The 72089-nt window shown below is 36.8% G+C and overlaps 1 protein-coding gene across 4 annotated transcripts; it reads right to left on the bottom strand.

Moving 5' to 3' along the window:
- Positions 1-33645: 33645 nt before the first annotated feature.
- Positions 33646-70455, bottom strand: LOC100260143 (ribonuclease H2 subunit A). 4 transcript variants are annotated; one of them, XM_010660566.3, is made up of 9 exons: positions 69939-70455; positions 64066-64165; positions 63916-63987; positions 43610-43733; positions 43443-43530; positions 40797-40934; positions 40633-40720; positions 40402-40522; positions 33646-33966 (listed from the first exon to the last, which is right to left on the bottom strand). In XM_010660566.3, the coding sequence occupies exons 2-9, from the start codon at positions 64148-64150 to the stop codon at positions 33789-33791; spliced, it is 894 nt and encodes a 297-aa protein (XP_010658868.1). In that variant the 5' UTR covers positions 64151-64165; positions 69939-70455; the 3' UTR covers positions 33646-33788. The 4 variants fall into 4 exon arrangements, with proteins under 4 accessions (XP_010658868.1, XP_010658869.1, XP_002269817.1 ...); XM_010660567.3 differs by having other exon boundaries at positions 64066-64159; positions 69958-70455; XM_002269781.4 differs by having other exon boundaries at positions 64066-64159; positions 69939-70451.
- Between the last annotated feature and the right edge of the window lie 1634 nt (positions 70456-72089).

The raw sequence follows: 72089 nt of genomic DNA, 5'->3' as shown, positions 1-72089 counted from the left end.
TTGACATCTTTCTGTAATGGAAATTACAAACATTATATATGAGGCTATTTACCCTTTGTTCTTGCTTAAAGACTAAGGAATCCTATGATAGGTGGATTACAAGGAGAGTTTGGGGATTTAGACATCAAATAGCTTAAGCAAAAAATCTAAAAATGTCAGTCACAAATATCAGGAAGCACTCAGGAGATTTTCGCAGGCGTGCAAGATGGCTGCGAAATTTCGCAGCATGAAGGACACCATTTCGCAGCCAAAGGCTGATTTCGCAGCCAAAGGCTAATTTCGCAGCCAAAGGCTAATTTCGCAGCCCGCGAAATTGGCCTTCAGCTTGGTGTGATCGACTTCCAATGGCTCTAACTCCTTCATTTCAACTCCGAATTGCGCACCGTTTGAAGCGTTGGATTGATGACTTCCCAAGCTTCGAAACGACATATAGTATGCATGATTTGAGTCCAGAAAGTGCTCCAAAAGTGGCTGACAGTTGATGTCCTCTTGAATGCTTCATGTTAGATTTCTCTCTTTGCTTCCCCTCCTTGCATTCATGATTTGCTTATGGCAAAGGAATTTAAAGCTTCAAAGCTTTGGCTCTTCATGTTACTAAGCTTTCCATTGCTTTGCCATGGATTCGATAGAACTCTCCTCAATCTTGGATTGCTTTGGTGATCAAATTACTAACAAAAACACAAAAACTTACACAATTTGATTAGAAATGATTGCAAAGGTTCTTAATATGTTAATTGAGTTAAAAGGTAATAACTACTACTCAAAAGTGTTTAAAAAAGTTAATTACAAGCTATCAAATAGCACTTTTTGAGTAGTAATCAACTTCTAATGTTCCACAGTGTTTCTTTGATGGCCTATTACTACTCGTGTAGCTTATCTTTTCTGAACCACTTTGGAGACTTTGGTTGAGGGGTTTATCCGGTTCCACATTATGACATTGGTTGTCCTTCAAGTTTAGATTAGGCTTCACTTAAGTGCACTTTAGGTTAGACTTAATTAGGCCCACCTAGTCTCACCCTTGGCCTGTATAGGTATACCCGACCCATTAGACACTACCTTAGGCCATTAGATGCCACCTTAGGCCCACTTACGCACACTTGGCCCACTAGACATTTTTAGCATGACTTGTATGGTTGCATGACTCAGTTATCTCATTTACTTATTTATTTATTTTTATTTTTATTATTATTACCAATCCTTTTATTTAATCATTTATTATATTATTTATTTATTTATTTTAATTTATTTTAATTGTTATCAATTACTTTTATTTATTTAGTTATCTTATCCTTTTTTATTGTTTTATTTATTTGTTCATTGTCTTGTTATTTATTTGTTTATCTATTATTATTATTTTATCATTCTCCGATTTATTTATTATTTTATTTATTTATTATTATTATTTTATTTTTTATTCATTTATTTATAATTTGAAGTTTTTATAGAAAAATCCACCAATGGAGAAGTTTTTGGAAAAGGTAGGACTCTTTAGGTGATATGCATGAATTCATTTTTTTTAAATTGAAAGAGTTTTTCTGGTGGATGAGACGTAAAATTTGGAGAGAGGAGTCCTTAGTGGGGACGACTCCAATTGCTATAAAAACACAGGCTGGTGGAAATTTGATGGGGGGATTTTCGGAGATTATTTTTCAGAAAGAGAAAAGAAAGAAGAGCGCAAAGAAAGAGAAGAGGAACTTTTCTAGACTTTGGGGGGAGAACTTTTCAGGATTTTTGGAAAAGGACGCAGCTCTTTGAAGTCAAGCATTATTTCTTAAGGGGAAACTCTTCCAGGTATGGTCACATAAAATTCATATCCTCTCATCCTCTTATGATTTTATACCTTTTCTTTTATGATTTTCTGTATTATTTTGTTGACTAACATAGGTATCTAAGGCTGTATGTTTGTCTTGCTAAATATATTCGCATCTGTGCATGCTTTGTCTTGGGGCCGCACCTATATCGATAAGTCATCTTCCTATCATATTGTGTTAGATTTTAGTTTTTGGGACCGCACCTATATCGATCGGTCATTATCCATGTTAGTTTGAGTTTAGTTTGAGGTTTTTTAAGACCAAACCTATATCGATCTATCATTCATCTTGTCAGTTCAGTTTTTGAGACCACACCAATATCGATCAGTCATTGTCTTGTCAGTTGAGTTGACTATTGTTCATCTTCGAGTCGCGCTTGCCCAGTTGAGTCTTGTTCGATCTTAAGTCACATCTTTCGAGTTCATTCTTTTTGAAAATTGATCATTCCTTATCTTGCTTATCTTTGAGTCGTTCATTGTATCATGGTCTAGTGTTGTTCATTGCGTATACACTCATCGCATCGTCCACATTTCTTTGTTTAGAGTCTCACCTCCCTAGTATGTGCCTTTGATCTTAAGTTTATCACGTTATGTGTTTAGACCAAAATTTGAGATCTTTTATGTTCTTCGGTGCAATTTACTTCATTTCATTCATCTCTCACGTATCTATGATCCATTCATTACACTTGTGATCTCTACTGAAGAGGGGCATATTTGTAGACCCTCATTTTGGTATGGTTTTTTTGGTTATTTTTGGAGCACTATTTTCATATCACCTCCCGGGAGAGCTGGCGGCATCTTCGAGGAGTGGGAGGTGTAGGGACCCCTCCCTTCGAGAACACGTGGCACGCATCTTACAGTGACACGTGGCACGCATCTTACAGTGACACGTGGCACGCATCTTACAGTGACACGTGGCACGCATCTTACAGTGACACGTGGCACGCATCTTACAGTGACACGTGGCACGCATCTTACAGTGACACATGACATGCATTGTCATCCGAGTCACCCTCATCCGGATCTTCCTATAAAGCACACATGACACGCTTTTCCGGACTACCTCAAGGAAGATCAAACAACGCTTATAAACATATCATCCAGACGGCTTACACAATACATCTGGATGATCAACATAGGCCATCCGGATACAATGGTTCGGATCATTGACTGAAGTAAGCAAGTCTCACACGTTACCACAACAGCCTGTCATGGCCCACATTCCGCCGCCTGCAGGGTGAGAGGATAAGATGAAGTGACAACAAGTCACTTCCTATGATCATTCCACATGGTCACTTCCCATGATCTCTGACAGCCGCATCACCTACCATGATCTCTGTAAGCCACCCGTAGGGTGGTGATAGCCCTGCCACCACCTAATGTCATCATAACAACACAAAATATCTCCCTGTCATTAAAGAGGGAATCAAAGCTTCTGATACTATATATATCAACCTTCACACAAAGAGGAAGGTAAGCTTGCAATACCTAGTAAAAGCCAACTGATTATCTCTCTCTAACCATGGCTGACAAAACCATCGGAGGGTGCGTCCAGACACCCTGTCCGGACGTCTTTTGCAGGTATAACGACTGAATCAAGAACCTATATTGGTTGAGGTCGCGCATCCATCCATTTGGCAACTACGTGGAGCACCAGGAGCGCGAGGTATCAACAGGAGGGGCCGACTTCTTCAAGTGCTAAGAGCTGCATGCATGGACACATGGCCAAGGACATCACCACCTTGCCATGGTGGTGGTTAGGGATGGAGACATCTTTAAGAAAGTTGATAGAGATAAGAGAAGAAAACTAGACTGAGACAGTGGGTCTTGGGGGGAAAAAACAGAGGAGGGAGGCTTTGGCGGAGTTGGGAGAAGCTACCGAATCAAGTGCTTGATGCCAAGCAATTCTTGCTCAAGGGAGTCGTTTAGGTACAATCACTGCATGCTCTGTTATCCCATTTTTGCATCATTTTTCTCTTTTCTTGCTGACATTTGGGTTCGCTTCTAATGATTGAGTGCAAACATTAGAAAACATGCATATATGAGATCATTTGCAAACACTTTCTGTTTGGGTTTTTTTTCTATAGAATCTGAAATCTCGCTTTGTTTTTTTTGCTCTGTAAGACACCTACGACCTTGTTTTCAATTTGTATTTAAAGTTCATTTTGGTCTCTCCCACCAGTTAGCAAGCTCACTGATGACCCATGAAAGAGAGCTTCATTTGGTGTTTTCTTTACTTAGTTCTATATTTTATCTCCATGTTTTCCTTCCCATTCTTTTGTCTTCCCCTGTTATTGGTAATTTTTCTAGCGTGCATGAGTATAAGCCTCAACGATTGATGATGTCGGAGTGACTTCTGGGTGGATTTGGGATTCTGATTTGTTATCTAAGACTACACCTTTTGAAACAAGGAAATTGTCGAATGCTCTCCCTCAGTTCAATGGTGAAATTTGTGATCTTGTATCAAATAAAATGGTGGAAATATAGTTGATGCTATAGATGGAGGATATGAAAGGGATGACCATCTCTCCTCCCTTGTCAACTGAAGCTGAGATGGATTCATTTCTTTGTGGGATTGAGCTCCACAAGGTGGTGAAAGAAAATAAGGCACTTGTTCGTGATGACTAGAAAGAGAACATTATGCCCATTATGGATTCAACTTCTTTAAAGCTCCATACAAACTCCTTTGGTGTTGAATGATACTTAGCTATAGAGATATGTTCTGCCCTTATCTATCTTCACTCCAACAAGCCGTCGATCATCCATGAAAATTGGAAACCCACCAAGGTGTCCTTTGGTGGAAATTATATTTGCAAACTAGCGACTTGGGGGTTGGTGCATGCTTCCAGTTTTTTATCGTAAGGGTGTTCCAGAGAAAGGTTTTCTTAGCATGTCTATCTGTGAGTTCATTCTAAGGCATAAGAAATTAGAAAGGGGATTTAAGAGAATGAAACTCAATTTTGGACAAGAAGAAAAACATGAAATGAGTTCACCACAATTTTTAGATGGATGTGGCTAATGTGTACAATTTCACTCATGCTGATCAGAATTGATATGAGTGAGTTTAGTGAGGATTCTAGTGGCTTCCATCACCCCATGAAATGAAAACCCCTTGGCTGATGGTAAACTGTATCAATGTTACACAACTTCAGGAAATGAACAACTCGACAAGCTCACCATAAACACCGATCACCACACCACCTCCAGCTTGTCACTCCATGACAAACTCACCACCATCTTCAACCTCTCTCCAACACCATGCCCATCCTATACCCATTTGGAGGCCATTTCAGCTAGACCCACAAGAATCTGAGGAAGTCCAGCTGTCTCATTATCAGACACAGAAATGGCTCTCCATCCCGGCAGCCCCCATGCATGGCTTGGTATAAAATTTGGAAATCTGGATTATCATTTACAAAAGTAGTCTGTAGGTTCCATTTGGATGTTTGTCAAGATGAAAACATGCTCAAGGTGGAGCATAGATGCATGGGGTTGGGCATTGATCCGGAAAGAGTTTCTAGGTCTGAGAAAAAAAATGCTCTTGCTTTGAGGGGAATTTTCTGGTGCGATGTGCTGAAGGCAATGCCACGAATTTGGAAGTTGTTGTCATCTACAACAATGAAAAGGCCTAGGATGACTAGTGGATCTTTTGGGTTGGGCCCTTCATTGGTGCAGCCATTACAACCATGCATGGCCACCTTTTGGTGAGCCTTTTACTCAATGCCCTCATTTATTTCCTAATTCCCCATTCATGCTTTCAAATATTAATTTTAAAAAACTTCAATTTTCAAATAGTTTCCAAAACTCCAATTTTTGAAATTTAATTTTTAAAACTCTCAATTTTCAAATAATTTTCAAAACTCTCAATTTTCAAATAATTTTCAAAACCTTAAATTTTAAATAATTTCCAATTTTTAAATTTAATTTTCAAGATTTTAATTTTCAAATAATTTCCAAAACTCCAATTTTCAATAATTTTCCAAAATTCCAAATTCCAATTTAATTTTCAAAACTCCATTCTTTAAGTTTAATTTTCCAAACTTTAATTTTCAAATTTGATTTTCAAAACTTCAATTTCTTTCAAATTTAATTTTCCAAAATTCAAATTTTCAATTTAATTTTCAAAACACCAATTCTCAAATAATTTTCAAAACTCCAATTTCTTTCAAAATTAATTTTTAAAACTCCAATTCTTAAATTTAATTTTTTTAAAACTCTAATTTTCAAAACTATGATTCCTTCAAAATTAATTTTCAAAACTCCAATTCTTAAAACTAATTTTCAAAACTTCAATTTTCAAATTTAATTTTCAAAACTCCCATTCTCAAATAATTTTCCAAAACTCCAATTCTCAAATAATTTTCAAAATTCCAATTTCTTTCAAATTTAATTTCCAAAATTCCAATTCTTAAATTTAATTTCCAAAACTCCAATTTTTAAATTTAATTTTCAAAAATCCAATTCCCAAATAATTTTCAAAATTCCAATTTCTTTCAAATTTAATTTTCAAAACTTCAATTCTTAAATTTAATTTTCAAAACTCCAATTCTCAAATAATTTTCAAAATTTTAATTTCTTTAAAATTTAATTTCAAAATTTCCAATTTTTAAATTTAATTTTCAAGACTCCAATTTTCAAATAATTTTCGAGAGTTCAAAACTCTAGTTTTCTTTCGAATAGTTTTAATTTCACTTCAGTTTTCAAATATTTTTTAACTGTACAATTTTTCATCCTTTATTAGGGTTTTAGGTCGCAAAAAATCCTGATTTTAATAAATCTGCTGTCATTCTCATTTTGGTATGCACTTGTACAAATTTTCTTCGATTTTCAAATAATTTTTTATTTCTCTTGGTTTTAAATAAGCATGAATATGATTTTCATAATTCCAAAACAATGGAATTTGTGGGATTAATTTATGCAAAATCATTTGGGCTTTGGTGGGGGCCTTACATATAAGTTTTCTCTTCTGATTGTCAATTGTTTTGCTTAATGAATATTGCTTGATCTTTGGCTTGCTCTTTGATATGCATGTAATAATTTTATACTTGAACTAACCTTGTTTTCATTGATAACGCACTATTACTTGTTGCTAAGGTATGATCTCCCTCCCACTTTGCTTATTCTTATGCATGATTCGTTTTATTATTTTGATCATTTCATTGGTATCCATTGATTTCCTTATCAATTGTCACACTTGCTTCACCTTATTGACCAATTTTTACAGGCTTAGAAGGGTGCTACGGCTCACCACCGTACCTTTCCAATAGGTAACCTGACCCTCAGAGCCAAACTTGATTTTTTACAGACCTGTTTTTCTTTTAGGAGTCACATTTATGGTTTTTCTTTCTTATTTTGTTTCCCCCTTTAAAAATAAAACAAAAATAAGTGGTGACTCCAAGTCTTTTTTAAAAAAAATCAAAATTTTCACAAATAAATAAAAAGTGAGTTGCACCATCGAGTAGGAACGCATCGTGCAAAATTCGGGGTCCATAAGTGATTTGATTCAATTTTATTTGTGTTCATTTTTCAAAAAAAGTTATTTACACTCATTTTATCAAAAGAATTTATTACAAAATCTCAATTTGACAATAAAAATATTTTCACTTACTTTTACCAAAAAAAAAGAAAAGAAATTTTACAACTTTATTTACAAAAGAATTAATTTCTTTACAAATTTTGTTTACGAAAATATTTTCAACCCAATTTTATTAAAAATATATATATATTTCTACAACTTCAATTTGAAAATTCCATTCTTATTAAAAAATTATTTAAGACCTTTATCTATAAAGAAGATACTTTTAATCTTATTATAATTGGAGAAATAGATTTTTTTTTTTAAAAAAAAAAAAACTTTTTTTGGACAATTTTATTAAAAAAATAATAACCTTTTGGTCAATTTTATTTACAAAATCATTGTTTTGGGACTATTTTTATTAAACAAATAAATTTATGAACAATGGTTGCCAAAAACATTTTTTTTTAAAAATTTGTTTTAAAAAAATGGATTTTCCTACAAACTTTTTCCTAGATTTTTATTAAAAAAACTTTCATTTATTAACAAAAATATTTTATAAACAATATTTTTTATTAAAATAAAACTATTGAACTATTTCTTTTATTAAAACAAAATTTTGGAGTTATCAACTATTCAATTCTGCATACAACTAATAAATATATAAAAGAGAATATTTAAAGGATCCAATATAAATGAGACTAAATAGAAATTAGGAAAATAAAATGTACCCAAACAAGCTTACAACAAACTCAATGTCTCATTTACAGCTTTCTTGAGCCTCTTTTTCTTCCATTAAATTTGGTTCTCCACGCGTCACAAATCCATGCCCACCCAACATAATACCAGTAGTGGAATTGGCCTATGCAAAACAAAAATGAGGTCAAAGGTAAATATCCAAAAATATGTAGAGTCCAAAATAATTATTCAAACCCAAATTCAAACTTTAAATTGGTTCAATAGATTTTTGCCAATAAAAATGGACCTAAATTAATAAATATAACCCAACAAAAATATCCCATATATTATAGCCCTAATCTAAAATCTCCAAATTAATAACCAAAATTCAAGTACAATTAGTCAAACTCAAATATAACAAATCAAAATAAATACAATTAGGCCTAAATTTAAATATCTCATAATCCACACCTAATTTAATAAACAAACCCAAATTCACAACCCAATTATCACTAAATCCAAATAAAACATAAATTAACAAGCCCGAATTAGAGACGCGAATCAAAATACAAGGTTTAAAATAATACCCAAATTATTCAAACTTAACCCAAAGCTTACAAACAATATCCCAATCAAGCAAATGCAAACTCAAAAATGGCATAAATTAGCTCATACAAACAATAACAAATTACTGTAAAAATTAAACCGAAATAATAAAAATAAAAGGAAATAAACTTACCCAAATTAAAGAAAATGGTGAGAAGTGAGATGGGTGGAAAGGGGGGTCACCAGTTGGCAGTGGCGCTGTCGACTAGTTGATGGTGCTATAGGTGGCGAAGAGGATGGACGGTTTCTTTGGGCAAGGGAATAAATGGATATGAGGGGAAAAAAGAGAAAAAAAATGAAAAAGGAAAGGGAAGATGGAGAGGGGGAAAGGGTCGTGTCGGTGAGTGGGAAAAGAAATGGTAGAAGAGGAAAGAAGTTAGAGAGAGAGAGTAGGAGGGGAGGGAGGGAGAAATTGGTAGGAGAGAGAATGTGGGTAGGTGGGGTAAGTGGGAGAAGAGAGGAGAGAGGAAAAAGAAAAAAGAAAAGAAAATAAGTAAGAAAAGAGAAGAAAAGAAAATAATAATAATAATAATAATAATAAAATATACAAAAATAAATAAAACAAAATAATAACAACTGAAAAATTAAAGGGTGTTAGTAGGCCAAAAAATTCAGTTATAATCAGGATTTAAATTTAAGGATAAAATTATGCTCAAAACTAATGTAAAAATAAATTTAGGACAAATTTTGGGGTCTACACTATGGCTATGTTTGGCAATTGTCCTCAGGAGTTGTTTTTTTTTTTTTTTTAAATGAAAAATAAAAATGTTTAGTTATTAATGGTTTTCAAGAATAGATTTTTGAGAATTATTAAAAATAAACATATTTTTATAATATAATTTAGTTGTTTTATATTGTTTTCACCTTTTTTTGGAATGGTTTTTAAAAAACAATTGTAGATTCATGGAGGATAATTGAAAATAAAACATAATAGATAAAATTTATTTTTTATAAAATATTTGAATAAAAACATAAAATAAATTGAGACAACTTTTCCTCTAAAAAAAAAAATAGAAAATTGTTTTTGAAAACTATTCTCAAAAATTATTTTTTTAAAACATTTTTTGAAAATGTTCCCAAACACACCATATAATTTTAATGATACAAAAATATTGTTAATATCATATGTGCTTTCTACTTTTGAATTTTCTTTATATTGACTATAATAAAATCCATGATTAGAACATGGAGGTTTTTTTTTCCCTAAATATTCTATGTATGAGTCACATGTTTTTCCTATCTTATAGTTGCACACCTAATATTCCCTATTTGGACACACCAAAGGGAGTCACCTTAAGAAATAGCCAGTCATGTTGTTGGCTCCTTGGTTGTGCCAGGTCAATTCTTATTCCCTAAGTTAGTATTGGTCATAGTTGTTGGACAATAGTTAGAATTGTTGAAGACTAATCACTACAAAGTAAAAGATACAAAACTACCCCTCTTTTTTCAATAGAATGACATATGTATAGATTGTAATGGTAATTTTGATACTTTCATACTCTTGCATTACACATGTAAAGCTTTCACTCAAAGGCAATTTTTCATAATTATGTCATCGTTGCTTCAAGAGGCATTAGGTCGAGAACAAGTTGGTAGTTTCTAAGAAAGTGGTGGAAGGAGAAGAATCGGATGAGGCTACTACTAAGGGCACTAGCAAGTAGTGAGACCATGGAGGAAATCAAGATGTCAACTGAAGTATGATATTGACTTCACTTTGCATCAATCATGAAACTACCTTCTTTGTACATCCCTTATGTAGGATAACTTTCTATGTCACAAGTTAACACGATCCATTAGTCTTTTGTTTTTCTTAAGTTGATTGAAACAGGGTGTGTAAATTCCCTTTGGATACTTATCACACATTCTTTTTTGTTCACCTTATAATAATCCTGTCTTGTCAACTGTATATAACCAACTATAGTTGGTTCCTTTCTCATGATGATTTTTTTCTCTTTTAACTTTTTTGATAACTATTTATGCATTGACACTTTTTAGTGCATTTTTACAATGAAAAGGCCATAGATGCTTGTTGATGAAATTTTATTTCATCAACCTTTTAGAATGATACTGGACTCATCTTTCTACAAGCTTAACAAATTTTTACTCGATTAATTCGGTATTGCTAAGCTTAAAATATAGATTGTCAAGTCATTGAATCAAGACAACCTAAAAAAAAGCTAAGACAAATAATCAATATGGCACATTAGTGACCCAACAAGCAATTAGGTCATTCTTATCATAATTACATAGTAGGAAATTCATCTAAGTTGTCATGTTTGTAAAACTTAGAGAAGAACTCTTCCATACTTGCAAGCTTCTTCTTGTTCAATAATTCATACAAATCATAGTTAGGAGGTAGACTATGCTTGAAGTCAATTCAAGTTATGACATCATCATAAGCTTCTACTTTCACTAGTATGCTAAAAAATGTCATACATATTCTTTTAAAGTTTCTCCCTCATATTCATTCTAATATTGAAAAGTAGGTCCATATTGCGAAGAGCACATGCACCAAGAGACAAATATAGTGTGAAGTTCTAAAAAAATTGAAATGGATCCTCTCAATAGATTGTGAAACCAATCTAATGTAAACTAAAGATTGGAAGGGAAATTGCACATCAAAGGGTCATTTCCTTACACAAGTCTCATTAGTTGATGATAATGCATGAGATGATTCACCAAGTGCCCTAAGCCATCATAGTTTTGAAATTTAGGGAAGACAAATCCCTTGGGTAGCTCAACATCTAGGATTTTGAAAGAAAGTAGAGAGTTCAACAATCATTAGACTATTATATCAACCAGGTGAAAAGAAGTCTTTCTTCTCTTATAGTCCACTCTAGTCTTCAACTGATTAAGTTGCATTTGTAAGATACCTCTTTAATTAAGTAACCAAGTTATCCCATTTCTAAACAACTTCTCCTTCTCTAAGGAAGGAAAAGAGTCTCCACATTGAGAACACGATGCTAGATGATGAGTCATCATAGTTAATAAGGTAAGAAATGGATATTATTGAAAATGAACTTATTCTGGTAGTACCTTATTGTTTATAGTCAAAATTTCATTTTGCTAGATCAAGGCCTGAAGTTTCTAATTAAATTGGTTTTGTTGCCACTCTGATTATGCTTGATAGCCTTTTAATATACTTTTCTCTCTAGTTAGCTTGGTACTCCTAACCTTTGCCAAATCTCCTTACTGTGACATAATTTCTCATTATTTTCCTATAAACAACATACATTAAGTTAATTTAAGAGACAAAAATTCCAAGAGTACAAAAAATGTTGTTTTATATTCTTTCACCTTTTGAATTTCCTTTATATAGTCTATAATACAAGTCACTACTAGAACATGGAGGTTTGTTCCTAAATATTTTATCTATGATGTACATGTCTATAAACCCTTCATTTTGTCCTCTTGGCATATATTATCTAGTGTTTGCCTTCCTTCATCTTATATTCCCTTAGTGCACACTTACAATCCATTTCTAAACTTTTATTGTGACTCCATTAGTGGTTCACTGTTATTCATATTATCACTAATTTTGGACCTCTTTTAGAGATATATCTTGGAGGGATTACATGGATCCCTAGTATGATTTTTTAGTGGCTCAAGTTTTTATTTAGGAGTCTGTTTTCTATAAGTCTTTTTTTTTTTTTTTTTTGTTCAGTTTTTGTCCTTTTAGTGCATTAGGTTTGATTTTGATTCTTATTGCATGGTTTTAGGTTAGATGAACTTTAACTTGTTATTTGATTTTGTGTGTGATTGATTTTTATTCTGAGTGCATGAGTGATTTTTTATATTTTTAGTGCATGTTTGATTTTTAGTATGTGATTGATTTTGATGTTGAGTATGTGATTGATTTTTGATATTTTGAGTGCATGAGATTGACTTTTGATACTATGAGTGCATGAGATTGATTTTTGATATTTTTAGTGCAAGAGTGATTTTAATTTTTGAATCTTGATTTGAAATGTATACTTGATTTTAATTTTGAGTTCATGTTTGATTATTGATTGTGATTGCATATGGCTTTAATTTTGAGTTCATAATTGATTTTTGATTTGTGATTGCATGATTAATTTTTTAATATTTTAGTACATGATTAATTTTGAGGGACTGGATGCATGTGTTTTTTTTAATTCTTATTTTGTCTTTTGAGTGCATGACATAATATGATTTTTTTTTAGAGGGAGAGTGAATTGGAGAACTTAGAAGTCTCTAGGATGAGAATATTTTTTGGAGGGAATTTTGAGTGAATTGGAAAATTTAGAAATCTTCAAAATTTTGAAGACTTAAGGGGATAACTATAAAAGGGAAACTTAAGGATTTCTCTAGGGCTTTTGGATTTTTTTAGGAAAAGTTTGGAGAGAAAAATTTGAGAGAGAGCTTTGAGAGTAGAGAAACTTTGAGAGAATTTTGAGGGAGGGGAGAGTGTTCAATTCTTCATGGTTGCAGCTGTGATGAATTCAAAGAAGGAATTAGTGCTTGAAGTTATGAGAAGATAGAGACAACCACTTGAATCCATAAATAAGAGGTGTAGTTGTGAGAAAAGATAAGTGGTCTTTAATATTATTTGAATTAAAAAGATCAATATATTATAAAGATTATGGCCAACCATGTTAGTGCTAATAGCTTGTGTTTGTTGAACTTAAAAATCAAATGGATTATAATAATATGGTTGATTGTGAGAAGTGTTAATGACTTTTGTTTGTTGAATTTAAAAATGTCAATGTATTATGGAAATTATGTCCAATTGTGTGAGAATGTTAATGGCTTGTGTTTGTTTGAAATTTAAAATCAAATGAATGTGGATTGAATGTTGTCGATTATGAGAGAATGTATTAATGTTGTTGAATTTTAAAATATAAAGAATGAAATCATGTTGCCGACTATGAGAGAATGTTACTACTTGAGTTTGAATTTTAAAATATGAAGAATGAAATCATATTGTTGTGTTTATGGATGTCAATGCTTGGGTTTGAATAAAAAAAAATGAGATAGTAAATATGAATATGTAGTCAACTATTTGAAATGTTAGTGGCTTGAGGTTTAAGAATAAAAAATGAGATAGTGAACATGAATATGCAATTGACCATGTTGATGTTAATGACTTTTGTTTGAATGAAAAATAAAGTGGAATGTGGGATGATATATCACTGATTATTGAGTGTTGATGTTAAAGGCTCTTGTTTGAATTAAAATCAACGAAATAAGTATATGAGAATCATGTGGTCATTTATGTATGTTTTAATGGTTTGTTGCTTGAATAAAAAAATAAAATGAGATTCATGTATGGTCAATCTATGTGTGTGTTAATGGTTTTTTCTTCAAATAAAAAAAAATCAAATAAGAAAAATGTATGGGCAATTTATGTATATTGGTGGCCTTGATGTTTAATTTTTTTAAATGAATGTTGCAGCCATGTGAATGGAATCATGTTAATGGCTTGAGGTTTGAATTTTAAAATAAAAAATAATAAAGAACAATAATGCAGTCGATTTTTGAATGAGTGTTAGTGTTTTGTATTTGAATTTTTAAAATCAATAATATGAGAATGTAGAATAATGTGTGATTACTACTCAAAAAGTGCTATTTGATAGCTTATAATTAATCCTTTTAAACACTTTTGAGTAGTAGTTTTGGCCTTTTAACTCAATTGGCATGTTAAGGACCCTTGAAAGCAATTTTAATCACTTTGTGTAAGTTTTGGTGTTTTTGTTAGTATTTTGATCACCAAAGCAAGTCAAGAATAAGGAGAATTATGAGGAATCTTGGGCAAAGCTTAGAAGTCATTTGCCAAGAGTAAATCCGGAATGCAAGGAGAAAAAGTAAAGAGAATCTGCCATGAAGCATATTCTTGATGATAGTCGTAGCAGCCACTTTTGGAGCACTTGCTGAGGTCCAATTGATGCATGCTATATACCATTTCAAATCTCAGGAAGTCAAAAATCCAATGCTTCAAACGGTGCGCAATTTGGAGTTGAAACGAAGAAGTTGCAGCCATTGCAAGCCAATCACTCCGAGTTGAAGGAAGCATTTTGCAAGGTGCTGCAAAATCACCATTTTGTTGCGAAGTGATTCCGCAGCCTTTTTGTACAGTAGGGTGTATTTCCTTCTGAAGTTGCCCGATATATGCCTCAAGCTGGAAGCTGAGAACCTTAAGGTGGAAGCCAACTTCACAGCCCTGCGAAGATAGCATGTTGTTGCGAAGTGATTTCGCAGCCCTCTTAAGTGTCTGCGAAATCTCGTAGACACCATTTTCTCTTGCGAAATGGTTCCTGAAGCACCCCGATATTTGCTACCGACATTGGGAGATATTTTACATCAGATTTTTGTTGTCAAAATCCCAAAATACTCCTTGTAAGCCACCAATTACAAGATTCCTTAGCTTTTAAGTTAGTAAAAAAGAGAAAATATCTATGTAATAATTAGTTTTATATTATGTTCATATAAATACCTCTCGGGAGCCTGTTCTCAGAGAGGAGATCTTTTTGAAAAGTTTTGGGTAAGCAAATAAAGTTCAGTTCTTTGTATTGCCTTACCTTCTCACTTTGTATTTTTATTTTCTTACTAAGTTATGAACTCTCTGAGGAGTTTTCCCCAGAGAATGAGTAACTAAACCTCTAATTCCTTGGAGCTAAGGTTGTCGGGGAAGGTTCCAAGTGCAAGAATGCAAAGCTTTGTGGTTTTAGCAAGTAATGAAGAGGAAATGAAATCCTTTAGTGATTTCTATGTTTTTAGTTAACTTAAAACACCTTAGAGTCACCTGGGCCAACACTTGGTAAGGCAAGTGATTTCCAACCATGGAAATGCACTAGTTTACCCCTTGCGAGCCTCTGGGAGGTGACTTTAGGGTAGGATTTTCTAGAATAGCCAACACTTGGTAAGCTTTTGAACTCCAAGGAGACATCCATTAGTTATCTCTTGCGAGCTTTTGACGGGTAATCCAAGGTTAAAGATCACCTTGAACGGTTAAGGCTTAGTGAGAGGCTTAAACCATTGCAAGCTGCATCAGTGAGAGAATTAAAGTGAAATCTAATTGAAGGATGTATCTGTACAACACCGGTTAGAGAATTGACTATATGTTGAATCTCTAACACGAGGAAAAGAACCATCTAACCGGAGCTATGTCTTTTGCATGAGGAACCACCCCAGTGAACCTAACTCTCCAAGGAATGTTTTTCTTCCTAAGTTATTCCCATTACTTATTGTGTTAGTTAGTTTAAGTCTAAATCTTCACCAATCAAAGTTTGTGTTTTATTTCTTAAGCTAACCTTGAAATGAAACAAGACCAATTCACTTGGAATTGGTATCATTGATAGCTTGTTAATCCTTCCCAGTGAACGATCCTAGAGCCACTATGCTATAGTAGCTTTTTCTTTGCTACCCTAGTATATGGTGTTATAGGTTATAAATTTTGTTGATTACTCCCTCATTCAAGGAGCACCAGCTGGACACGAATCAGCTGGCACACCAATTGGGCACGAATCAAATGGCGCCGTTGCCGGGGAAGGTGTCAAATTTATAGTGATACCATTTTTGAGCACTTGTGATTTTCATCACAAGTTGGTAACGTTTCTTTCACTTTACTAATTCTCATTCTTTCTTTATTTATTCATAATCTAAGTTTATATTTTAAAATTTAGCCTAGTTTAATTTTGTTGTTGTAGCCCTGTTTTCCTTTTGTTGTCCTTTATTTTCATTTAAGTTGCAGAGAGATACTAGTTGTGTATGTCAAAGTGGATACGAGACAGTGGAGGAAGGCTTGTTAAGTGTGATACACCTCAGAGAAGAGAATTCGAATTGAGCTTGAATATCATGGAAGCTACACCTGAAGATCAGCATAGTCACCAAGGTCGTCAAGACAATCTCAATGAATTCAGATCAATGAGGGACCGCATGCATCCACCTCGTATGAGTGCACCATCATGCATAGTGCCCCCTACAGAGCAGCTAGTGATCAGACCGTATCTTGTTCCACTTCTACCAACTTTCCATGGGATGGAAAGTGAGAATCCGTATGCACACATCAAGGAATTTGAAGATGTTTGTAATACATTCCAAGAGGGTGGAGCTTCAATTGATTTGATGAGCTTCAAAATTTGGCTTAATTCTTTAAGGCCAAGGAGTATCCGTTCTTGGATTGACTTACAAGCTGAATTCCTCAAGAAATTTTTTCCCACTCATAGAACAAATGGCTTGAAAAGGCAAATTTCAAACTTCTCAGCTAAAGAGAATGAAAAATTCTATGAGTGTTGGGAAAGATACATGGAAGCTATAAATGCTTGCCCTCACCATGGCTTTGATACTTGGCTATTGGTGAGCTATTTTAATGATGGTATGTCCTCCTCAATGAAGCAACTCCTCGAGACAATGTGTGGAGGAGATTTCATGAGCAAAAATCCAGAGGAAGCTATGGATTTCTTGAGCTATGTAGCTGATGTTTCAAGGGGATGGGATGAACCAACCAAAGGAGAAGTGGGAAAGATGAAGTCTCAGTTGAATGCTTACAATGCAAAGGCTGGGATGTATACCTTGAAAGAAGATGATGATATGAAAGTAAAGTTGGCAGCTATGACAAGAAGATTGGAGGAGCTGGAGCTGAAAAGAATTCATGATGTGCAAGTTGTTGCTGAAGCACCAGTGCAAGTGAAGCTGTGTCCCAATTGTCAATCATATGAACATTTGGTGGAGGAATGCCCTGCAATTTCAGCTGAAAGGGAGATGTTTAGAGATCAAGCAAATGTTGTTGGACAATTCAGGCCCAATAACAATGCGCCTTATGGAAATACCTACAACTCAAGTTGGAGGAATCATCCAAATTTCTCATGGAAGGCCAGAGCAACTCAATACCAACAGCCGGATCCACCATCTCAACAATCTTCAAGTCTTGAACAAGCAATGGCTAATCTCAGCAAGGTAGTGGGAGATTTTGTTGGAAAGCAAGAAGCAACAAATGCTCAAATCTATTAAAGAATCAATAGAGTGGAGAGTATGTTGAATAAAAGGATGGATGGAATGCAAAATGATATGAACTAAAAGTTTGATAACATCCAATATTCAATTTCAAGGCTTACAAATTTGAATACACTGCAAGAAAAGGGAAGATTTCCTTCTCAACCTCACCAAAATCCCAAAGGTGTCCATGAAGTGGAAAGCCAAGAGGGAGAATCATCGCAGACAAAAGAGGTCAAAGCCTTGATCACTCTAAGGAGTGGTAAAAAAATTGAGCAGCCAACACCCAAGCCACATGTTGAGAAAGAAGAAGAGATAAAGAAAGGGAAGGAAATGGAAGATAAAGAGAGTGAGATCAGTGAAGAAAAGAAGGACTCTGATTCAACAATGAATGCAATTCCAGAGAAGGAACTTATGAAGGAAGAAATGCTGAAGAAATCAACTTCTCCTCCTTTTCCTCAAGCATTACATGGGAAAAAGGGGATTAGAAATGCAGCTGAAATCCTTGAAGTATTGAGACAAGTGAAAGTCAATATTCCATTGCTGGATATGATTAAACAAGTTCCAACGTATGCAAAATTCCTTAAGGACTTATGTACTATCAAAAGAGGGTTGACTGTAAATAAGAAAGCCTTCTTGACTAAGCAAGTAAGTGCAATCTTACAATGTAAGTCTCCTTTGAAGTACAAAGACCCGGGAAGTCCTACCATTTCAGTCATGATTGGAGGAAAGGTAGTGGAGAAAGCTTTGTTAGACTTGGGAGCAAGTGTGAATTTTCTTCCATATTCCGTCTACAAGCAATTGGGGCTTGGAAAGTTGAAGCCAACAGCAATCACTCTATCTCTAGCAGATAGATCAGTGAAAATTCCAAGAGGGGTAATTGAGGATGTATTGGTTCAAGTGGATAATTTCTACTATCCAGTAGATTTTATTGTTTTTGATACAGATCCTACTGTAAAGGAAGCTAATTTAGTTCCTATCATCCATGGAAGGCCATTTCTTGCTACTTCAAATGCAATCATCAACTGCAGGAATGGGCTGATGCAACTCACTTTTGGCAACATGACACTGGATCTAAATATTTTCTATATGTATAAAAAGCAAATCACTCCGGAAGAAGAAGAAGGTCCAGAAGAGCTGTGCATTATTGATACTTTGGTGGAGGAGCACTGTAATCAAAATATGCAAGACAAGTTGAATGAAAGTCTTGTGGATTTTGAGGAAGGCTTGTCTGAATCTCCTACTATGCTTGCTACTCTACAAAGTTGGAGAAAAATAGAAGAGATTCTACCTTTGTTCAATGAAGAAGAAGAGGCAACTACTAAAAAAGAAACTCCAAAACTCAATCTGAAGCCTCTACCTGTGGAGATGAAATATACATATCTTGAAGAAAATAATCAATGTCCTGTTGTGATATCTTCATCTCTGACCAGTCATCAAGAGAATTGTTTAATGGAAGTTCTCAAGAGGTGTAAGAAGGCAATAGGATGGCAAATATCCGACTTGAAAGGCATTAGTCCTTTAGTTTGTACTCATCATATATATATGGAGGAGGAAGCAAAGCCAATTCGTCGACTTCAAAGAAGATTGAATCCTCATTTACAAGAGGTGGTGCGAGCTGAGGTGCTGAAGCTACTTCAAGCAGGAATCATTTACCCTATATCTGATAGCCCTTGGGTGAGTCCTACTCAAGTGGTACCAAAGAAGTCAGGGATCACAGTGGTTCAGAATGAAAAAGGAGAAGAAGTTACTACACGCCTCACTTCAAGTTGGAGGGTGTGTATTGATTATAGAATGCTGAATGCTGTAACCAGGAAATATCATTTTCCATTGCCATTTATTGACCAAGTGCTGGAGAGAGTCTCTGGACATCCATTCTATTGTTTCTTGGATGGGTATTCAGGGTATTTTCAGATTGAAATTGATTTGGCAGATCAAGAAAAGACCACTTTTACATGTCCATTTGGAACATATGCTTATAGGAGAATGCCTTTTGGTTTATGCAATGCACCTGCTACATTTCAAAGATGTATGTTGAGTATTTTCGGTGATATGGTGGAGCGAATTATGGAGGTTTTCATGGATGACATCACCGTATATGGAGGTACATTTGAGGAATGCTTAGTTAATTTGGAAGCAGTTCTTCACAGATGCATTGAAAAAGACCTGGTGCTCAACTGGGAGAAATGCCATTTTATGGTACGTCAAGGAATTGTCCTTGGCCATATCATCTCTGAAAAAGGCATTGAAGTTGATAAAGCAAAGGTGGAGCTTATTGTCAAATTACCATCCCCAACAACTGTAAAAGGAGTAAGGCAGTTCCTTGGCCATGCAAGGTTCTATAGGCGGTTTATAAAAGGTTTTTCAAGTCTTTCAAAACCTCTTTGTGAGCTGTTAGCTAAGGATGCTAAGTTTATATGGGATGAAAGGTGTCAAAATAGCTTTGATCTACTGAAGAAATTTTTAACAACAACTCCAATAGTGAGAGCCCCTAATTGGCAATTACCTTTTGAACTGATGTGTGATGCCAGTGACTTTGCTATAGGAGTTGTGCTTGGCCAAAGAGAAAATGGGAAGCCCTATGTGATTTACTATGCAAGCAAAACACTGAATGAAGCTCAAAGGAACTACACAACTACAAAGAAAGAATTGTTAGTTGTGGTATTTGCTTTGGACAAATTTCGTGCTTATTTAGTGGGGTCTTTCATCATTGTCTTCACTGACCATTCAGCCTTGAAGTATTTATTGACAAAGCAAGATGCAAAAGCAAGGTTAATTAGATGGATTCTTTTGTTACAAGAATTCGATCTTCAAATCAAAGATAAGAAATGAGTGGAGAATGTAGTAGCTGACCACCTTTCGAGGTTAGTTATAGCACATAATTCCCATCCCTTGCCTATTAATGATGATTTTCCTGAAGAATCACTCATGTTCCTAGTGAAAACTCCTTGGTATGCTCATATTGCTAATTATTTAGTAACTGGTGAAATTCCAAGTGAGTGGAATGCACAGGACAGGAAGCACTTTTTTGCAAAAATTCATGCTTATTATTGGGAAGAACCCTTTCTTTTTAAGTATTGTGCAGATCGGATCATAAGGAAATGTGTCCCTGAAGATGAGCAGCAAGGGATTTTATATCATTGTCATGAGAATGCATGTGGAGGCCACTTTGCCTCTCAGAAAACAGCTATGAAGGTGTTGCAATCAGGGTTTACCTGGCCATCTCTTTTCAAAGATGCCCACATCATGTGTAGAAGTTGTGACAGATGCCAAAGGCTTGGAAAGCTGACAAAAAGAAATCAAATGCCTATGAACCCCATTCTAATAGTTGAGCTATTTGATGTATGGGGCATTGACTTCATGGGACCTTTCCCAATGTCTTTTGGTAATTCTTACATCCTGGTGGGGGTGGATTATGTTTCTAAATGGGTTGAGGCAATCCCCTGTAAACAAAATGATCACAGGGTGGTTCTCAAGTTTCTTAAAGAGAACATTTTCTCAAGATTTGGGGTGCCCAAAGCCATAATCAGTGATGAGGTGCTCATTTTTGCAACAAACCTTTTGAAGCTCTGTTATCCAAGTATGGAGTGAAGCATAAGGTGGCTACACCTTATCATCCTCAAACTTCCGGGCAAGTTGAGCTAGCTAACAGGGAAATAAAGAACATATTGATGAAAGTGGTGAATTCCAGCAGAAAGGATTGGTCTATTAGGCTTCATGATTCATTGTGGGCATATAGAACAGCTTATAAGACTATTCTTGGGATGTCTCCTTATCGTCTTGTCTATGGCAAAGCATGCCATCTCCCTGTGGAAATTGAATACAAAGCTTGGTGGGCAATAAAGAAGCTGAACATGGACTTGATCAGGGCCGGAGAAAAGAGATATCTAGACCTTAATGAGATGGAGGAATTAAGAAATAATGCTTATATCAATTCCAAAGTTGCAAAACAGAGGATGAAGAAGTGGCATGACCAACTCATCTCCAACAAGGAATTTCAGGAAGGGCAAAGAGTTTTACTGTATGACACAAGACTCCATATCTTTCCTGGGAAGCTCAAGTCAAGGTGGATAGGCCCGTTCATTATTCACCGAGTATGTTCCAATGGAGTGGTGGAATTATTGAATTCAAATGGCAAGGACACCTTCAAAGTCAATGGATATCGTCTCAAGCCATTCATGGAGCCATTCAAACCAGAAAAGGAGGCAATCAACCTCCTTGAGCCTCAAAAAGTCTAAGCAAAGAAGGGTTTGCTAGACGTGGTTTTACCACAGTCCAAAATTTTTGTAAATTTTGTAAATTTTCAAGTTTTTTTTCCATACATTTGATCTTAGTTTTTGATCTTAAATCATGTTTTTAGGTGTGTTTTAATCTTTTTGAATGATCTCAGGTGGAATAAATTTCAAGGAAATTGAAAGAAAAAAATCGGGAAGAAATCGGAGCAAAAACAGAGGAAAAACAAAGCTCCGCGAAATTTCGCAGGCTGAAGAAAACTTCTGCGAAATGAGCATTTTGTTGCCAAACCATTCCGCAACACTTTGGTGTTCTCTGCGAGAATTTTTGCAGCTGCGAAGGCGATTTTGGCACACGAGTGCCACTTCGCAGCACAGGAGCCCTCATTTGGCAGCTGCGAAACGCATTGCGAAGTGGTAAAGCCCAGATTTCGCAACAAAAGTCTCATTCCGCAGGGTATTTCGAAATTGCAAAAGCGATTTTGGCACACGTGTGCCACTTCGCAGCACAGTGACATTAATTTCGCAGCTGTGAAATGCATTGCGAAGTTGCTGTGAAAATAGCATTTTGCTGCGAAATTGGCATTTTGCTGCGAAACTCAAACTGACCCTTAGTCTTCCGTTATTCCTATTTATACCGGTCATTTGAGCTGCGAAAAGGGTTTCAAAATCAGAGCACCCCATTCTCGCAAACCGTCCATCTCCTTCCTCGAGCCTCACTACGCAAGCCTCCAGTCATTTTCTCCGACCATCCGTTCCGGCCAACTTTCGGCAACCCGAAATGGCACGAACCAAAGGGGCCAAGTCTTCCTCCCCTTCAAACCGCAAGAGAAGCTTGCGAAAGGAGTCAGTTCCAGATCCTATTCATGACCCTCCGCAGCCGAAAGCAATTCCTCCTCCAGTGAAGCCAGCGCTGCCAAAACCTCCGGCGAAACGTTACCTTACCAGGTTAGGGGGTCGGCCACTGCAAAAGAGACCCAGGGTGTAGAGCTCAGAACCCATCGATTTGACGGAGCAATCTCCAGAGCCTTCACCAATTCCATCACTGGTTCCAACTCCAGTTCCCTCGTCGATTCCCATGCCAATTCTGTCGCCGGTGCCATCTCCGGCGCCGCAAGAAAAATCTCAGGAGCCTCAAGCGCCACTTCCCAAGCCCCAAATTCCATCCGAAACAGCTCTGGAAGAAGTAATCAGGCGGCCAATGCTACCTCAGCCCCCAATTGAGGGAAATTTGGACTGTAGAACTCGGCCATTCCATTCCGAGCTATGCTTTAACATAGCGGCATTCAGAGTGAGGCCGGAGCTTACACAGACATTCAACCTGCTGAGAAGGTACCATATGGAGCATCTGCTAGCTCCGAGAGACTTTTTATACCCCCGGGTTGTCATGGATTTCTATCAATCCACGACAACCAAACAGGTCAGAGATCCAACTTTAATTCATTTCACTATTGATGGGAGGCATGGCATATTGGGAGCACGCCATATAGCTGAAGCCTTGCAAATTCCCTATGAGCCAACCCAATTCGATAATTTTAGAGCTTGGACCAATCCTACTGAGCTGGAGATGGTGCGCACCCTATCCAGAGAAGCTGCCAATCGATCACATCTATTGAGGGGGGAGCTTCCTCCAATTATGTTTTTGATTGATGCATTTTTGCGTCATAACCTCTACCCATTGCAGCATTGGACTCAAAGAAGGGGAGTCCTCTTAGAAGCCCTGTACAAGATGTCTGAAGGATTTTTCTTTGGGTCTCATCATCTGATTCTGGCAGCCCTTCTCTATTTCGAAGAGAAGGTTCACAAAAAGAAGCTTCAGAGAGCTGATTGCATTCCCCTCCTCTTTCCAAGGCTGTTATGCCAAATTCTAGAGCGCTTGGGATATCCTTCTAAGCCTCAGCTGGAGAGAAAGCGCATTTGCCGTGAGCTTTTTACTCTTGACAAATGGAACAACATGACAGCTTACAAAGTTGATCAGCCTGAGCAGCCTCAGCCTGCTGCAAGGAGAGCATCCCCACGACACATACCTGAGGGTATAACAGTTGCTGCTCCTGCCATTCCTAGAGCTCCACCAGCTGCACCAGCTTCATCTCAGCCATCCACTTCAGCTGAACCGAGGATGGTCATTCCTATATCTGAATATCGAGAGTTGTGTCGTGCATTGGAGACTCTCACAACTTCTCAGAGCAATCTTGCTCAAGATATGGCAGCCATTAGAGCATGCCAAGAGCAGATGTTGGCCACTCAGGCTCAACAAGCTGTCATCTTAAGGCAGCTCCAGCTTCATTTCGATCTGCCACCAGCTGTTGAGCCCTCCACTTCTACTCCAGCAGAGCCACACTCTCATCCTCCAGAGCCCCAAGCCCCAATTGAAGCACCTACTGAAGAGGCAGACCCATCTGCCTAGCCCCAGCACCACCCACTCATCAGACTATCATATATCTACTATTTTTGTTTTATGTATTTCGTTTTTTTTAGTTGGAAAGAAATCCCATTATTTTGGTACTATAATTGGGATTGCTTGTATTACTTTTCTTTTGCATTGTACTCAACTGCATTTAAAGTAATACAAGTTTAATATTTCTTGTTAACAGTTAGCATTAAGTTATCCTTATTTCCTTTTCTCAAATATTCTATTCTTTTTGAAACATGTGGTTTCCCCAATCAATATTCGAATTTGATATCAGCCAGGAGGTACCACTTCCTCCCTTTAATTACAGTCACTCATATCACATTGAGGACAATGCTCAGTTCGGTTGGGGGGAATGAGGAAGGAAGTATGCTAAATCTTTTTGGTAATGTAATTATTTTGGTAAATTAGTTGTAATTTTTGCTTTTTACACTTTTTACTCTATTCTCCATGAATTTTGAGGAAAAATTTTCAAATTAAACCAAGAGAAATTGAACTGTTGTTTTTCACTTGACTTAGAGTATGGATTATGCTCACTAAAGTGGTTCAATTGTTGAAGCTTCTATTGAAATTGAATTTAGTTCTTCCACTTTAAGCTATTCACACACTGTGCACATTAGATTCCGATTATAAGATGAAAAGTTATTTCCCTCTTGACTTAGGATAATTTTGGGACTTGGTATATTTGACCTCATTTGATAAAATTGAAACACCCTGCAAAAGGCCAATGAGCCTTTGAAATAAAGAAAGTTGTTTGTTTGCCTTGAAATCCGAGCAAGGTTTGAGAGGTATATGGTGAAAATCTTTAAAGCCTGGTGCCCTAAGCCTTAATTGGTTGGGAGTCACCGACCTCAATGCTCGTTATAAGGGTGGATAGGTAGAGTTAGCATATGGTAGGTGCATGGGTATTAGAAATTCATTCTCAAAAGTCTGGGGAAAAATCCGAGGAGTTAGTGGTTGGAAGATCCTTAAAGCTTGGTGCCCTAAACCTTAATTGGTTGGGAGTCATCGATGGACCCCCATTACATGGACAAGTCAGAAAGAGTACCCCATAAAGCCTCCTTAAAAAAAAAAAAAAAAAAGGTGTGTTCTTTCTTTATTGATTTTGGTCAATTTGCTAGGTGTTGAAAAGAGATAGGTTGGGGGGAAAGATTAGTTTAGCATATTATTCTCGGAAGCTAAGGAACCAATACACATAGATTTTTGTGGAAGAATAAAGTTTGGTTCTTTGAAAGTAGAAATGATTTTAAAACTTCAGTTTGCATAATGCACTCCCTTGTTTGACAGTGTTTAGCATAGTTTGTTATAACTCTTGTTGAAATTTGGATTTTTATTTCTTTAATGCTTCATGGGAGAATTAGATCATCATGCCACTTGAGAATTATTTTTTTCTTTCAGCATGATGTTGTACAATATAGGTTAGTTTGCTATTTATTTTCATTTTTTTTCTTTTTTTCTCTCCTATATTGCTAAGGGACTAGCAATATGTCGGTTGGGGGGAGTGATTACTACTCAAAAAGTGCTATTTGATAGCTTATAATTAATCCTTTTAAACACTTTTGAGTAGTAGTTTTGGCCTTTTAACTCAATTGGCATGTTAAGGACCCTTGAAAGCAATTTTAATCACTTTGTGTAAGTTTTGGTGTTTTTGTTAGTATTTTGATCACCAAAGCAAGTCAAGAATGAGGAGAATTATGAGGAATCTTGGGCAAAGCTTAGAAGTCATTTGCCAAGAGTAAATCCGGAATGCAAGGAGAAAAAGTAAAGAGAATCTGCCATGAAGCATATTCTTGATGACAGTCGTAGCAGCCACTTTTGGAGCACTTTCTGAGGTCCAATTGATGCATGCTATATACCATTTCAAATCTTAGGAAGTCAACAATCCAATGCTTCAAACGGTGCGCAATTTGGAGTTGAAACGAAGAAGTTGCAGCCATTGCAAGCCAATCACTCCGAGCTGAAGGAAGCATTTTGCAAGGTGCTGCAAAATCACCATTTTGTTGCGAAGTGATTCCACAGCCTTTTTGTACAGTAGGGTGTATTTCCTTCTGAAGTTGCCCGATATATGCCGCAAGCTGGAAGCTGAGAACCTCAAGGTGGAAGCCAACTTCGCAGCCCTGCGAAGATAGCATGTTGTTGCGAAGTGATTTCGCAGCCCTCTTGAGTGTTTGCGAAATCTCGCAGACACCATTTTCTCTTGTGAAATGGTTCCTGAAGCACCCCGATATTTGCTACCGACATTGGGAGATATTTTACATCAGATTTTTGTTGTCTAAATCCCAAAATACTCCTTATAAGCCACCAATTACAAGATTCCTTAGCTTTTAAGTTAGTAAAAAAGAGAAAATATCTATGTAATAATTAGTTTTATATTATGTTCATATAAATACCTCTCGAGAGCCTGTTCTCAGAGAGGAGATCTTTTTGAAAAGTTTTGGGTAAGCAAGTAAAGTTCAGTTCTTTGTATTGCCTTACCTTCTCACTTTGTATTTTTATTTTCTTACTAAGTTATGAACTCTCTGAGGAGTTTTCCCCAGAGAATGAGTAACTAAACCTCTAATTCCTTGGAGCTAAGGTTGCCGGGGAAGGTTCCAAGTGCAAGAATGCAAAGCTTTGTGGTTTTAGCAAGTAATGAAGAGGAAGTGAAATCCTTTAGTGATTTTTATGTTTTTAGTTAACTTAAAACACCTTAGAGTCACCTGGGCCAACACTTGGTAAGGCAAGTGATTTCCAACCATGGAAATGCACTAGTTTACCCCTTGCGAGCCTCTGGGAGGTGACTTTAGGGTAGGATTTTCTAGAATAGCCAACACTTGGTAAGCTTTTGGACTCCAAGGAGACATCCATTAGTTATCTCTTGCGAGCTTTTGACGGGTAATCCAAGGTTAAAGATCACCTTGAACGATTAAGGCTTAGTGAGAGGCTTAAACCATTGCAAGTTGCATCAGTGAGAGAATTAAAGTGAAATCTAATTGAAGGATGTATCTGTACAACACCGGTTAGAGAATTGACTATATGTTGAATCTCTAACACGAGGAAAAGAACCATCTAACTGGAGCTATGTCTTTTGCATGAGGAACCACCCCAGTGAACCTAACTCTCCAAGGAATGTTTTTCTTCCTAAGTTATTCCCATTACTTATTGTGTTAGTTAGTTTAAGTCTAAATCTTCACCAATCAAAGTTTGTGTTTTATTTCTTAAGCTAACCTTGAAATGAAACAAGACCAATTCACTTGGAATTGGTATCATTGATAGCTTGTTAATCCTTCCCAGTGAACGATCCTAGAGCCACTATGCTATAGTAGCTTTTTCTTTGCTACCTTAGTATATGGTGTTATAGGTTATAAATTTTGTTGATTACTCCCTCATTCAAGGAGCATCAGCTGGACACGAATCAGCTGGCACACTAATTGGGCACGAATCAATGTGCAACTATGATGTTAATGGTTAATATCACATTAGTGGATAATTGTTGAGGATGGTTGATTGTTTATGCATATGATTTATTTCACTCATTATTTTTCTTAATTTTTTTTCACTTAAATTGAGTCTCTTTGATATCACATGAGATGAGGCCTTATACCATTTGATATCTTAGCTTCTAATTCTATTTTGTTGGATTGTTTTTTTAAGATGTTTAAGATTAGGTTTAGCTACTACCATTCTTATATTCACACATACACATACACATACACACACACACACACACACCATTAAGATTACCATAGAATGGTCACACTTAGTTCACACACCTTTTCTTCCCATGAGTTTTGTTATCTTGTCCTCAACTTGAGCTTTTATCTGAATCAATTATTTTAAAATATTTCTCAAATGTTTTTCTATAAAAACTTGATTCTCTATTTTCCAAATTCACCTTAGATCTCTAGATTATAAAAAATTATTTTAAAAACATGCAATTATGTTTCAATCGCTATGTACTTTTCTCATTGATTTTTGTTGATTTTTCGTTGTTCTTACATGAATAAAATTCATGGCTCCAAATAATGGAGTAATTCTTGGTCTTCATAAGCTCCATCATGATTATGGATGATTGAGAAACGTAGATTAAATTTGTGGACATTAATTTGGACCTTGGTGAAGCCCAACATACATTCAGTTCTTCTAAATAAAAGCCTACTATCACTTTGCTCGACTCATTGACCTTTCAAGTGGAAAATTAGAATCAAGGGACTTAGAGTTCTTTTAAAATTATTTTGATGATTGTATGATGTTCCCAACTTTCCAAGCTTGTCAAAAAAAAATTTAATTTGGGCTCAAAATCATTGTTCAATTGAGAGATAGATATAAATCGGTTTTTTACACAAGTCTAATTTTAACCCTATTCTGGACACCCAAATAGATTTTTTCAAATTAAATTATTTCTTGACTTTCTTAATTCTTGTTGATATTTTTCTCTTAATCTTACTTCTTAAAGCCAATTTTAGGATCTTGTTTCATTGAAAACCAATTCCTCAACAAGGAGAAAAAAATTCTTTTTCTTACACCTATTACATCAACCCCATTAAGTAGGTAGGGATTGATTGGCTTAATTTAAATATGTTTCTTATGCAATTTAATCATGTTATTTTTCTTGTAAAATAGACATTGAATGTATTTTTAATTGATTTTACCTTGCTTTTAGGTTAGTCAAATAAATTCATTTTAGTATTTTTTTATATTTGTTTTATTTTTTACCAATGTGATTGTGATTAAATCTAGTATTAAATGAGACATAATTAAATAATTTCACCTTTTAGATTATAATCTAGACACATTGAAAATGTATTCCAATTTTTTGATGAAGAAATTCCATTTTTAGATATTTTTTAGGATTTATTTTGTAAATATCTTTGTCTAATCATATGCGGATTGTTTTGTATGGTGTCCTTATTGTGATTTAATCTGGTACTAATTAACTCTTAATTTGATAATTTGGACTTTTCTATTGTGATCTAGATATATTGAAGATGTTCACCATTTTTTTATTTTGATGAAATACACCTCTAGGTATTTATTTAGGATTTATTTTGCAAATACCCCTGTTTTGCCTTGTTGATGACATTTTGTATGTTTTTTTTTTGTTTTTTGTTTTTTTTGTTTTTTTTTTATTTATGATTTGATCCCCCTTGTGCATGCTTATGAGCTGTTTTGATTGTTGATTCACATTGTAGATGTTAATTGAACCTTTCTTTGGATAAAAAAAATTTCATTTAGTATTTTATTTAGGCTAATTTTTGTGAGTGAATACATATTAGCTAATTCTAAATTTTCAAACATATTTATTGTATCTTGTTTCCTTTTGTTCATCCTTTGTCATCTTTTTAATTCATCATTTGAGATATGTTATATATGTTATGGAGTTTGACCTATAATTTTATATCCATCATTATTATTTGTAAGTTATTGTTTTATGAAAGCGTTCTATATGCTATCAAGGTATGCTTCCTCTTTTTCTTATCTACTTGTTTCTATTAATATGCATGTTTTGTTCGCATGATTGTTACATCTTGCTTTGATTTTGTTTATATATTATTATTTCTTTGTTTCTTAATGTGGGTGAAATGCATGTTGTGTATTATAGGACATTTGTCATGTTATATTGCTTGTGAACTAATACTATTGTTTTATGAAAGCACTTAACATGATATTAAGGTACACTCTTTCCTTTCCTTGATTATTGATTCTTTGAATGCATATGGCTTGTTGGAATGACTCTTAATTATGCTCATATCATTGACTTGTTGTATATCCCTCTATTAGGTATCAATTAATTTACAAATCAATTGTCATAATCACCTTAACTTGATTAGTAGAAACCTGTTTTAGGGCTTAGAGGGGTGTTACCTTAAGGTACCTTCCTGAAAACCTAACCCTTAGACTTGAACTTGATTTTTAAAGACATGTTTTTCCAAACAAGGAGTTATTTTTAGGGTTTTTTTTCTTTTAAAGATAAACATAAATAAGTAGCAACTCCAACTTTTATAAAAAATAGTTTTTACTAAAACGTGAGTCTTGTCGTTAAGTGGGGAAAAAAGTGAAAAATGTGGGTCAATAATATCATCCTTATTCTATAGTTGCACACCAAACATTCCTATTTGGATGTAATATAGGGGCCTAACTTGAGAAATGATAGGTTGGATTTTGGTTTTTATGTTATGCTAGGTTGATCCTTATTTGCCAAGTTAGTATGACTCATAAGTGATGTGCAATAGTCACAATTGTTAGACAATAATACCTAAGTAGGGGATACCTCATTTTAATTCAAAGTTATGCAAAATATACTTTGAAATCTGTTTCTTATTCAAGATATTTTATTCTTGATTTATTCCTCTTATTGTTGTTTATTTTTTACAACTACGCAGATAACATCCTCCTCCCATGAGATTTGGTAATTTTTCCTTTTGTGTACCTCAACATGAGATGAATATCAAAGGGTAGATTCCTTTTACAAGGTCCAAAATAATTCATTTTGCCTCTTAACCCCATATTGTTGGGTACACTCCTAGAGCAAATGTTGGTTGACTATGGGCAATAAAATTAAAAAACAAAATTCCTTGTAAGGGGTTTTCAAAAATTTAAAAATAATAAACAAATAATAAGGTTGTCCTCACTAGAAAAAAAAAAAAAAAAAGATAGTGACACACAAATCACCTTTTTTACTACTATTTTTACCATATGATTATGATTGAATATAATAAAAGTGTGTAGTATTGGCTTTGACCATCTTATTTGAAAATCAATTGGTGTTCAATAAAGGTAGGTCAAATTTTTTATAGCATTTGACATCACACCTTGTGAGCCTCTTCTAAGAGCCATCATTTGGGTAATCCATCCCCAAACTTAAGAGTAATGTTGCACCCCAACAAAGTGATCACCATTTCCTAAAAACAAAAGTTTGCTACTATTTAATTATCACCAGCTAATTGGATTAGTCTTGTACTTCTTCTAACAAGAGAAATGAACCTTACTCAAAGAGTATAGCACTTGGCCTAATCAAATATAGCAAGTAAGCTACACTCCAATGAGTGGATCAAGTATTGTCCCCAATGATAGTGTATTTTATAATTTAAGCTGAAAAGTGGATAGAATAAAGCTGATAAAGTTGCAATTGAGTGAATAATGAAAAATAACCATTTTTAAAAAATTAAGAGTGAATTTGAGTCAAACAATAACTGAAATTTTAAGAAGAAATAATCAATTCAAAATTATATTGGATTTGAATTCAATAAAACAATTGGTTCTTATTGGTGGAGATAAATCTTAAATTCAATATATTGTTCATCAAAATAGGGAAAGAGCTAAAAATCTCCCTAAACCAATGTTAGATTTAGTTTAAGTCTAGGTTGTCATCTACCCGATTGGTGTAGAACCAACAATGAGGTATCCAACTAGCCTCCACGTGACATAGGCGATGATTGCACCTACACAAAGGAATGTTCGGATGGGTTTTCCAAATACACCCCTCTAAAGCTTAAGTCAAATGTGGAAGACTTGAGCAAAAGATTTTTTAGAAAAGTGGCAATAGACCTGCCTTAATTATGCCTTTGATTGCGCTTTTATTGTCATTAATGCCAATGATTGTCGGCTCGTAACGATTGTTGCACCTTGATGAGCCTTGAAGTCTAATGTTTTATGCTTAGTAACGGTTGCAACAATCAATGCACTTAATATCAGACATACTAAATGCTTGACAGGCGGGAATGTATAGTGCCCGAATAGTTTGCGTCTATATGCACCTTGGGGTGGACGGATAGTGTTACACGGCTACTGTCTCAACGTGAGTCATGTTGGACGGTAGAGAGCATCATACATACCCTTAAGATATAATTCATCATTCTAATTGTCAATTTACTCAATTAAGTCATAATTTTAACTCAAATTATCTTGTAGTTTATATAATGAATCCACACAACACTATCCACACAACACTATTGAATCTAAAGGAATGCCTAGCCACTCATGGAGAGAAGAATCATCCAACACTATATGTTTTGTAAGTTAGAAAAGGAAAATGAAAATTGCAATAAAACTCAAAAGAGAGAAAATCTCGTTTATAGTTGAAGTTACAAGTTGCTAACAACTACCAAGATGAGTTGGCATCATAACTCCTACAAAATTGCATCTCCTTAGGAAATGGTTAATGTAGAGAAAATAGAGGAAATGGTTAATGCAGAGAAAATAGAGTTTCATATCTACTGAAAATTTTCTTAAAATAAATTAGGACAATTTTTTTTCGCATTGTTAAAATAAATAATTGAGATTTGTTTTAAAATAAATTTAGGGGTAAAATTGTCATTGGTTGAAGTTTTCTTAAATAATGTAGACATAAAATTATAATTTGTAAATTTCAATAGGATTTTTTTTAAAAAAAAAGAAAAAGAAAAAAAGAAATTAGCATAAAAATGGATTCTTTTGATATTTTCAGTTAATAATTGGCATTTGTTCCAAAAATTATGTAAGGATAAAATGACTATTTTGAGGAACCTAAAAGTAATAATTTAGGCATGCAAATAAAAATATACTTAACACTCATGTATTTTCTCATTCTTTTATCCTAAATGCTTTAACCATCATATATATTTCACGTTATATTTCTTATTAATTAATTGACCATACTCATTTATTAATTAGTAAAATGTCATAATGCCCTCCACTTATAAGCTTAAAGGGAGGATGTCTGACAATTTGTCGTACCTTCCTTATAAGTAATTTGGCCTAGTACCCGTTCTTGATTTGAGGACTAGTCTTATTGTTTATAATCACACAAGATTCTCTTTCCAACCTTATATCCTTTCAGGCATGATGTTTTTAGTCCCCAGTGACCTGCCAAAGTTAATGCCATAGGGAAGCATCTTACATGTCCCGCTGGTAAGATCGGTCCCCTTGTATTCAAGCTTCTTTTATTCTTATACGGGGGTCCTATCCCCGATTGTTCCCCATCTCAAAACGTAAAGCCAATTCATCGAAGAACAACCTTCAAAGAAGCAGATGGTTTGTCTGTCAAGGAACTCATAACAATACCATATATTTACAGTACACCTCCAGAAAAAGAAACAGATGAAATTACAGTGGATTTGATTTGACATACTCCACTCAATACAGGGTACAGGGTGGTGACCAAAGTGTAGACGCTGACAGGAGAGAATGGAAACATGGGTGGGTCTGTATTCCTTCATATTCCGTCAAAATTCCAACATAACTTGAACACCCTACTGAAATTTTTGAACAAACCCTTAATTTTCTGACAAGCTTTATGCCTGTTTGTTGGCTAAAGTATTTGACTTTAGGCCTACTCCTATAGAAGGCTTGAATACAAGGGGACAATCTTGGGACAATCTTTGCAACACTCTGAGCTGATTCATAAAACAGTTATGCAAAACTACATGTGGACTTTTTTTTTTTTTGATAGGTAAAACTACATGTGGACTCTGCAACAAGAATATTTAACTAAGACCTAATCTAATGAACCATTGATCTTAATCTTGGGAACCAATAACAGAATGAGGCTAACAAGTGTATAAAATGTTATAATAGAGTATAAAAACTAATAGAAAGAATTACAACATTGAAAATTAAACCTTGTCCTCAGAACTGAGTAAGTTGCTCAAGTTTACGAGCCTGAAAAAACTTGCAACGACCTTTACCACTTGATTCAATTTCTTCGCTCTTCCTCTTGCTTTCAATGAAACCAACACTGCTCAATTTTAACTGCCGCTTACCATTCCTATTAGTGGAACCGTCTTCCTCAACTTTATCAGCCTCCCTAATAAAGAACCACAGCATTGAAAGTATTTGAATTTAGCACATAAAATATTTATATGCGTAGATATTATAAATATACATGTCATTAATTTGGAAAGGTTTTAGACTTCTAGTGAAATGGATGTCATCTGTAGTTTTTGATTTGATAAATTTAGGGTTGATCAACAAAAGATTTACTGAAACAGAGATTTAAGTTCATATCATAGTTACTAGTTTTATACGTTGATTTTCCATTAATGCATTTTGGTCATCCATTCTTATATTGGGTACAGAAATCTGATAATCAACACAGAGTTAAATATAGTCTAATGCAGATTGATAGTAAGATAATTTAATATAGATTTGATTAATAGTCAATTCCTTAATAAATAGATGTAAAATTTAATAGCTTGTTTTTTAGCTCAACCCAATCCAACAAAATCTGATATTATAATCAGTCCACAAATCCACTCAACTCAACCAACCAACCTGAAAATATGTTTAGAAAAAAAAAAAGCTTGGGTTAGGTGACTTGGGTTGAACATCGAGTTGGATTGGTTTTTAGGTAAATGAGCTTCATGTTAAGGTTGCTTTGGTTGACCCAGTATGCCCAAGTTGCATCCTGGTACACAAGACAAAACTTATGTAGTTGTGATAGATGAAAAACAAGAAATCAAATTTCAAAGCCAATGGAAAGTGGAAGCAAAAGAATACTTGCAGTCTTCTATCACTATCCTATACATAAAATGAATAATCTAAAGAAAAAACAACTTAAGAATAACATTACTCTCTCATATGATTTATCTTCTCTCCATGTAAAAGAACACCCTAGCTCAATATAAAAAAGCTTCTTACCAAGAGATGACAGAAAATTAAGACAATTTACCCCAATATGGACTTTTCAGATGTGGTGGATCTGGCCTCATGCAATCAACTCCCACTTCTCAAAATTTTATTCTACACTCAATTGCAATGCTTTTGATGGTTATCTATGCATGACCTTAATTCTTAAGCTCTTTGGCTAGTTATTTTCTTCCACTGGTATTATTGGCTTGAACCCTAGAACATCTTGGAGATGATGGTGATTTCTTTAGGGGGCTTGATAAGAAAAGGACCAAAGTGCTGAGGGTTTGTGCTATCCTAGCTACTTTATGGGAGATCTGGACCAAGAGGAATACAAGGATTTTCAAGAAGAAATTTATCAGACTAGATACAATAGTTATGCTTTGCTGACTTGCTTTTTATCAAAGTGTTTGTGGATGTAGTTCCCTTGTCATGGTGTGATAAAGCACTAATACTTGTAATTAGTTAGGGCCTTCCTCTTTTTATTTCTTAAGTTTCCTTGCTGCTGCCACCTGTACAGTTTGTTACCACAAACTCTCTTATAAATAAAATGTTGTCCAGACTCTGTTTTTTGAGCTGGTTCTTTCTTCATCTCTTCTCTCTAAAATTTCTGTTTTAAACCTAAACTCCATTTTGGTATCAGAGAAAGTGATATCCAACCATGTCGACCTTTCCTCCTACTCCTGCAAGCAATTCCAACACCACCACAAATAATAACCAAAACCCAGCTCCACAAATAACCCAAATGACCTTACCTTCACCTTCCCTTTCTCAATCCCTCTCTATCAAATTGGACGAGACAAATCTGCTGTTATGGAAGAGTCAACTTCTCAACGAGATTATAGCAAATGGGCTGGAAGATTTCATAGATCCAGATCAGTCCAGTCCACCCAAATATCTCGATGCAGCTTGCCCACAAGTAAATCCTGAATTTGTGCAGTGGGACCGTCTGAACCGGTTGGTAATGAGTTGGATCTATTCATCTCTAACTCCAGGGATGGTTGGGCAGATCGTCGAATGTTCTACTGCTCGTGACATTTGGGCATCACTTAATGATGAGTATGAATCACCCTCCATAGCCACGGTAATGAGTTTAAACTCTCAGCTACAGCGAATTAAGAAGATTGATATTCCTCTATCTGAGTATTTGTCTCGACTTAAATTTGTGTTTGATAAATTTGCTACTATTGGAGAACCTCTATCCTACAAAGATAAGCTCACTCGTATTCTAGAGGGATTACCTGAAGAGTATGAAAATTTTGTCAGTTCTATTCACAATAGATCTGATAGACCTTCTCTTCAAGAGGTTCACAGCTTACTGCACACTTATGAGTATAGGCTTTCTCAGCAATCTGTGGACCAGAACTTGAATTTTCCCCAAGCTAATGTCACTACCTATCTAGGAAACAAGAAAAACCAGAAAAATCATTACCAGCATTATCCCAAACAACCACAAATGCCTAACTCCTTTTCATACATCAAACCACCCTATAATCACTCTCTGCACCCTCGCCCAAATAGCTTCCCAGGTTTATTGGGCAAACACCCCAATACCACTTCTTTTTTTCAGCCTCGTCAACCAGGTTACAATAACTCCATACCTCAATGTCAAATTTGTGGCAAATCAGGTCATATTGCCCTTAATGGCTATCACAGGACAAACCTAACTTATCACCCACCAGTTTTCCCAAATGCAGCAGCCTTCAATCCAAATGGTCCTGGCCAAACGAGTTCTCCAATCTCAGCAATGCTCACTACTTCTGCTGCACCAACAGGTCTTTCCTCTCAATCATCTGACAATTCTTGGTATATGGATTCGGGGGCCACACACCATTTTACCCCTGAATTTGGGCACATGACTGATGCAATGCAGTACTCAAGTGGTGACCATGCTCTGGTAGGCAATGATAAGCAAATTGGTATATCTCATATTGGTCATGCTTTGTTACATAGTTCTGTGAAACCCATACATTTAAATCATGTGCTTCATACTCCTGAGATCTCTAAACAGCTTATTAGTGTCACTAGACTTTGTGCTGACAATAAAGCATTTGTTGAGTTTTACCCCACTTTCTTTCTTGTGAAGGACCAGCAAACGAAACAACTCCTCCTCCAGGGCCATCTTGAGCGTGGTCTTTACAAACTTGCTCAGCCTACCACTCTCACTTCCAGTTCCGTGTCTTCATCTCCCTCAACTCAATTCTTCCCAGCTCCTCCTGCTCAAGCCTTTCTGTCTCAACAAAATCAAGTTGTGTTGTGGCATAATCGTCTTGGCCATCCTGCTCCTAAAGTAGTTCATCAAGTTCTACAGTCCTGCAATTTGAAATTTTCGAATTCTGAACATTTTTGTTCTTCCTGTCAATTGGCCAAGAGCCATCGTTTTCCCTTTGTACTTTCAGAATCTCGAGCAATGAAACCTTTTGATTTAGTATATTCTGATTTATGGGGACCATCTCCTATTGCTTCTGTCACTGGTGTTAAATATTTTCTCTTGTTTATCGATAATCATACACGCTTCACTTGATTTTACTTGTTAAATAATAAAAGTGACACCTTCTCCTACTTCCTTAAATTTAAACAACTCATTCAGACACAATTCAGCACAACCATTAAGAACTTGCAAACAGATTGAGGTGGGGAATTTTGACCCCTTAAACCGTTTCTTACCAACCTAGGTATCATTCATTGCCATCCATGTCCTATTACTCCTGAACAAAATGGGCAGGTCGAATGAAAGAATCATGATGTTGTTGAAAAAGGCCTATCCTTACTTGCTCATGTCTTTGTACCTTTATCCTTTTTGCTTTATGCCTTTCAATCTGCTGTTTATCTTATTAACAGGCTGCCTACACCAGTTCTTTCCAACAAAACACCATTTGAGTTGCTCTATCACTCTCGCCCTTCCTATGACTCAATTCGTGTTTTTGGTTGTGCTTGTTTTCCCTTTCTCCGTCCCTATAATCAAAATAAGCTCCAATTTCACTCTACTGAATGTGCCTTCCTTGGGTTTAGCTCCCATCATAAGGGTTACCTTTGCCTTCAAAAGGACACCGGTCATGTTTACATCTCTTGCCATGTTGTGTTCAATGAGCTGTCTTTTCCTTTTCATTCCTCCTCTTCTCCTTCTTTCTCATCTCCAACTCACCGACCTCCTTCTCTTCCTTTTTCTCTACCTTCAGCTTCTTTTTCTCCTTCTCCTTCGCCTTCTCTTCCTCATAATCCTGTATCCTCCCTCTCTCCATCCTCTTCTTCTCTCCCCTCTTCCTCATAGGACTCTTAGATCATGAACTCCATAGAGATATCACCAATTACTCCTATTGTTGACTTACAGGGCCCTGTCAATACACACCCAATGGTTACTCGCTCCAAGGCTAGAATTTATAAGCCTAAACTCCTACTTGCTGACTATGGTGCTTCATCTGAGTTGGATCTCTTTGAACCAACTACTTATCACCAGGCTGCAAGGCATGCTCATTGGCGACAGGCTATGGACACTGAATTTTACGCACTTTTGAACAATAATACCTGGACTTTGGTTCCCCCAACACTTGGACAAAAGGTTATTGGTTGTAAATGGGTTTTCAAGATTAAATTAAAACCTGATGGGTCAGTGGAATGCTACAAAGCTCGCCTTGTGGCTAAAGGCTTTCATCAAACTCATGGGTTGGATTATTTTGAAACATTTAGCCCCATTGTTAAGCCCACGACTATTCGGATTGTGCTCAGCTTGGCTCTTACCTTCTATTGGTCTTTAAAGCATTTGGATGTTCACAATGCTTTCTTAAATGGCGACTTGGCTGAAGATGTTTTTATGAAGCAACCTATCGGTTTTATTTCCTCTACCGCTCCAACTCATGTTTGTAAGCTCAACAAGTCACTCTATGGTCTAAAACAGAGTCCTCGTGCTTGGTACAAGAAGCTTAGCAATTGCTTACTTCAATGGGGATTCTCTAGCTCCAAATCTGACACCTCTCTGTTTGTTCTTTATTTTGGCTCCTCCATTACTATTCTCTTGATCTATGTTGATGACATCATTGTCAAGGGTAGCGATTCTTAGTTTCTGGGTTCCCTTATTTGCCGGCTTAATCAACACTTTCCCTTGAAGGATTTAGGTGCTTTATCTTATTTTTTGGGAATCCAGGTGATTTCTACTGCTTCTACGCTTCATTTATCTCAACAGAAGTATATTTCTGACCTCCTTCATCGTGCCTCCATGTTCGCTTGTAAGCTTATCTCCACTCCATCTTCAAAGCAACGTGTTGTTTCACGGTCTAGTGCAGAGTCAGAATATCGCAGTCTTGCTAATGCAACTGCTGAGTTAATTTGGATTGAAGCACTTCTTACTGAACTTCATCTTTCCCTTCCCTTTGTCCCCTGATTTGCTCTGTGATAATCTCAGTGCCACTCAGCTCGCTGCTAATCCTATTCTCCATGCTCGGACCAAACACATTGAAATTGATTTTCATTTTATTCGAGAGCGTGTTGTCAACAAGTCTCTTCAAGTTCATTTCACTCCATCAAAGGAACAACTGGCTGACATATTTACCAAACCCCTACACAACGCTTCCAAAGTCTCAGGACCAAGCTGACAGCCCTTCCCAGCCCGATCAGCTTGTGGGGGGATGATAAAGCACTAATACGTGTAATTAGTTAGGGCCTTCCTTTTTTTATTTCTTCAGTTTCCTTGCTACTGCCGCCTGTACAGTTTGTTACCTCAAACTCTCTTATAAATAAAGTGTTGTCTAGACTCTGTTTTATGAGCTGGTTCTTTCTTCATCTCTTCTCTCTGAAATTTCTGTTTTAAACCTAAACTCCATTTTGGTGGATATGCACCCTACTTGAGCAGGTGGTCCTAGACGTGAAGTTGTCATCATTGCATTGACCTCTACTTCCTTGGGATGACTGTTCAGACGCAGAGGGGGTGAGATTATGGTCATCACCAAACCAAGTGATGATGGAGAGGCTGCCTTTAGCCTTGATAGAGAGCTTGAACGAACCTTCAAGCTTGAAGGTTGAGACGTATGCTTATTAAGAGTGATTCTCTGGTTGTGATTTATTGGCTACCTTTTGGGAATCAGACGCCTTGGCACTATGCTCATCTCACAAGGGAGATTATGGATATTTCCATAAATCTGGGGATGCCACATGGAAGTTGGTTTCCAAATACACAACCAACCCAGATGCAGATTTTTTTGCTACAAGGGGCTTCATATTTCCCCTTGGAGAGGTTTGAGTGATTGTTTTGATGCATTTGATCAAGTCTCTCTGCTTAAAAACACTTCTCATAGCCTATAGATCTAACACAAAGGAAAAGTAGTAATTTTCCATTATTACCCCTACCTCAAAACTGTGTCTGATTTCGGACATTATTGACAATAACAAGTAACAACACCAGACATCATAACTTCTAATTCCAGCAACTAATGGATTTACCAGTTTTAAATTGCCTTCAATTCATTCATGAGGTGTTTGCCAATATATCAGGAGTAATGATGGTGATTGCTAAAATCACAATTCTACATTTAGTACATGAAAGCATAGACCACCATACTAACAATTAAACCAAATCATGTGGAGACGGAACTTGACAAGTAAATGTAAATTGAGGACTCACCATAGTACTTCAACAATGTCTTTGGAGTAGGCAGTGCACGTACCCCAACTGAAACGAACCAGAGTCGGAAATCCAAATACCGAGTGTTTGTGATGTTGCAACCAGGACTTAGTTACAGGATCTAAAAACATGAAAACAAAACAAGTTTTCGTCTTATGCTTTCATAGGACATCCATTTTCAACTCAATAACCATTCCAAAGCTCCACATAAACCTAAGAGAAACTTTTCACCTCCAGGATATCCAGATCCAAAGTTCCTATGCATATTTTCAGCAGTTTCAACCAGCACCCAATCTCGTAGGGCTCGGTCTCTTGTCACCTGAACAATAAAAAAAAAAGATAACAATGAGAATATGAAGACCTTGACGGGGAAGTTTAAAAGGGAAGTTGATCACCTTTGCAACTATGCTTGCTCCACTTACAACAGGATAAAGACTATCAGCTTTCTTTGCAACAACAAATTTGACAGCAGGAAATCTTTCAGACAGTTTAATCCTATACTTCTCTGCATCTCCCACTGTGTCCACGTAAACCTGAAAGCATGCAAATATTGAATGGTTCTAGCCTCGTGAAGAGTTGATCCACGTAAACTCAAAGAACTGTGAAAATTGCTCGGATCAGCCAAATGTGTGTCTTACTTTATGTGGTTACGAGGTTTTGCTAGGCTTTGGGATGTTAGGCTTGGTGAAATGCATATTACTTTATTACTTTGCATTAAGTTTTTAGTGGGTGAAAAAATAATATGGAATATCAATTTAGCAAGGGTTTTGATCCCTGTTGGAAAATTTGCGAGTTGGAAATTATGGCAGATTGTGTGGCAAATTATTGAATATTTTTCCAGCCCATATAAGCTATAATAATTGCATAATTGTACATAGAATCTCCTAGGATTTTTTCCTTTCTTAGCATTCTTCACTTATCTTATTTATCTTTGATAGCATGATCCTAGGCATTATTTCCTAGGCTATTTTTATACAATTATTTTGAATATATTCATATGTAATCCTACACAAAAAAAGGTAGCAGAAATCATTTCACAAAAGGGTTCTAGATCTGAATGAGAACATGGTATCAAAGCTAGAATTTTCTTTGCCTAATCACTCGTGCCTTGATTGCCAGGAATTTTTTTCAGATCATATCCCATTTGTTTTTGACCCTCTATTAGAAACATTGCTTCAGATTAGGCCCCTATTTTTTTGACCTTCATATCCCTTCTTCCCCTCATAATGTCAAACACTTCAGAGGTTGATTCTTCAATATTGAGCCAAACCACAATCCAATAATCAACACCACTTGCTGAATTCCAGAATATAGTAGGATCCTTCAAACTCAATGGGGGAAATTATTTAGAGTGGTCACAATTGATAAAGACTTATATTAAGGGCAAAGGAAAGTTAAGCCATCTCATTGGACCTGTTGTGAGTAAGGATGATCCAAGGTTTGTCGTGTGGGATGAAGAAGACTCTCAAATCATGTCATGGCTTTGGAACTCTATACAACCAGAGATGAGCCATACATGCATGTTTCTCTCAACGGCCAAGGAAATTTGGGAGTCCGTGTGTCATACCTATTCTAAGGTAAGGGATGCAGCCCAAACATATGAACTAAAGACAAGGATTCACAACACCAAACAAGGTATTCTTTCCGTAACTGAGGTAATTTCTTCATTAGACCAACATAGATAAGAAATTAAGCAAACTTGAGGTAATTAGCTCCATTCAATTTCACAATTGTGGTTTTCAGGGAAAGAATTTTAGCTTGAACAGTCTCAACTCAACACATGTTGCTAGTTGTGTTGGACTTGCTAAGTACATTTGTAAGTATTATAACATAAATGCAGAACAACTTTACAGATAAGCGAGAACAAACCACACCTCAAGAACAATGTCAAGAGTCAAGTTAAAAAGCATGCGCCACACAGCATAAGAACAAAATTTTCAAAAAATTAACCAACATCTAAAAAAGCAAAAATTGCTGTCAGAAGTAACTGAAAGCTAGAAAAAGAGATTTACAAAACAATGAATGAAAAAACAGTAACAAACAACCTCAGTTTGGTGAGGACTCTTGAAAGAGAGTAGAAGTAAAGGAAGAGGGATAGAAAAAGAGAGGAGAGAAGTAAAAGTACAATGTGTACCCCTAAAAGAGGGTGAAAAGAAGTGAGAATATAATCAGTGTACTTGAAGGACCTCTCATCCTTTGAGAAACATGCCCGTGTGGTTCTGACCAACGTTTCCTCGTGAGTTCTGCAGCTCTAGGAGAGAATTCAATAATGAATTAAAAGATTAAGTCGAGAGAATGTCCCAACACCATTCCAGCTTATCCGACGAAGTGACTCTAGTCTGAAACCAACCGGATCAACGGGCACATGCAGAACTACCTATGGTTGTGCAGTACAAAATTTAGTCATAGGGCATCTCAGAGATTCCTTCCCTCCTTCCTTTTCTTGCTTTATATTTTTATTCTCTTTTATTAAAATGAATTTTTTTTATCAAAAAAAAAAAAAAGCAAGTATAGCATGAAAATTGGGTTGCTCAACCATATCACAACCACACATATGCTATGTTGATAGGCATATTCTTGATAAGTCATTGCCAAATAATCCAACTTAAAGAGCAAAGACACATATATCCCTTTTGCTATCTTGAGAAGCAAAAGAAAATGTAACCCAGTTACTATTTTGAGAAATCATATTTTCATTCAGTTAGCACTCTCTAAATTTTACAGCTAATCCACTGCAGATTTTAATTCTACGGAGTGAGCTTTTCTCTACATATAATTTTGAAATTGTAGTTGATTAATTACTTCTAGTTGATGTAAGCACAACTTCTTTATAAGATTGCGTCCAACTGCAAAACCCTAAGGAATATAGTCAAAATCTGATAGCTTTATTGCTACATCCCATTTGTTCACCCTATGCTCAATACTTGGAATGTTTAACTATTTAGAATCACACCTGAACTTTGGAAACACATTTTTTTTTATAGCCTAAACTCTAGAAACATATTTGAGAGGAATAATCTCATACAAGTTGAAAATGTTACCTCAGTTAAAAGAACTCCCATGTTTAGGACCCTAGTGATGAGGCCAATTGCAGAGTCATGAGATATTTCATTTAGATTTATCTTGTTTCTGCCAACAAAAGAAAAAAATAATCATGTTACAAAGCTGCAATCTAGCACAAGGTTACAAGTTATTATACTTTACTAACTTCTTTAGCATTTTAGCTGAGAGCTCCCATGGATCTATGACATCAACAGCCCATCCAATGGATTCATCAGCCTTTAAATTTTCAAACAATTCCTCCCTCTTCTCTTCTTTTAGAGTCTTTGAATCTGAAAATGGAAAAAGAAAAAAAAAGATTTAAGCGACTGGAGGTAAACAATCACTTTTATGGATATTAATTAGCAAGGTCAAGCAGCTCATAATAACCATTATAAACAAAATCCACAGTGTAGACCAACTAGTTCATACAGAGCAGGTATAATGGCCATTTTACTCTTTAATTTGGTGTTGATGAAGACATCTGAAAGACCAAAATAAGAACCAAGAAGACAAATTTCCCTTCTTCAACATTTTATCCAAAATCAAATATCAATTATAGCTCTAACTTTCATCCCTCTCATCCTTGAAGGGAAGGTTGTTAAAATCAAGGATTTTAAATCCATCAGCACATTGGCTATAAATAAGATCATTGCAAAGATTCTTCCAAAAGGCATCATGAGGCGGCCATAGCCCCTCTTAAGGTGACTTTGCTTAGGATAAGGAAATTCGTAATGACAAAGTTGTCTAAGAAGGATTGTTCTTAAGCTATATTTCAACAAAGCCCATGATAATGTCAATTGAGGATTCTTGAACCGTACTAAACCAAGAAAAGAGCTAGGTTGCAAACAAGGTTGTTCGCTGAGAAGACACTTGTTCTACTAGCTTTTACCATGTCAAGAGAATTTAGATAGATTAGCATCTTCCATTGGTTAAGACTAGCATTTAGCCCTTCAAATACTTGAGGCTTCTCTAAAGAAGCAACCTTAAAGCATCACGATTACTTAGGCGATTGTCACATCATATGGGCTAAAGATTAATTTCACATTAAAATTGCACAGACTTACTTATGCTCATTATAATTGTCAGCAATTCCATGACAAGTTCATTGTATGGTTTTAGAATAAGTTTAATGCCAACTTGAGTTCACATGATCAACCACGAAGACCAATATTGTTTAAGATGGGTCAAGTTCAAGAGAAGTTCTAGTCAATCATCAAAATTGAAGGTAATATGAAAAGATGACTTGGTTTTAAACTAATATAAGATGGATTGCATACCCTAGAGAGCTATTTTCAAGACCTTATTGAGGGTTCGATATGCCTAGGTGTAGACCCTCCATTTTGTCCTAGTAGCACATGTTATTCTATGTGTTACGAAGCAATCAAGTCCTGAAGCACAAGGACTATGTATTGTAGAACTCAACAAGAGTTTGGTGTTGTTTTTCCTTAAGGGTTAAACGGTTATAAAGTCATGGCAAAGCAATGCAATGTGTCTAGGATAAGGTTCCTGAATAAAAAAAGGGTATGGGCAGCTTAAAATGGATACACAAATAAATGAAAAATGTCAAGGTTCGAGTTAGTCGAAGTTCCTTCCTACCTACTCACAACATGGTGATATGCAACCCATATCTTTCATAGACACCAAACACTCATTTTTTTACATCCTTTCTCTATTGACCACCTTCAACTAATTACCTATATACCAACCTAAGTCATGCTATGAAGAGACTTTACACCCTAATTGCTACTCCAATATCAACTCTCGATTTAAGGTCTTTCCAAGCAACCAGTGAACAATGATAGCAACAAGAATGGGATGTTATCTCAGCAAGATTAAAACCTAGTGCTAAGGTGAATGAGTCAAATCAGGTTTATGAGGTATCGAGGTTCCCTTTATGCTAAGAGTGGAAAGAATGAAATGCTTCAAACCTCCTCTTCCCTCACCTCTTCCCTCACCTTAACTCCTGAATTTAGCCACTCATTGAGAGTGACAAAAGAGAGATTGTTTGGGGAAGTCTTGCAACCCTTGCGATATAAGCTCCCAAGGTTGCAAAGTAAATGAAAGCAAGGAGGTAGCAAAGTGGGTTACAAAGCTAGGTTGCACAACGCCTGGGTTGCGAACTTTATGAAGGAAGGAGGAATAGGGAATTGGTGCAAGCAAGGGATAGCAAAGTGGGTGACACAGGGCACTTTAGGGGGTGTCTTGGAGACTTCACGAAGGGGATGGCAAAGTTAATGAGGAATGGGGGGTTGCAAAGTTGGCTGCCCACTGACTTGCTTCTTCTTCCAACATGATTTTCATCTCATTTTCTAGCAAAACTTGCACAAACTCATCAATTTACCTAGAAACAATGTTGGTAATAAAATTAACTAAATGGAATGGTTTCCACATACTCATATCCATATCAATACTCAACACCATATTCATATAAATATCCAATACCCATATTTCTTTCCCAATTCATAATCAACTCAAGTCTTACATACAATATCATATATACAATAGCAAATATCCGATCCTTTTTTTTTTTTTCTGAATTCTTAATCCTTTGCTACATCCTTAATAGAATGTAGTCACTAACTTTGATCCTTGCTCTCAATCACTAATAGAGATGTCACTGCTGATAAGAAAATTCAATCCATCAACAACAAAGAAGAGGATTAGAGGGAGGAACAATCACACTAGCACACAGCCTACCACCTTTCAATTTTCAACCGTCACCAAGGCACTAATAATCCTCTTCTTCTTTGTCGTTGGTAGCTTAGATTTTTCTTATTAGTGGCAGCATCTCCAATGGTGATTGAAAGAAGGACTAAAGTGAGTGATTGTCATTCCCCTAATGAGTAGAGGATTAAAATTGAAAAAAATGGATTGGATATTTGGCATTTTATATATGGTATCACATATGGCTTCAGTAGAGGACTAAGAATTAGGAAAGATATATGTGGTACTAGATATTTTCACAAATGTGATATTGTATGGATATGGTATTGGATAGTTACATGGATATGGATACAAAAGTATGAATGTGATTATTTATATGTGTATGAATATGCAAATTGGCCCTTGCTAGTAGCTTGTAGACATGTATGTAAAACCCAAGTGATCAAAGTAGCTTCACAAGTTTTGTAGAGAATGTCTTGGTAAAGTGTGTGTGTGTGTGTGTAGAATGCTCTCATTTGCAATGCATGGTTATGAGGAGTACTTGAGAGGTTTTAACAAATGAGAAGACCACAATGGATTTATGATAAGATCGTTTATTTAAGTCTTCATATCTTATTGGTGAAACTCAATACTTGAAATTCAACAGATCCTCTATTTTCTTCTTTTTGAGAAATAACTGAGATTCAATGACTTCAAAAGAATTGAACGAGGAGTCGTATGAGATGAAAATCTCATTTTCAGTTCTACGAATAGCTCATAATGTTGCATCTCTTCTAAGGATAAGTGAAAAAAAATAATAATAAATAATAATAATAATACTAATAATTTCATAGAGATGGCATGTTGCCTGCTTGCAGCCATTTAGGGCTGGCGGAGAAAAGCAAGGGATCCTATGCAAAGAGAAGGGACCATGGTATTGAACCTGACACCAACCACTATGGATCCATGGTAGACCCTCTACATGAGACATTACTACAATTTAAATTATTTCCTACAAATGTAGTTGTAGATCCATCAACTTACTTCCAATAACTCAAATGAGCACAATTTAGAAGCACAACAACTACAGCCACCTTATTTACTTATCAATAAAAAAACGACAACAGCCACCTTATTTAGCTTCTCACCTAAAACTTGCATTATTTTAAACAACTCCAACACCTCTGCGGTGATGAGGATGAATCTCTAAAATATACATCATAAGAGGGAATTAGAGTCGAATTAGTATTAGTTGGGATAAAATTAGGATTAGCTAGTTAAGTTATAATATAATTAAAATTTAAGTCATGATATGTTATTAGAGTTCTAGTAAGTTGGCAATCTTCATAATTAAAGTCTATGAATAACGAGAACATGGGAGAGAGTGAGAGAGAGGGTGAGAGAGAGAGTGAGAGAGCATGCGATGGAGAAGAAGGAGAGAATAGCGAGGCGACTCGAAAAAGAAGGAAGGAGAGTAGCTTCACGGTGGAGTCCAAGATGTTCGAGATCGTCTTCGATGAAAGAAGAGGGAAACCCCAGTTTCTCATCGTGGAGAAGAAGAGAGGGGTCTTGTCATGGGTCCGATTAGGACCGGAAAGTCTAGGGCTTTTCATGGAGGGCCTAATCCACTGCATAAAGGACGAGAAAGAAGGGAAATGGGGAAAGGAATGGAAGGACAAGGGGAAATCGTATTCCCTAACACGTCTGTTTAACAGAGCGGGATGGTTTCTAAGGTTGGGGGTTGTTAATTTGGAAAGAAAGAGATTTTGTATCTTCATACCGAGAGGCAGAGGGAACAAAAGGGGATGGGTGACTATGGCGGAGAAAATCCATCAAATGGAAGGATCTATTGGCAGAAAAGCAAACATGCAGGAAACAAGGGTCGCGGGAAAATCTGCCCTGGAGAGCTCGTATGCGGCAGTAGTTAAGAGAACAAGTTGGAAAGATTCAAACTCAATCAATGTGAAGGTTAAAAGGAAGGAAACTCTAGGAAATTTGCAGAAGTTGGAGCACTGCATTGTTGCGAGCTGGAAATCCAGAACAGAGGGAGAAGAGGACCTGGAGAGATTGGGAAGATTATGGGCAAATTCTTGGGGCCTAAAAGGAAAATTTGGGCTGGCTAAATTGGAGAAGGGTAGGGTCTTGCTGGAATTTGAAGACCTGTAAGAAGCAAGACACGTCATATCCTCAGGGAGCAGAGTGTTGGGAGGGCTCCAATTAGGGTTGGAACAATGGAACCCTAGGACGGGTTGTTAGGCAGAGGAGGAGGTAGAAAACAAAGTCTGGGTCAAAATCTTTGGGCTTCCAATCTCGCTGTGGAGTTCGATGATTTTAAAAAGGGTAGGGGAAGAATGTGGGGGTTTTGTAGCAGTCGATGATCAGACAAAGACGATGGAGGAGATTCAATGGGCTAGGCTTTTGGTCAAAACGAGAGGAGACTTTAGGCCGAGTGTGCTGGAAATTGAAGTAGAGGGAGATGTCTATGTCCTGTCGCTATGGTGGGAGATCAGACCGGTGGTGAGGATGAAACACAATGAAGCGTCTGGTCGAAAGAGTGACGAGGTTAGGGGTGATGTGATTTCATGCACGGAGAAGCACATGGAGAAGGAGCTGGTAAGTGCGAGGCTCGAGACGCTGAACCTGCCAGATGATTTGAGGGGTGCGCAGGAGAATGGGTCAGACCGGGAATTAGGAAACCAGATTCATGGCCCGATGATCAGGGAATGAGCCCTCACAGATGGGCAAGCGTCCGGGTCGTCCCCATTAGGCCCAATCATGGGCCTTAAAGAGGCGATGAGGGCTAATGGGCCTGTTGTGGCTAATGGATACTTGGGCTCAAAATCAAAAGAAGCGGCAAAGGAGGATGATGGATCAGAAGCAGGCCCATCGTCAAGGAGATAGGCTACAGAAATGGGCTGCCAAAAGCTGAGTGGTTTTGAAGGTATGGAAAGGGCCGGCCCAGTCGCGCTTAATCCCCAAGCCCCAAGTAAGGGCCCTCAAGAGAAGGCCGGCCTTCTGGACTGTTTCATTTCCAAAAGTGGGCCCAATTCGGAGAAGGAGCCTCTTGTGGTCTGGGAATCAGAGGATCTCAGGAAGTAGCAAATGAATGCTTGCTTCTCAGTGACGGACCAGGCGCTTGAAGAGGAAGCTTTGAGGTATGATTCGTCTTTCCATTCTAGGGGAAAAAGGGTATTGGGGATATCTCATCTTCTTTGTCTTCATTTTGATCGGGCTCCAGAAGGGGAGTCTTTCGATCGTTCAGGAGGCATAGAGGAGGAATCATGGGGTGATAAAACAACATGGTTAATAGTGTATGAGGGGCCTACTAAGAATGATAATGGTTGCTAGGACTTGGGAGAAGCCAATAGAAACAGAGATAAAGTTAGGGGTACGGAGGGGGATTCTGGCACGCCTGAGAACCAAGCTGCGGGAAAGGAGAAAGAGGAAAAATGGTAGGAAAGCAGTTTGGCAAAATTCAGCTAATTTTTGGGATTTTCAACGGAGGGTTTGGAAAAGGAAATCCTGAGCTTTCCAATTAAAATCAGAAAGAGACGGGAGAAGATTCATAGCAAAGAGCTTCTGGAGAAGTCAAAGTTCGAAAAGGGATTAAAGAGGTTGGAATGCTCTGTAAACTATGAGGGGGGGGGAATAAGCAGAAAGGCCCTTGATAGGGCAAAGGGAATCAAATTGTAGTTGTCCAATGAAGCTAAAAGTTTTGAGTTGGAATGTGAGGGGAGCAAACGATAGCTCTAAAAGGAAAATTATTAAGTCTTTTATAAGGAATCAAAGGGTGGATTTAATATGTATACAGGAGACAAAAATTCAGGCTATGTCGAAGGGTCTTGTGAGAAGTTTAGGCTCTGGGAGATTTTTAGATTGGAGAGCTTTGAATGCGGAGGGGGCTGCGGGAGGTATTCTGATTTGCTGGGACAAGAGGTCTCTGGATATCCTGGATTGGGAGGAGGGCCAATTCACTCTGTCTTGCAGATTCAAGATTGTAGAAAATGGGGTCGTTTGGGTGTTCACAGGAGTTTATGGTCCGTTTACCAAAGTGGAAAGGGATGGCATGTGGGAAGAATTTGGGGCGATTAGAGGCCTTTGGGAAGATCCCTGGTTCCTAGGGGGGGATTTCAACATCACCCTATTCCAAAGGGAAAGGAGCAGTCAAAGGATAATAAATTCAACAATGAGGAGATTTGCTGAGATTGTTGATGATCTAGGGCTGGTGGATCTTCCACTACAGGGGGGAGAGTTCACCTGGAATGGGGGTCTCAATAACCCGGCATGGGCGAGATTGGACAGGTTTCTTGTGTCCCCTAGTTGGTTAGATCAATTTAGTGGGGTTACCCAGAGCAGACTGTCTCGACCAATTTCTGATCCTTTCCCAATTGTACTAGTGGGGGGTGGGGTAAGAAGAGGCCCTACTCCGTTTAGGTTCGAAAACATGTGGCTTAAGGTTGAGGGATTCAAAGACTTTGTTCGAACCTGGTGGCAGGGGATCAAAGTCAAGGGCAGTGCTAGTTATAGATTGGCTGCTAAAATGAAGGAAATCAAAAAGAAGTTGAAAGTATGGAATAGAGAGGTTTTTGGGAGGCTGGAATGCAACAAATCTTCAGCCCTGCAGCAAATAGATTTCTGGGATCAGGTGGAAAGCGAGAGAAGCTTGACTGTGGAGAAAACAGAATTAAAAAAAGAAGTAAAAGAAAGTTATAAAAAGTGGGTGCTTTTGGAGGAAGTCCATTGGAGACAACTCTCAAGGAAGATTTGGCTAAGGGAGGGGGACAGAAACATGGGTTTCTTTCATCGAATGGCAAGTGCACATCGTAGAAACAACATATTGGACAGAGTTAAGGTTAATGGGGAGTGGCTGTCAGAGGAGCAGGAGGTGAGGGAAGGAATTGTTAACACATTTCAGCAGATGCTTTCTGAAGATATGGGATGGAAGGCGAATATTGGAAGACTTCAGCTTGATCACATCAGCTAGCAAGAAGCGGAGAATTTGGAGGTCCCCTTCACAGAGGCTAAGATTCATACAGCGTTGATGGAGATGAATGGGGATAAAGCCCCTGGTCCGAATGGCTTTACTGTAGCATTTTGGCAAAACGCTTGGGATTTTACTAAAGAGGAGATTGTAGATATGTTTAAAGAGTTTCATGAGCATAGCTCTTTCCTTAAGAGTCTCAATAATACTTTTCTGATCTTGATTCCTAAGAAAAGTAGGGCTGAGGATCTTGGAGATTTTAGACCTATCAGCCTTTTGGGGGGGCTCTATAAACTTTTGGCTAAAGTTCTAGCTAACAGACTCAAAAAAGTGATTGGTAAGGTGGTCTCCACTGCCCAGAATGCTTTTGTAACGGGAAGACAAATTCTTTATACGTCCTTAATTGCTAATGAGATGATAGATTCGTGGCAAAAAAAAAAAAGAGAAGGGTCTTATATGCAAATTGGACATAGAAAAAGCTTATGACAGCATCAATTGGAAATTTTTGTTGAAGGTCTTACAAAAAATGGGCTTTGGGGCCAAGTGGTTGGGGTGGCTGTGGAGTTGTTTGTCCTCAGCCAAATTCTCAATTCTGGTTAATGGAGTGCCAGCTGGTTTTTTCCCTAGTACTAAGGGGCTTAGGCAAGGAGATCCTCTATCTCCCTATCTCTTTGTTATGGGAATGGAAGTGTTGGATGTCCTCGTTAGGAGAGCTGTGGAGGGGGGATACTTATCAGGGTGTACCATTCGGGGTGGTAGTAGACCCACTTTGAACATCTCCCACTTATTTTTTGCTGATGACACAATAGTGTTCTGTGAGGCAAGCAAGGAGCAATTAACTCACTTAAGTTGGATTCTACTCTGGTTTGAAGTGGCTTCAGGCCTAAGGATTAATTTAGCCAAAAGTGAAATCATCCCAGTTGGAGAAGTGGAGGAGATTCAAGAGTAGGCAGTTGAGTTAGGTTACAAGGTGGGATCCTTGCCCTCTCAATATTTGGGACTCCCACTAGGGGCTCCCAATAGGGCTCCTTCTATGTGAGATGGGGTGGAAGAGAGAGTAAGGAGGAGACTTGCGCTTTGGAAAAGCCAATACATTTCCGAAGGGGGGAGGATCACCCTCATAAAAAGCACTTTGGCTAGCATGCCAATATACCAAATGTCTATTTTCCGAATACCCAAGATTGTTGCTAAAAGAATAGAGAAAGTTCAAAGAGACTTTCTATGGGGAGGAGGAAACTTAGAGGGGAAAATTCATGTAGTTAAATGGGATGTGGTTTGCACAGACAAGAACAAGGGTGGGCTAGGCCTAAGGAAAATAGTCATGCTGAACAGAGCCTTGCTTGGTAAGTGGATTTGGAAGTATGCTTACGAAAAAGATAATCTTTGGAAGCAAGTGATCACAACGAAGTATGGGTAAGAGGATCGTGATTGGAGGTCAAAGAAGGCTAATGGGGCGGTTGGAGTAGGGGTTTGGAAGGAGATCTTGAAAGAATCTGATTGGTGCTGGGATAACCTGGTGTTTCTAGCTGGGAAGGGCACCAAAATCAGATTTTGGAAAGATATTTGGTGCACTGATACACCGCTGTCCCATTGCTTCACTCACCTCTTTGTTATGCTTGCGCATAGGGATGCAACAATTAAGGAGATGTGGGATCAAAATTCTGGTCAAGGAGGCTGGAACCTAAACTTTTCAAGACTTTAATGATTGGGAGTTGGATATGGTCAAGGATTTGCTATATATCTTGAGGGGTCATAGGCCTTCTTTGGAGGAAGATTCAGTTATGTGGAGGCGAGGAAGAAATGGTCAGTTCAAGGTCAAGGAAGCTTATAGTTTGCTGGCCAATCCTAATGACACAGTTTTTCCTTCAAGGTGCATTTGGGTGGATAGGGTGCTAACTAAAGTTGCTTTTTTCGCTTGGGAGGCGACGTGGGGGAAGGTGCTCACTCTGGACAGGCTCCAAATAAGAGGGGTGCAACTTCCTAATTGTTGTTTTTTGTGTGGTTGTGAAGAAGAAAATGTAAATCATATTCTTATACATTGTATAGTGGTTAGAGCTTTGTGAGATACTATTCTTGGGTTAGTAGATGTTAAATGGGTCTTTCCAGAAACTGTAAAGGAGGTCTTAACTCCCCTTTGTGGGGAAGAAAAGGAAAAAGGTTTGGAAATCCATACCATTGTGTATTTTTTAAACAGTTTGGAAGGAAAGGAATAGACTAACTTTTAGCGGGGGTGTGTTGAATATCCAGAAATTACAGAATTTTTTTGTTTGTAACTTATGGAGCTGGGCCAAATTGTATTTGGGCGAAGAGTCTCTCTCCCTTATAGGCTTTTTGGAGTGGGTAGCATCCACTTAAGGGGAGGTGAATCTTTTCTGGTCTTATTGCTCTTTTTTGAGGCCTTTTTTTTTTATGAATAAAGAGAAATATATTAATAAAAAGAGGCACTTCAAGGAAGCACCCCAACGTATACAGGAGGTATACAAAATAGAAGGAAAAAACCTTTACCCATGGCCTAACCAATCAATAAAATCTACAACAGAAGTGGGACCAGAAACAAAAAACCCCCTGGTCCACGCCCACAGATTACAAAGTAAAACCGATTTACACCCCTGAATCGAATGCTCTATATTTTCAAAAGCCCTACTATTTCTTTCCTTCCAAACAATCCAAAAAAGGCACAAGGGAGCTGAAAGCCACACTTTCTTCCTTTCCTTTCCTTTCCCACACAAGGCCCTAACCACCCCAATAACGCCTCTCTTATTGAAGAGGGGAGCACCCACAAAACTCCAAAGAGGGAGAAAAGTAAGCTTCATAAACTTCTGGCCAACCCACAATGCAAGAGAATGTGATCAATAGATTCTTCCTCTACCAAACACAAATAGCATCTATTAGCCAAGGAGAACCCTCTTTTCTGAAGACGATCCAAGGTTAAGGACTTTTTCCACGTGGCCTCCCAAGCAAAAAAACTTACCCTCAGAGGCACCAAAGAATTCCAAATGATGCTTGCAGGAAATTCTTCACGTCTTTCCGAATCCAACGCTTTGTAAAGAGACTTAACTGAGAATCTTCCATCCTTTGCCTTAGTCCAAATTACTTCATCTTCCACATCACTATAAACCCTCCTCCCTTGCAACCTCAAAAGAAGGCGCTCCACCTCGATCACCTCCCAATCATTAATCCGCCTAGAGAACCTAGGAGCCCACACTCCCCCTCCAGAATGACTCCACACATCCGCCACCCAAGCCTCCTTATCCAAGGATATAGCAAATAAAGAACGAAAAGAAGTACACAACTGATCATCTTCACACCAGTTATCCTTCCAAAATCTAACCCTCCTACCATTTCCCACAGAATAAACCAAATTGTTACCTAATGCTTCCCAACCTCTCCTAATCACTTTCCACAACCCAACCCCATAACTTCCTCTCACAACACAGGACCTCCGACCACCCTCTTCTTCCCCATACTTTGCACTTATAACTTGCCTCCATAAAGCTTCCCTTTCCACCGCAAAACGCCAGCTCCACTTACATAGGAGAGCCTTATTTACCAACGCCAAGCTCCTCACACCCAAACCTCCCTTTCGTTTATCTGAGCAAATAATAAACCATTCCACTAAATGAGGCTTCCTTTCCAGGGCCCCACCACCCCAAAGAAAATCCCTTTGGATTCTCTCCAATCTCAAACTCACGCTTCTTGGCATCTGAAACAGGGACATACAATAGATAGGCATGCTAGACAGAGTGCTCCGGATCAAGGTCATTCTGCCCCCCTTGGAGATATACTGCCTTTTCCAAGTAGAAAGCCTCTTCCTCAACTCCGTCCCAAGTTGCCACCTCCTTGAAGTGAGCCCCCAAAGGAAGACCCAAATAAGAAGAAGGAAGCTTGCTAACCTTGTATCCAAACTCAAAGGCCACCTCCTCTACATTCTCCCCTCTTCCCACCGCGATGATCTCACTTTTGTCCATATTCACCTTCAACCCTGACATTGCTTCGAACCACATAAGAAGCCAACTCAAATAGGACACCTGATCAATGGAAGGCTCACAAAAAACTAAGGTGTCATCCGCAAACAGCAAATGAGAGATCCCCCCCCCCCCCCCCCCCTCCTTCCTTTGCTCTCTTCAACAAGCAACTAAGGGCCTCCATGACAATCACGAACAAGTAGGAGGAAAGGGGATCCCCCTGTCTCAATCCCCTAGAACTTTTGAAAAAACCTGAGGAAGTTCCATTAATAAGGACAGAGAAACTAACAGTCCCAATGCACCACTGAATCCAGCTGATCCACTTAGCTCCAAAGCCCATCATTTCCATCAACCAAAGGAGAAAACTCCAATTCACATGGTCATATGCTTTTTCAATATCTAGCTTGCACAGGATGCCCCCTCCCCCACTTTTCTGCATCGAATGAATCGCCCCATTCACAATCAACGAGGCATCCAGGATTTGCCTACCCTCCACAAAAGCATTTTGGGACTTGGACACTAACTTACCCATCACCTTTTTAAGCCTATTAGCTAACACCTTTGCTAACAACTTATAAAGACTTTCCATCAAGCTTATAGGTCTAAAGTCCTTGAGGTCTTCAGCTCCTCCTTTCTTAGGAATTAAAACCAGAAAAGAGGCATTAATGCTCTTGACGAACTTGCCCTGATCATGAAAGTCCTTGAAAAACCCCATAACTTCCTCCTTCAAAAAGCTCCAACTGAATTGCCAAAACGCCATTGTGAAACCATCAGGACCAGGAGCTTTATCCCCATTGAGATCCAAGAAGAGAGCACCAAATACCTCTTCCTCATAAAAAGGAGCTTCTAACAAAGCTGCAGCTTCCCCTTCCAGAACCCCAACCTGCAGCCCATTGCATCTAGGCCTCCACTCATCTGTTTCCGACAACAGAGAGTGGAAAGCCTGAACCACACCCTCCTTGATGTCATGATCTTCGGAAACCCACGCCCCATTTATCTTGATCTTCACCATAGAGTTGACCCTCTTGTGAGCATTGGCCATTTTATGAAAGTATCCAATGTTTTGGTCTCCCTCCCTCAGCCATAGCTCTCTCGACTTTTGCCTCCAAGATGTCTCTTCCATTATCACCCACTTCTCATACTCCTCCAAAGCCTGCTTTCTGAAATTTTGCTCTTCAGTGGTCAACACCCTATCCCCTTCTATTGAATCCCAAAACATCATCTGTTTTAAAGCTGATTCTTTTATGGCATTCACGTTACCAAACACTTCTCTATTCCACACCTTCAAATAGGCCTTAAGCGCTTTCAGCTTTTCAGACAGCGTGAAACTAAAGGAACTTCTGAATTGGAAGCCCACCCACCAATTCCTAAGTAAATCCTTAAAACCTTCTTCCTTCAGCCACATATTCTCAAACCTAAAGGGGGAAGGCCCCTTCCTCATTCCTCCACAGTCCAACAAAATTGGGCAGTGATCAGAAACAATTCTAGGTAAAAGACTTTGAACTGCCCCACTGAAATAACATTCCCAATCCTCTGAAACTATAAATTTGTCCAGCCTTGACTGAGTCTGATTGTTCAACCCACCCCTCCACGTGAAAGACCCCCCTTGCAAAGGGAAATCCCTTAATTCCAAATCCTCAATGATCTCCGAAAATCTTCTCATTGCTGACGACAGTCTTGAAATACTGTTCCTTTCTCCCAAAAATCTAATAACATTAAAATCACCCCCTAAACACCACGGGTCCTGCCACAATCCCCTGATTGTCCCCAATTCCTCCCAGAAATCTTCCCTCAGCCTCCCAATAGCAGGGCCATACACCCCTGTAAAGACCTAACAGAAACCATCCTCCACATTTTTAAATCGATGGGAAACCGAAAAATTCTCAATTTCCATTTCCATCAGCTCTAGAACTCTAGTATCCCAAAAAACTAACACCCCCCCTGCCATACCCCAAGAATTAAGAGCTCCCCACTCTAAGGATCTGCCCACCCCCAAGGACCGAACCAAACTAGACGACATTCTTTGGATTTTGGTCTCCTGCAAACAAACCAAATCCGCTTTCTGAGTCTTGATTAGAGATTTGATGAGTCTTCGTTTATCTCTATCATTTGCCCCTCTCACATTCCAGGAGAGAATTCTTAACTTCATTTAGCCTTAGAGACTGACCCCCCACTCTCTCTAAATAGAGCTCTTCCATGCCCTGAACTTTTAAAATTAATGGAACACTCCAACCTTTTAAGTTCCCTTACAAACTTTGAGGTTTCAACCTTGACCCTTTTAGCCCCAGACTTCCGGTTCTTCTGGTCTTTCCTCATGATCCATTTCTTGAGCATAGTTAAAATTTCCTCTTCACATCCCGTGGTTGGCATGCCCAGAAAATCACTAAACTGAGCCAGACAAGAGGACTTCCATTCCTCAACTGACTCCACTCCACCCACAGGCTGCCTCAAAGGGTTGTTTTCATCAAGACTCGCCTCGCTGACCAAAACCATGGCCATTTCCTCCCCGGAACAGGCCGCCTCATCCCTTCCGTCAACCAAAACCATATTCAGGGAGCTAATGTCCCCATCCACTCCAACCATCTCCGTCGCCGATACACAACCGCGTCTTCGAGACCCATTCGCCGCTCTTTTCCGACAGGAAATAGAAGAAAAAGAGAAGGCCTGCACCCCCCAAGACCCATTCACCGCTTTTTTCCAACAAGAAATAGAAGAAGAAGAAGAGAAGGCCCGCACCCCCTGAGACACCAAAGGAGAGGGAGAAGAGGAATACCTTGTCGCTTCAGCCTGGAGAACTTCATCGGTGCCTGTGTTCCAAGCTATCGGCGGCTTGAACCACTCCACCGGGACAGTCGCTGCTGCATGATCGTCCCCCGCGAGAAGCCCTAACGGATTCTCCACCCCCATGCTGCCCCCCACACTTAAAAGAGAAGGGCCCCTGAAATGGGCCCGGCCCAATCCTCCCCTCTCTTCAAACACGGGCCCAGTTCCCCTCTTATCCTTTTGCCTCTCTTCTGGGCCTTCCCCCACCGGCCCACTTTCCCCCTTAAAGTCCCCTGTCATCTCCAAACAGGCCCTCCTGCCACCGCCTCCAAAAATGTCCCCACCTGCAACTGCTTTTTAGAGATAGCAATCCAATCCTTCACCTAGACAACCACTCTTCCCTCCAGAGCTTGACACGTCTTCTCTACCAGTCTGCTCCTGGCCAAGGTCTTTCTCCACTCCCTTGCTCGTGCGTGGATCACCACCGTTGTCACCTCTAACCTTCGACTCAGGCGACCCTTCACTGCAACTTCTCGGAACAACCATGGAAAATTTCGGGAGGACTTCCCACCACAACTGGATGGAGTAGCACATAGGCCCGATCACTAGCTGCAAGGAGCCGGGTAGTCTTCTCCCACTCAATCTCACTAGGATCCTAGCCCACTGCATTTGGACCGAATTCTCCGAACCTTCATCCACTGCTACGAAGCCCCCACAACAGTCCCCGATTTTAATGAGGACTTCACAGCTCCACAAATGCAAAGGGAGACCCAACACTCTCACCCACATCTCCTTATAAGCCTCCTCCTTTACCAAACACCCAGTCTCGTAATGCCATCTTTCCAAACTGATGAGTCTCTCCCTGAATCTCCTAGATCCTCTCATCAACACCCTTTTTGCCTCCAAAACATCCTCAAACTCAAAAAGGATTAAAGACCCCCCAAAAATATGCACCTGCATGCCAAATCTCAACTGCCAAGTGCTCCTAGCCCACAATTCCAACACCTGAACCTCTGAGACTAAGAAAGGACCCTCCCCAAACTTCCCAACCAAGCACCTCCTAAGCTTCTCTTCTCTGCCTTGCACAGCTCCTTCTCCAATCTGCAACCAAATAGTCTCCTCCTCCAAACATTCATTCTTTTTGAGGTCTTAGCCGCCTTGTATATTCCCTGTATGCTTTGTGGCTCTTAGCCTCTTTTTAATGCATATCTTGTTTACTTATCAAAAAAAAAAAATGTTATTAGAGTTCTAGTAGACTTTGGATTTCTTAGAAAAGCCTATAAATAGGCTAATCAACGTAAATCAAATGGACAAACTGATTGATATTAATAATATACTATTTTTTTCATTGCAAATGTTGTAATCCTCAATGATGAGACTCCATTGATTTTCTTCTAGGTGAGACTCCTAGAAGGCCTTAATGAAACTCTAAGGTTTTCCATCTTTTTTTCATCGTTTCTTCTTTCTCTCTATTTCTTTTGTTATCTTATTTTTCTCTACCATAAACTTTATTCTTTATTCCTCTCCTTACACCCTAAAACAAAACCCTAGCCCACCTACCCTTGAGTGTAGGCAACCATCTAGGGTTGTCCTACATCAATCTTGGTATCGAAGCGAAAGTTCTTAGCTTGAAGGCATATGCAATTGAGCAGAGCAACTTATGGAATTATAAGTTCCAAAAAAACTTCTAACAATCAAGATGTCGCTACAATACGCTTGGAGGAAATTTCAGCCACACAACAATTCTATCAAGATGCTCTAATACAACTAAATAGGAAACTTGATGAGATCATGAATTTATTAGAAAAGAGTCAAGAAAAACGACCAATTGAAGATGAGATTGCAAGTCATCAATTTAGACAATCGCCAAGTCAATCACGCAAAGAACAAGACAATTTTATGATGGGGAATCAAAGAAGGGGCAAACTCTTTGAGCAAGATGATGATGTGACAAAAAGGGTACGCCTTGAAGTCGCTGAATTTTATGGAAAACTAAATCCAACAGCTTTTCTTGATTGGATTATGTCAATGGAAGATTACTTTGATTGGTATGCAATGTTCGAAAATAGAAAGTTCGTTTTGTGAAGGCAAAGTTGAAAGGAGCAGCATATCTATGGTGACATAATATTGAGAATGAACTTCATAGAACTGGCCAACCACCTATAGACACATGGGACGAGATGAAGTTGAAGATGAAGGAGCACTTTCTCCCAACTGATTATGAACAACTTATGTATACAAAATTGTTTTCCCTTAAACAAGGTAACAATTTTGTATTAAGCAAGGTAACAAGTGTGGGAAAGTGTGGGAAAGTGATGCTTAGCTTGCAGCCCATTATAAAGTTGGACTTCAAATGGAGATTCAACTTGAGATGATAGTTGCACACACTTATACCGTAGACGATGTTTATCAACTAGCCCTCAAAATAGAAGAAGGCCTTAAATTTCGGGTTTCCAAAACATCCAAGTTCACAAATAGGGAGCACTTTCTCCAACCGAACAGCAAACAAACCTTTAAGCACATCAAGCTTCAAAACTTCTAATCATGCGAATGGTGCAGGCAACACTCAACAGACTTCGAATATGGCTCATAAAGATGGGTAATAAGGGTAAAACTTTAATGAGTATTGAAGATAGAAAAGTAGACATAACTCCTTTATGCTTTAAGTATGGTGGGCATGATCATTATGTTGTTGTGTGCCCAACCAAAGGTTTACACTTTTGTGTTGAAGAACCAGAATTTGAATTGGAGAGTTACCCAAAGGAAGGAGAGACCCACAATGAAGATGAAATTAATGAAGAATGTGACTACTATGATGGTATGACGAAAGTGTCAAAATATTGTGTGAATGGCCGAATACCTTGGCCTTGAGTTTTGTATATTATATATAGACTTTACAAGGATGCTATACATGGAAAGCAAATAAAAGCAAATAATTTCCCTCATGATTCTAGTCCTATACATGTAAACTATAATCTATTAAATAATATATGCTAACTGTACAGAATAATAAATGGAGAAATAAGGAAACAATTGTAGGCTAAAATAAGGAAAGAAGTGTGGGTTAAAATAAGGAAAGAAGTGTGGACAGCAAAGCTGTCCTTTGACAGCCCCCCTCAAATTGATGCAGGTTGATCAACAAGCATCAATTTGCCACTTAGCAAGCAATGTCGATGACGAGGGAGAGCTTTGGTGAAGATATCAGCAATTTGTAAGTCAGTAGAAATATGTGGAAGAGTGATAACACGAGCTTCAAAGGCTTCACAGATAGAGTGACAATCCACTTCAATATGCTTTGTGCGCTCATGATAGACAGGATTGGTCGTGATCTGAATAGCACTTGTATTATCGGCATGTAGAGGTGTAGGATCGGTCTCAAAAAAATCTAACTCCGCAAGCAAACCTCGAAGCCAAATGATTTCAGAACAAGCAAGAGACATCGCCCAGTACTCAGATTCCGTAGATGACTTAGAGACTCTGTCTTGCTTCTTACTTTTCACAAACATCTTAAACTAAAGCTGGGCTAGAGTCCGAGAGCCCCTAGGGCTAAATCCGAGAGCCCCTAGGGCTAAATCAGAGAGCCCCTAGGGCTAAATCAGAGAGCCCCTAGGGCTAAATCAGAGAGCCCCTAGGGCTAAATCCGAGAGCCCTTAGGGCTAAATCAGAGAGCCCCTAGGGCTAAATCAAAGAGCCCCTAGGGCTAAATCCGAGAGCCCTTAGGGCTAAACCCGAGAGCCCCTAGGGCTAAATCAAAGAGCCCCTAGGGCTAAATCCGAGAGCCCCTAGGGCTAAATCCGAGAGCCCCTAGGGCTAAATCCGAGAGCCCTTAGGGCTAAATCCGAGAAAACCCAAAGAAAAACCTAGAAAGCGTGTAAACTCTAGGTTCAAAATACAAGCTCTGATACCATGTCAAAATATTGTGTGAATGGCCGAATACCTTGGCCTTGAGTTTTGTATATTATATATAGACTTTACAAGGATGCTATACATGGAAAGCAAATAAAAGCAAATAAATTCCCTCATGATTCTAGTCCTATACATGTAAACTATAATCTGTCAAATAATATATGCTAACTATATAGAATAATAAATGGAGAAATAAGGAAACAATTGTAGGCTAAAATAAGGAAAGAAGTGTGGGTTAAAATAAGGAAAGAAGTGTGGACAGCAAAGCTGTCCTTTGACAGGAAGGACATAGTCTTGTAGTGCAACCTTTATTAGTTGTCCCAAAGGTAAAAGGAGAAGAAGATTGACGACGTACTAGCATTTTCCAAACACGTATTTCTTGCCAAGGGAGATTATGCACCATGATCATTGATGGAGGTAGCAGTTTGAACATAGCTTCGTAAGAACTTGTTGAGAAGTTAAACCTTAAAACAGAAAGACATCCCCTAATCCATTCCGAGTAGCATGGGTTAATGACACCTCTATCCCAGTAAGTTTTCACTACTTTGTAACATTCCCTTTTAGTAAGGACTTTGAAGAGTTTGTATGGTGTGAGGTTTTACCCATAAAAGCAAGTCCTATTTTGCTTGGAAGACCATGGCTTGTTTTATGAAAAGGTCCAACATGATGGATATGAAAACACTTAAGACACTTGTGTGCAACGGGAGTAAGAAGATCCTCCATCCAATGAAGGAAATTCCACCACTTAGGCAGCCAAAGGAAAAATTAGCATCCTTGAAACTAGAAGAGCCATCATACTCTTATTAAGAAGCAAGTCGAAGTTACTAGTAAGGAGGAAGAAATCATCAATGATGAATCTAGAATGCAAGAGGTGATGGAACTAATCCTAGGTCAACCAATAAAAAAGCTCAAAGAAGTTGTAGAAGCTTCAGAAGTACCAATGTTTGACTTCACAAGGCAAGACATTATCATGGTTGAGCAAACATGATGAATTTGCTGAAATTTATTTTGAATATAGGGAATTCAAAACTCTTATTCCTCTACAAGACAATTTACAAAAAGAGTATGGGAAGCAACTCTCCACAAGCTTGTTGAAGACACATAATTATTTCGAGAATTATCAACTTGTTTTACAACATCAAAAAGTTTTTCGAAGTCTAGTATGTCTTGCATGAAATTGAACAAGTTCAAGAGATATTGAGATCCTGTCTTAGCACGATAAAGAGACGACAAAGAAAGAAATGGTGGAAGGCATTGCTTGGAATTTCAATTGACCGTGGAAAATCATCTAAAACTCGAGGTCAAGTTTTTTTCAAGTTGGGGGGAATTGATGAGGATGAATCCCTAAGATATATATCAAGAGAGGGAATTAGAGTCAAATTAGTATTAGTTGGAATTAAATTAGGATTAGCTAATTAAGTTATAATATAATTAGAATTTGAGTCATGATAGGTTATTAGAGTCTTAGTAGACTTTGGATTTCTTAGAGAAACCTATAAATAAGTTAATCACTGTAAATCAAATAGATGAATTGATTAATATTAAAAATATTATTTTTTTCATTGCAACTGTTGCAATCCTCAATGGTGAGACTCTATTGATTTTCTTCTAGGTGAGACTCCTAGAAGGCCTTAGTGAGACTCTAAGATCTTCCATCTTTTCTTCATCGTTTCTTCTTTCTCTCTATTTCTTTTTTATCTTATTTTTCTCTACCATAAACTTTATTCTTTATTCCTCTCCTTACAACCTAAAACAAAACCCTAACCCACCTACTTTTGAGTGTAGGCAACCATCCTAGGGTTGTCCTACATCATGCGGACTTCTAACTGTTGACAAAACAACCAATCACCACATTCCAAGACGCAACATGTATCTAGACATCTCCTCAAACAATCTCCACATGGTTCTACAATTTCCAATCATAGGACAACTCCAAATCATTAGTTCCAAGAAACAACTTTTCTACTCAACATTTCATCATAGATATGTCCCACATTCCCTCATTCACAACACACGCCAAGTTGATTTAACATTATCATGATCCTATCACATGCAATTCAAGCATCCACATTTGAACAGGCTCTGTAATTGCTTCCAAATGATGTTTTAAGCTTTGAAAATTAATTTCCAGCAAAATAAATTAATGGCTAATATAAATAACACATGCTTTGAAACTGAAGAAAGAGTACAGAAAATGGTGTCTGAAGCCAAAACCTGCAAAGTTCAATGTAGAAAGGGTGTTGTGGTATGAGCGGGCACAGTACAAGCATCCATAAACCATTGGGCCTGAAAAAGAAAAAAACAGATAAAACAGAGTTGCACAAGAAGTAATGGAATGACTAAAAAATAGGGGAAAGCAAAAACCTAAGACAGGGCCACGTCCAGCTTCATCAATGCCCATCATGCAAGGCTCTGATGCCCATTTGGGAAGTGCTGTTTCAGATCCCATTTTTGCCACCTGCACCTTCCCACCAAAAACTCAGCCACTCAGCCTTTGTTGTCTTAATTTTCTTTTCGATATACAAGATGGGTATATAAATATTCCAAGAAGTGCCAAAATTAGATTATTTTTTTATAAAGTTTAGATCACATTAAAATATCCTCTCTTACCCAACACAGGTCTATCAAATTCATATCATAGATCTGGTTAATCATTTTCCACATTATTTCCATCTTTGCAACAAATAGATATTTGCCTCATTCTAGGTCCACTGGAATAACAATTCATCCTTCAAAAGATAATTTCTACTTTATAAATAAGAGTGTTTATCAACTAAGTAATTTTCTCCTTCAAAAACTATTTATGTTTTTCTGGTTGTATGAGATAGCCATTCAACCAGAACTACATTTCTTCCCTATTTGAATTTTATCCTCAAAAAACTATCTATTTTATGTTGATTGTACAAGGTAGTGATAAATCTAGAACCCCACACTAGATAAATTTTTATCACACAACAATTTGTTAACCATAAAGATAATTTCTTTATAGCAGATAGCTAATCTCTTCCTATTTTGTCCTCAAAATTTGAATTCAGTAATAAATTTTTTAACATGAACAATTCATGTGCTCGGTGGATGATGTGAAATTATAGGGGAGGAAAAATTTAGGAAAAATGAGATTATTCATGAAAGAAAGTTTAAAAAGGTAAGTGGATATTCTTAATGGACTTAATATTGTGTAATTACCAATAAAAATATTTCAATTTTTTTTTTTTTTTTTTTTTTTTTTGCTTTCTCAGTTTTTTTTGCCAAAAAACCAATGACACATTATGTTTAAAAATTAAAAGCCTTTGTATTGTGTTTCGTTAAGCAAACTAACAAGGCTATTCATTTTCTGCAGCATCGCTTATTATTAACTTATTTTATCTATGTAGTTTATAATTCTATAATCTCATTATTCTGTAACTTCTAGTAGACTTTCTTTTATTTTTTCTGTAAGAATTAAAGAATTGTTATTTGCCTCATTTCACATGTTAAAATGGACATGGGGACACCAAACAAAGAAACATTGGCTTAATATAATAATAATAATAATAATAATAACAACATCCTTTGCCTCTTCTTGGATGGCATGGAGCGTTTGTGGGGAAAACCCGTAAAAAGACGTGGCAAATGGCCCCCCTTGTGTATATTTTGGTCAGTCTGGAAGGAAAGAAATTTGTTGGCTTTTGGGAATGAGGTGCTTTCACTCCAAAGGCTGAAACATTCTTTTGTATGTAATCTTTGGTCTTGGGTTAGGGTGTTTATAGTTTTGAGCCCTTTTTCTCTTGTTAGCTTTTTTGAGTTGTGACTGGGCTCTAAGTAAGGGTAGGGGTTGTTATTTTTTTCCCCTTCTTTGGTTTCGAGTCTGTGGGCTGCTTTTGTATACTCTCTATATACCTAAAGGGCACTAGTTTGGTGTTTCCTCTTTCTGTTTATTATAATTCTCTTTATCTATCAAAAAAAAAAAAAACATCCTTTGCCTCTTCCTTTCACAACAGCACATAAACTAAGCGGTAAAATATTCAAGAATGTCAAAGAGGTAACAGGAGCACTGATGGCAACACATTTTAAATGTTCCTGGCTTTAAAGAAATGAGCCATACAACCAACTAAGAACTAGAAGACAATCTTCTTTGATCAAGAAATAGATTTAGAGGCCTTGGTCTTGCCTCTACCTCCTTTCATTGAATTCAAAGAAGATCTCATTAGAATACTAGATCATAAAAGTTAAAGCAATATTTGTGTGTGTGACAAGCATTTTAAAAGAGGAGATCTAAATTTCACAAAGAAGATCATATAGATACATACATCTATGCAAATATATAGCCTCATTTCACACATTAAAATGGACATAGCAACACCAAACAAAGAAACATTGGCTTAATAAAATAAGCATTGGAGCATTGGCTTAATTGGCTTAATAAAATAAACATTGCATTGGCTTAATAAAATAAACATTACATTGGCTTAATAAAATAAACAATTACTGGCTTAACAAAATAAACAAATGTTTAATTGGCTTAATAAAATAATAATAATATCTTTTCCCTCTTCCTTTCACAATAGCACACTAATCTAAGCAGTCAAATATTCAAGAATGTCGAAGAGGTAACGAAGCACTGATGCCAACACATTCTAAATATTTGTTGGCTTTAAAGAAACAAGCCATACAACCAACTGAGAACTAGAAGACAATCTTCTTCGATCAAGAAATAGATTTAGAGGCCTTGGTCTTGCCTCTACCTCCTTTCATTGAACTCAAAGAAGATCTCATTAGAATACTACATCATAAAAGTTAAAGCAATATTTGTGTGTGTGTCAAGCATTTTAAAAGAGGAGATCTAAATTTCACAAAGATCATATACATACATACATACATACATACATACATACATACATACATACATCTATACAAATATGTATACACACACACACACTCACACTACTAATTAAATGATGAGAGGCATAAATTGTTAGCAAAAAATTAGTGCATGGAGGTAAAAGTTGCAGATCTAAAATTTCATCAGTTGTACATCAAATCATAATAAAACAAGAACAAGAACATGTGCTTATTAACAAAATGCAATGAAAAAAATGAGAAACTCTTAAGAAAAATGATTGCATTAGCACAATTAGGTGAAACTTTAAATCCACAGATTTTAATTTTCATTCATTTCTTTCATATTTTTCAACATAATTAGCCATAAGAATGAACTAATAATACATGAACCACAATAGACCTACATAAGAGCACCAAGCCCACAGGTTTCAAATGCTCTCCAACTTTTAAGAAACAATAATGTGATCGACGTAAAATGAAGCCTGACCCTCTGACATAGAGAAGGATTTAGAATCTTAAACTTGCCTGCTTCATTTAGTTGAACATGCAATGCTAACTAAGACAATTAGATCAAGCAAAACAAGAAACAAGAAACAAGAAAGACTTTAATTGGAAGAGGAGGCAGAAAATATGGGTTCCTGGCCTGGAACTAACACAATAAGAAATTAAAAAAATAAGTACCTTGTAATGAAAGCTCCTCATTTAAGTGACCTCACACCACCATGATTCATTATACAGTAATTCAAATTTAATAACATTAGAAATAATCAAAATAGATATATAAAGTAGCAAGTTGGTCTACTTTAAAATCGCTAATTGTATTTATTGAGGTCAATTCCAATACATATCCTAAGGATACATCCATACCAAAAACATAATAATAATGAATATGATATAAATTTAAAGGTTTAATAATTCATAATATGATTGATAAATTTATTTTAATGTCAATAAAGACAAAGCGAGTTCGTCCAAATACAAGTATATAATTAGGTGATCCAAATATAAGTATATAATTAGATATTATAAGAACTTAAACTTCAGTGTATGTTTATAACACCAAATGATATAATTCTAGTCAGATCAATTAGGTAAAAAAATCTCATCTAATTTTATCAAATAAAAGCAAAATATGAAATATAATATTTTAGTACTCATCTAGATACAGTTTCTATTTTAAAAAAAAAATAGAAAATAAAAGTAACATCAATATAAAATATTGTAACTCTTATATAAAAGCTATGAACTTACCTTAAATATTTCAAAATTATTTTTAAAATTTGAGCCATTAAAATTTAAGGTAACTCTCAAAGAGTTCTTGCATTCTATATAGAAGTTATTATCATTTCCTATTTGAAAAAATAAATAAATAAATAAATAAATAAAAAATAAAAAACATAAAACAATAAGTGTATTCAAACAACAACTTAAATTTTGTCGATAGAAAAATTGCTGCCCTTTAAGGTTCAGAGACAAATTCACATGTCTTAAGTTTGCCTCTACCTCATTGGTTGACATTACTACTAATTGGTTGACAAATGAGGGTCAAGACTGGCAGCATGGAATTGGCACATGGAATAAAATTGAAAACTATTTGGTCTTTTCCATGGAGCCTTTACACTTAAATGACCTCACACCACTATACTTCCTTTCATTGCTATTCAAATTTAAAATTATGGAAACAATTAAGATAACTATACAAATAACAGGTAGAAACCAAAATTATAATATGATGACAATAGATATAGAGAAACCACAATGTGTAACCTAATTAATTTATTATAAAGACATCATGCATAATTATAAGTATTGGAATTTGTGAACCTATTTAAAACATTTAACTACATATAAATGAATTAACTAAGTAATGAATCTCATCATATTATTATTAGCATGAAATCGATTATAAAAACAAAATATCAACTATTATATTCAATCATTATTCAGAAACACCCTTTAATTCCTTCTATAATCCTTAAATTTGAACAATCATAGGATTAAGCATGTGGTGCAAAGTTACTTAAGTGTGGAGGTTAGGTTTGGAGACCAGCTACTTTTCAATTTTACATGATGCACCAATTTCATGTCATTTCTCCTGAACTAGTCAAAATCAACCTCCCACTATTAACATGGTAACATCCATGCCGGCAATCTATATTCTCTTTCATCAACCAATAAAAATCAACCTCCTCATACAATACATACCCCTTTCTCCTAAAACCTTAACACCAACAAGAATTTGTTCTAATTGCATAATATTCAACTAAAGGAGGTAGAGGCACATCTAAGGCCTCCAAATCCGTCTCCCAATCTAAGATGATTAGCCTCCAATTGCCCATTGGCTACATAACTTGCTTCTTAAAAGCCAGTGTGTATGATAAACATGCTAGTGTTAGTGTTTATGTTTGCCTCTTCACTTGTTCACCTTGCTAATGAGATAGGTTTACTATTTGTTTTGTCTTAATATGCTTCCTTTGAAAGGGAAAAAAAAAATTATTTTCTTTAGTTTCATTTGGCTTCTAATGTTATGAAAAATGTTTAGACAACAAAGTTTCACATAATTATTCGTAACACACCTACATTATCAAGATTTTATTTTTTATTTTTTTTCATCACATTAGCAAATAAATATTTTTCCTTTTACTTTACTTCATATAAATACTGTATTATTTATATTTGCAAATTATTGAACCTGCAAGAAGTGTGGCTACAAACAACCAAAAGATTCCTTCTTTTTTTCTTTTTTCTTTTGATAGGTAAATTTTTCCAAATAGAGGTATTCTTCCAAATCTCTATCAAGATTTTCTAGCAAGCAGATAGAGAGAAAGGGAAATGCAAGACTGGATTTTCACCCTAAGAGTATTAATTTTTCTACTATATGAGGTTCATAGATCATTTTATTTGTATGATTATCCTGATCTTTTTATAATAAAGAAAATTTTTTGCTTCAAATTTTGGGACTTTTCCAGGGATCTATGATAAAGAGCTGTCAACAACTTGATGAAGTCGATAGTTAAACTCATTGTTTTATCTGGTAAAAATTCATTTCTTTGGGAATTTGTATTACCTTCCTAAGTTCATCTTTGGTGAGAGTCAATCCTTTCAAAAATTTTACCAAGTAATGGAGCAACTTTCTCATTTATTCAATTAATTAGTGGTTACATTATAAACAAGATCAAAGCAACTGAATTTGCAATTTATTATTTTTCCATGGCACATGATCTTCTATACAACTTTGATATTAAGACAAGAAAAAAATAAGGTCAAGTCAATCCAAAACATCTTCATTCACATGTATTTCCCACCAATTTATCACAAACATAAGCTTGAATTCCAGCCAAAGTTAAAAGCAGTATAAAAATTATCAAAAAAAAAATGAAACCATGAAACTAAATGGAGCAGGGAATTATATAAACCTGAAATAAGGTTGCTTACAGCTGGTACTCGGTGACTGCAATGGTGCTGGTACAAGAAATACAGAACCGAAAGAGTGGTGATGGCAGTGAAGCGGTGGCCGTCGGTGAGATGGCAGTCCGGCGAAATTGATGGGCTTAGGTATATCCAAAGGCACCAGAAATGGAGGTGATCTGTGGTGGTGATTTATGGCGGAATGGATCTCGTCGGCGCCTGGCCGGAAGCTAAATGACAACGGTGGAGAAAAGAGCAGCTAGGAGCTGCTGTGGAGGTGATTGCAGTGAGGTGTAGATGTCGGGAATGGTGGAGCTAGAGGCTGCAGCGGCGACCGGCTGTGAGAGTGAGATGGCCGCTGCAGACGCCGGCAGTGTTGACGGCTGGGGTGATAATGGTCTCTGTCTCTCTGTGTTTTTCAAACTTTTGGATCTTCCTCTCCCCTCCCCAGCCCACTCAAAAATATCCAATTTTACAGTAGGGTTTACCGTGTTTACGAGTCATTTGATCGAAGGGAACGAAATAATCCCTATTTCGTAACACTCTAATCCTCCGCTTTTCTTAGCATCTCTCACTAAAAAATAAAAAATAAAAATACTCCCTTTTTTATTAAAAAAAATAACCTTTTCTTTTAAAATTTAAATCTTAAATGATCAAAATATTAAAAGATATTTATATTAAAATAGTTTAATTTTCAAGTTCAGACGAAAATATTAAATTTATAAATTTAGAACCATTTCATTCATTTTAATTAATTAACCGAATATTTTCATTAAGTTTTCCCTAAAACCGAATTTTTTTACACTATCAATATTTTTATAATTTTTAAAAATTGGACTAGATCTTGATCTGGTCCAGTTCACACTTGATTTGGTTCTGATCTTCTGTTGTTAAAAAAAGGGTCTTTATTTGTTATACATGACCCACTCAACGTATTGCCTCTCATAGTCCAAAGCCCTTATGACTTGAATGAGGTTTATAAATCTCTTTTCATCCCCATCAATTTGCTATGGGAGATGAGCGGTAGCTTATTTAAAAAAAATTCAAAGTGTAGCATGGAACGACTACCTTGCTAGTTGCTACTTATCTAATGAAATTAAAATCCATGTAACTAAAAAAATAATCCATGTGTATTATTTGAGAAATTAAATATAAGTAAAATAATCTAATATATTTGAAACTTATAAAATAATATATATAATTTTTCTTCAATATTCAACCTACGTTTTCATATTTATATGTTATACATATTTTATTTAATAAATTTTAAATTATTAATACATTTATATAAAAGACGAAAAAAATACAAGTGATTTTAATTATGTATATATACATAATAATTTTTAAAAAATATTTTTAATTTTAATACAATATAAAGTATTTATTTATGTATTTTGATTGATATTATTTTGGTTTTCTTCCTGAATTTATTTTTTTATGTTCTTGCAAGACTACGTTTGTTATTTTTAATTTTGTTTCTACTAGAAATTTTAACTGTTTTACCTCTTGGGTTTGTAGATGAGGGTTCATTAGTTTTTAATATATATTTTTTTTAATTAAATGAACTAGCATATAAATTATCAATATCATATTTTATAATTTCTCTTTTAATTAAGGTTTCTATAGCAAAAGTTCGTCAAAGGCTTCTTGTGTATACCTATTTCATATTAGTTCAAATATATAAGATAGATTAGATTTTTTATATATGTGGTTAAATCTTTTACAATAGTCCTTAAATTATGTAATTTATCACAAGTTTCTCTAAATTATTTCCGTTGAGCATACAACCTATTATTAAGTTCTTTTACACGATCATAATCTAAATTATATGTACTAGGGGATAAGGAATAAAGGACATTAATTCATATCAAATCAACAGACTAAATAAACAAGCAAACTGAATGAACAGATAAAACAAATATAATCAAACTTTTAATGGGGTAAGATAAAGTTCGGTACTTTGAAAATTAATTTGAATCAATAGTTTCCTTTCCTAATTAATATACTAACAATATACATGGCGCTCTTATACCAGCTTTTCCCATTAATATTCATAATTAGCTATTCACAGTTAAGGCAATGGTAGGTGTCACACCCTTGAAGATCACACTGAATTTTTCACGAGTGCGCGGTGCTAAGGACCCTTCCTTAGCCAACCT

This window comes from Vitis vinifera, chromosome 13 (genome assembly GCF_030704535.1).
Source record: "Vitis vinifera cultivar Pinot Noir 40024 chromosome 13, ASM3070453v1".
NCBI lineage: Eukaryota > Viridiplantae > Streptophyta > Magnoliopsida > Vitales > Vitaceae > Vitis > Vitis vinifera.
The sequence above is the reverse complement of the archived record's forward strand: the minus strand, read 5'-3'. Positions and strand labels throughout refer to the sequence as shown.

Bases quoted from the DNA above. Each gene is read 5' to 3' on its own strand.
- LOC100260143 (XM_010660566.3), bottom strand. From the start codon at position 64,150: ATGGGATCTGAAACAGCACTTCCCAAATGGGCATCAGAGCCTTGCATG. The intron at 43,734-63,915 runs GTTTTGGCTTCA...TTCCATTTTCAG, and splicing joins TTCTACATTGAACTTTGCAG to ATTCAAAGACTCTAAAAGAA. The intron at 40,935-43,442 runs GTAACATTTTCA...GCATGCTTTCAG, and splicing joins TGGGAGTTCTTTTAACTGAG to GTTTACGTGGACACAGTGGG.